Here is a 70,146-nt window from a genome sequence, read left to right as displayed (position 1 = left end):
TGCTGGAGCTGCCAGGGTTTGCCCAGGATCCAAGTGAGGGCTGAAGAGGTTTAGCAAGAAGCTGGGCAAGTCCCTTCCCCCTTCCCTGCATCTCCAGCGAGCAGGAACCTCCCTTGCTCTGTGTCCTCAGGGCTCCTCTGGTCTCCTCTTGGGGAGTGGGCACCACAGAGAGGGCCCTGCTGGCGGGGGTGGCCTGCAGGGCAGAGCTGAGCACAGAGCTGGTGGGGTTGGGGGCTGTGGGCAGCAGCAGGGAGGAGATCTGGAGCCAGAGCAACAGCTCCTGGCAAATGCAGCTGCAGGCAGGGCCTGGGAGAGGCTGCCTGGAGGCAGCTCTCTTGTGGTGCTGCCCTGCAGCTGTGTGCTGGGCAGGGAGCTGAGCCTGCCCTTGTTGAGGCCTCCCATCTCCAGCAGCCCTTCCTCCCTGGCTGCTGTGCCTGTGCTGCTGGCCTTGGGGGCTGTACCCAGTAAGGTTCAGCTCTGCTGCATGGTCCTGGGCAGTGCTGAGCCATCCCTTGGAGTTCACTCCTCTGCTCTCAGCCCTTTGCTTCTCTCTGGCAGGGGCTTGGTCCTTCTCTCTCCATCAGCCCTGCCCCTCTGGGCTGGGGAAGAGCAGAGTCTGCAGAGCTGCCCCTTCGAACAGCCCAGCAGGTGAAGAACCCAGACTGGGGGGCAACAGCAGGACCACAGCATTTCCCACTCCAGCCTTCCAGCTGCAGTGGCAGTGGAGGTGGGGGACCCAGGGCCATGGGACAGCCAAGGCAGCAGGGCCATGGATGGGCTGGGAATGAGGGAAGGGCCTGGGAATGGTCAGGCAGGAATTAGGCCTTGTCCCTCCAAGAAGGGGAGAGGATCCAGGGCCCAGGTGGCAAATGTGTGTGCAGGGCATGGCAGAATCTGGCAGCATTTGAGGAGGTGAAAGGAGTGAATTGTGCTGCAGCTCTGCATGTGTCAGCTGGGAGATGAACAGCAGCCCCTGGGCACTGTGCCCTCCCATCCAACCTCATTTTCTCTTGGGGCTGTGGAGTGGCAGCTCCAGGAGAACTGCAAAGAGACAGCTGAGAGAAATGGTCAGGGAGAGAAGGAAGCCAAACCCTTTCCAGGGAGTCTCTTTGGGCTGCAGGTGTGTGAAGGGTGCTGGAGGTGTGAGGTTTGGGCAGGAGGCAGAGACTCCTCCAGCATCCCAGTGAGGGCTGAAGAAGTTTAGCAAGAAGCTGCCCAAGTCCCTTCCCCCTTTGCTGCATCTCCAGAGATCATGAAGCTCCCTTTGTGTGTGTCCTGAGGGCTGCTGTGATCTTCTCTTGGGGAGTGGGCAGCAGAGAGGTGTGTGCAGGGCAGAGCTGTGCACAGAGTAGGTGTGGTGGGGACAGGGCCAGGGAGGAGAGGTGGGACCTGAGCAAGATCTGTTGTCAAATGCAGCTGCAGGCATCAGAGGCCTGGGCAGGCAGTGGGAGGTAGCTGCACGGAAGGCCTGGGAGAGGCTGTGTGGAGGCAGCTGTGTTGTGGTGCTGGCCTGCAGCTGTGTGCTGGGGGCTGTGTGCTGGGCAAGGAGCTGAGTCTGCACTTATTGAGGCCTCCCATCTTGATCAGCCCTGGCTGTGTGCTGTGGCTGTGCTGCTGGGCTTGGGAGCTGTCCCCAGCAAGGCTGAGCTGTGCAGCCTGGTTGTGGGCAGTGCTGAGCTATCCCTTGCAGGTCAGTGCTTTCCTCTGAGCCCTTTGCTTCTCTGTGTCAGGAGTTGTGTCCCTCTCTCTCCATCATCCCTGCCCCTGTGTGCTGTGGAAGAGCAGAGTTTGCAGATCTGCCCCTTGGAGCAGCACAGTAGGTAAGAAACCCAGAGTGAGGCAACAGCAGGACCCCAGCCCCCAGAATCCCAGACTCCCAGGGCACCTCTCAGCCTCCTCCACCTCCTCCTACCCACCACATTTCACCCCTCCAGGGGCTCTGAGGCACATCAGGTGTTGGAGTCTGGAAACTGCCTGGGTTTGTGAGGGTCAGCTGTGTGTCAGGAGGTGGTGTTTGGGGTTGGGATTTGGAAGGTGGTGGGAGAAGGTTGAAAGTGGTTTGGTCTTCATTGGTCAGTGCTGCAGCCTCCATTGCCTGAGCCAGGAGAGATCAAAGGACAGGGCCTGGGCAAGGAGCCACCCTGCCAATGCCACCAGGCTCAAGGAGAGTGGGACAAGACCACTTGTAAGCCCCAGGGTACCTCAGGGCACTGATCACAGGAACCTGGGGTCTCAGTATAGGTATTAGAGGTCTGAGCCCAGACTGTGGCAGAAACTGAAGGTTTGAGTTCCCCTCTGCATTCTGTCCTCCAACTGGGTGTTGGGAGTCAGGGACTGTCATGTCCCAGGAAGAATCTGAGGTTTTCTGATCCTGGGCTCAGGTGCTTCCATGGTCCAAATCTCAGTGCTGTGACCCCTTCCTGCTACAGTATGGCCTCACAGAAGGACCCAGACAAAAGCTGGGAGGAGAAGCAGCACCCAGAGATCAAGTTGGAGCAGCCAAAGCTCAGTTTGAAGGGAGAGGAGGAGAAGAAAGAGGACAAGAGGGAGGATGGTGATGCTGAGGAGAATGACGACTGTGATGATGATGAGTATGAAGAGGAGGATAACCATGAGGATGAAGGTGATCAGGATGAGAGGGAAAAGGAATTTACAGAGGAGGATGAAGCCAGAGCAGGTCCCTCTGTGCCACCCAAGCAGCTGAATCAGTGCCCTGAGTATGGGCAGAGCTTCCCACCTGGCTCTGAGCAGGTGAAGCACCACTGCCCCCAGCCTGGCCCCCGGCCCTTCATCTGTGGTGACTGTGGCCAGAGCTTCGAACAGAGCTCCAGTCTCATCCGGCATTGCCGCACCCACACCGGTGAGAGGCCATACAGCTGCGCTGTGTGGCAAGACCTTCGCTCAGAAGTCTGCCCTCACCCAGCACCGCAGTGTGCACAGCACTGAGAAGTCCTTCACCTGCAGGGACTGCGGCAAGAGCTTCAAACACAGCTCCACTCTCACCGTCCATCGCCGCATCCACACCGGAGAGCATTTGTTCCCCTGTGCTGAGTGCGGCAAGAGCTTCACCACGAGCACAAGATACATCCGGCACCAGCTCATTCACAGTAGTGAGGAGCCCTACAGCTGTGCTGACTGCGACAAGAGCTTCACCAAGAGGGGGAACCTCAGCCTGCACCGTCGTGTGCACACTGGTGAGTCCTTCAGCTGTGCTGAGTGCGGCAAGGCATTCAGACATAGGGGCATGCTCATTCACCACCGTCGCACCCACACCGGTGAGAAGCATTTCACCTGTGCTGACTGTGGGAGGAGCTTCAGAGACAGGAGCCATCTCATTGTTCACCACCGCACCCACACCGGTGAGAGACCGTTCACCTGTGCTGACTGTGGCACGAGCTTCAGACAAAGGGGCCATCTCATTGGTCACCGCCGCACTCACACCGGTGAGAAGCCGTTCACTTGTGCTGATTGTGGGAAGAGCTTCAGCCACAGTGATCATCTCATTTCTCACCGCCACACCCACACTGGTGAGAAGCCGTACACCTGTGCTGACTGTGGGAAGATCTTCAGCCGCAGTGATCATCTCATTGGTCACCGCCGCTCCCACACAGTTGAGAAGCCAGTCACCTGTGCTGACTGTGGCAAGAGCTTCAGCCACAGGCACAATCTCATTTCCCACCACCGCACCCACACCGGTGAGAAACCTTTCACCTGTGCTGACTGTGGCAAGAGCTTCAGAGACAGGGGCTCTCTCATTGTTCACTGGCACACCCACACCGGTGAGAGACCGTTCACCTGTGCTGACTGTGGCACGAGCTTCAGACAAAGGGGCCATCTCATTGGTCACCACCACACCCACACTGGTGAGAAGCCGTTCACTTGTGCTGATTGTGGGAAGAGCTTCAGCCACAGTGATCATCTCATTTCTCACCGCCACACCCACACTGGTGAGAAGCCGTACACCTGTGCTGACTGTGGCAAGAGCTTCAGCCACAGGCACAATCTCATTTCCCACCGCCACACCCACACCGGTGAGAAACCCTTTGCTTGTGCTGATTGCGGTAAGAGCTTCACCCAGAAGGGATCCCTCAACAAGCACCGCTGCACCCACAGCAGAGAGTAGCCTGCACTGTAGGGGGGCAGAAATCCACCTAGAATCTGTTGGGTAACCCTGACCCCCTCTGAGAGAGCATTTCCAGCACCAAAATCATCCCTGCCTGTGCAGTTCTCAGGGACTGGGGACACCACCAGCAGCAAACACCTCCTGCCCTTCTGAACACCAATTATTGCTAATGAGAACGATTACAGTGTTGAGTCAGCACAGCTGGCGCTCCCAGTGGAGCTGGGCAGGGCTTTGCCAGGGTCTGTCTGGCTCTTCCCCAATGCTTTGTGTCTCCCTGGGGTAAAAACCTCCCTGTACAGTAACCAATTGTGTCAATAAAACCTAAAAGTTACCCAAATCCTGTCTGTTTGTTTTTATTTCAGATATCCCTGCCTCAATGCCCAAATTTTGGGGCATTTGCTCCCAAGGGATGGGGTGGAGCTGTGTGCCCAGTTCAGGGAGGAGAAAAAGAGGTTCTCAAAGGAGTCCTGAGGGGCATCTCAGAGGCATTCTTCAGGGGCTTTCAGGTGATCTTAGGTGTTTGGGATTTGGATGGTCCTAGGACTGCGTTTTGGGATCTTTGGAGGGTGTAGGGGGAAGCTGATGGATATCTTTGGAAGAACCCAGAAAGCTTCTGTTGGCTTTGTACTCTGGGGCTGGAACAGGTTGAAGAGCTGAGAAGAGGTTAAGCTGCCTGTTACCCCCCAGAACAGAAGGGAGGGAAACATAACACACAGAGGAACCAAAAAACCCTCTGGGTTGAGATAAGGACTTGAGACAACATCAACAGAGCTGAATCCAAAGGAGATCCCATAATGCACACTGACCTGAGGCTGGTTGCAGAAAGAAGCACAGCAGTGAGCAGCAGCAGCCAGAAGTTCAACCCCTGCAGCTCTCCCCCTCAGCAAAGAGCCAGCACCTGAGAGCCAGAACCCAACAGCAGCAACGAGAACAGGAAGCCTCTGATGTTGCCATCTGAACTTCAAGCCCTGTAGTACTTTGCTCCAGCCAGCACTGTCCCTGTGAAGGTGGCATGAGGCAGGGTGGTGTGGAGTAATGGCAGCAAATTTTCAGCTTAACCTTTGATATTGCCAAGCCCTCCTTCTGTGCCATCTGCACCATGCCCAGCAGCAATCAGCAGCACACCTCAGGCACTGTCCATTCTCACTCCACAGGAGGTCACTTTGCAGTACCCAGAGGGCGGCTCACTGCAGGTGCTCTGCCGCTGCACTCTGTTCCAGCACAGTCTGGATCAGTCCATGCCCAGTCCAAATGCTACAAATGAGGGACGAGTTTCCTGAGAAAATCAGATCATCAGAATACAAAAGTACAGTGACCTCAGCCTGTGTGCAGAAAAGGCACAGTGGAAAGCAGCAGCAAGCAAGGCAAAAGCCCAAAGCAGGGAGCTGTTCCCCTATCCCTCCCTGTCGCACTGCCATCCCCATGGAGCAGCCAACACCCAAAAAACCCCAGAACCCAGAAGCAGCAACTGGAACAGGGAGCCTCCCGTGCTGCAACCTGAACTTCAAGCCCCAAATGAGTTCTAGAATTTAGAATGGAAACTGATTGGAACAGCAGTGGGGGAGGGGTTGGTCAGTGCCCAGCTGTAGCAGTTTGGGCACTGCACTGCTATAAGATCCAGCTCGGGGGCTGGCACTTGCTCTTTCTTTCCTCGCTGTCACCTGGTAACTGGGGGAGATGTCTCCCGGCCATGGGCCTGGCTAGGCCCAAGGCCATGGCGGGCGGGCAGTCTCAGATCTGGCCAGCTAAGACTAGCCTTGCAGTGGGTGGGGAAGAACGAGCCCTGTGGGTCCTGGGTGTACCCTCAGGTGGGCATGGGATGTTCCTGGGTTTGCTTTGGGATCTCTTTTGTCACTGCTCTTCTGGCTCTCTGTACACACTCATCACTTTCCATTTAACCTTTCCATCTCTTTTGCAATCCCTTTGAGTCATTATTTCTGCCTGTGGTGAGGAGGGGGTCTGCCTCAACCCATCACATTTGGGCAAGCCAGGCAGGAGCCAAAAGCAAAGCTAACAGCTATGATGTCCTGCTTTTTATACCCTAGCTGGGCAGGGAGGGGGGGAGTGGAACAGACTCAGCTTCCCAGGGGAGAAACGCCCTGCAGGGAGGGTAAAGTACCCACAAGCCCTCCACCCTGCTTTGGGTGTTAAGCCACCACAGCAGTAAACCCTCAACCCAGGAAAGTTTCAGCCCTACCTGAACCAAAATTCTATGAAGCAAAGGTTTGGCTTCCTCGCGAGCTGGGAACATCAGGAAATCTTTCCCTGGTGCTGTGTGTAGAGCCCTGACAGCACAGCATGGCTGTGCCCTGATCAGGAAATAGAGACCGGCGCCGACCGCCTGGCTGTGCCGCGGGGTTGCTGCTTCTCCCAGAGCACAAAGGTCCTGGAGCCTCCCAGGGGAAGCTTCAGAGGCTTTTGCCGCTGGCTCCACGCAGCGCAGCCCCCGGCAAAGGTTCCCCGCTCCGGGGGCTGCGGCGCTTCAGGACCGGCGGTGCGCAGGGGCCGCCATGGTTCCCTCCCGTGGCCATGGCTCACACGGCAGTTGCCCCCACGCTCCGCGGCACCGCCCCCAGCCGGGCAGCAGTGGCAGTGTGCGGCGAGGCCTTCTGCAGCGCTGCTTCAAGGCCCGGGCGAGGCGGAGCGGAGCGGCACAGAGAAGCACACAGGCATAGGCACCGACACCAGCGTGGGGGGCACTCGTGTACCAAACAGCTCCTGTTTCCCATCTGCCCCAAAGAATGCTGCTCCAGTGAGCATCCCCTGCTGACACAATAATTAACCAAGGAGCTGATCCTTTGCCAAGTAAGCATAAGCACACGCCCTAAACAGGGCAAACAAACATGTAGCCTGGGCCTTGTTTGCCACAGGGGTGCAAACATGCCCAGGCAGATTGTTTACATGGACTCAGTGGTGCCAAGGTCCCCCCCCACTGACTCCAGAAGGGAGGGGGGACACAGGGGGGTTGAGTCACACACACAGAAGCATGTTCTGGTAATATTTGGGGCACAATCCTGGTCATAAGCACCATTCACTATGAGGGGCAGCTGATCCTGGCACAGGCTGCTTCTCTGATGCAGCTGCCATGCCTGGGGCACTGTCTGTAGGTCCAGAGACCTTCTCTTGCCCCTGAGCCCTCTGCACAGTGATGAGAAGGGCTCGAGAGGCATGGGCCAGGCCCAAGCACATTGCAGTGATTTCTGTCACTCAGGAACTCCCAGGCTGACAACAGACTTTGCCCAAAACTTTCCCCAGCTGGGGAGGATTTTGCTCGTGCTCAGGGCTGAAATTCCAAAGCACCCAAGGTGACCACCAGCCTAAGAATTTGCCCCTTCCCCCCCCACCCCCTGCCACTCCTCAGTATCCAGCATCCGGGCAGATCTCACAGTGGTTTCCTTGGCAGTGTCCTGTAGTGCTCTGGATGAAATCAGAGCAAGCTACCCAGCAGTGGGCAGCACAGCTCTGAGCCATTGCCCTAAGCTAACACTCAGCACCATCAGCAGCACGAACAGGACTGCAGCTCATCAGCCCCCTGAACACACCACAGGAAAGAAAACTTTTGTCAAACTCTGTTGACAAGACCCAAGCCTTAACTGAATCCTCTTCTCCTCTCTTTTTGTTACCACAATCCTTTTGTCTCCTGCCAAAATCTGTCCTCATTAAGGCAGCTGCTTTCCTGCCCCACACTGGGCTCCAGAAAAGGAATGTACTGGGTTAAGCTGAGCCAGCAGCTTAACCTCTCTGCCTCCCCCAACACAGAACTGAGGGGAAGAGAACACCACACAAAACCTCTTTGTGTTGATACAGAAACAAATGAGAGAAGAGTTTCCTGAGCAAATCAGATCATCAGAATACAAAAGTACAGTGACCTCAGCCTGTGTGCAGAACAGGCACAGTGGAAAGCAGCAGCAAGTAGCAGCAAGCAAGGCAAAAGCCCAAAGCAGGGAGCTGCTCCCCTATCCTTCCCTGTCCCACTGCCATAGCAGCAGGGCAGCCAACACCCAAAAAACCCCAGAAGCAGCAACTGGAACAGGGAGCCTCCCATGTTGCAACCTGAACTTCAAGCCCCATCATCCTTTGCTCCAGCCAGCACTTTCATTTCTGAGGCTGGCATGGCTGCAGCATGGTCTGGATAACAGCAGCAGAGTCAACTCAACCCAGGACAATCAGGAGCCTCTCCAAGCAAAATGGAAAGAGCCTCTCAGCTTCTGTGAACAACTGACACTGCTTTGAAGGCAGCTGGACTTGCCACATGGATGCATTAGCTGAGAGCCCAAAAGAGCTCAAGGGGGCAGTGGAAGGTGACTTCAGAAGGATCCTTGAAGATGAAGCTCAGACAGACTTCATGATTTGTAGCTGGAACCTTGGTATTTCCTACTGGGATCTCCTTTGGATTCAGAGCCCTGTGACAATTCACAGGGTCACAGGTGACAGGAGGTTAGGGGTTGGAAGGGACCTCTGGAGATCTCTGAGTCCCCCTGCCAGAACAGAACCATAGAATCCAGTGCAGGTCTCACAGGAACACATCCAGACATGGCTGAAAAGCCTCCAGAGAAGGAGACTCCACAACCTCTCTGGGCAGCCTGCTCCAGGCCTCTGTCACCCTTACAGTAAAGAAGTTCTTCCTTCTGTTGAAGTGGAACATCCTGTGCTGCAGTTTCCATCCATTGCCCCTTGTCCTATCCCAGTCTCCATTCGGCTTTCGCACAGGCCACACTGGACTGTTGAAAGGTGAATGAGTTTTGCTGATGACTTTCTGACTCTCCAACTGACGAATCAGATTCTGAATGGGCAACAAAGAGTCACGGTTGGTTCTGTATTGTCTGTGATGCACAGTCTGAGAAGCAAACGGCAATTTAATGTCCTGAATCTTGTGTTGTCCCACAACTGCAGATTCATCAGAAAGTTCAGGTCTAGCAGACAGCTTCAGCTTTTGCCCATCAATTTCTACAGAAGCTACTCCAAAAGCCCATTTGTAACCTTTAGGGTCCTTGAAATGCCCTTCTCTCAGAAAATCAATTCCCAAAATACAAGGTGCATCAGGTCCGGTCACAACTGTATGTTTCTTCCACTGCTTACCAGTTAAACTTATATTAACCTCTACCTTACTTAACTCTTGAGATCCACCAGTGACTCCCAGAATAGTTATAGACTCTGATCCCTGATAATTTGATGGCAAGATGGTGCACTGAGCTCCTGTGTCAACCAAGGCCCTGTACTTCTGAAAGTGTGAAGTGCCAGGCCACTGGATGTACACATCCCAATAGATTCTGTTATCTCCATTATTCCTCTCCTCCCCCTGGCGGGAGGCAGGGCACCCCTAATTATGGGGAACATTTCCACAGGTGCAATGAGCACACTGTGTAGTGTTAGAACTGGAGTCACTGTTGGAGCTGTCATTGTTGTCCTGGGGAACTGTGGAAGTAACAGCTACCCTTCTGGTATTGCTACCCTGGGTTCTGCCACTTTGCAGTTCCCTCAGTCTCCTGAAAAGATTAGAAGTTGGTTGACCATCCCACCTGTTCATGTTCTCACCAAACTGATCACGTAGAGTTATCAAGTGGTCCTACATGATTGCCTTGGTGGTCTGTTTTGGTTTGGCCTGTTTTGGAATGACCTCCTTGGAGGACGTCTATTCCTCACAGCTGAAACCTGCACCCACCTGGAGGAAGAATTGGAATTATCTCTTGGTGCCAATTGGTATATGGAATCTTTGATTTCATCCTTCAGCTCTCTCATGCAATCCTTTATCTCACTAGACAGAGCTTTAATGGCTGAAACCAAAGAAACACGTGTCATGCTATCATCCAGTTGTCTTAGTTGATCAGTGAATTGGCCAGCCGTAGGAGGATCTCCACCATAATTTCTTGCCACAATTCTACTTGCCAGAATGTTTGCATAATTGGAAGGAGCAAGTTTGATAAGCTTTTTAGCAAGACCAGCTGCCACAGGAATATCGTCAGGATTCAGAGTATCATGGTCACCATAGAGTATCTCTCTAATGGCAAACTCTCTCAGACGCTTAATTCCCTCATCTATGGTAGTCCAGGGCTTAGGATTCCATGGAAGGTCATCTCGGGAAGGGTATCTCAGGGAAACCGCCATTAAAAGGCGTATCCACAGATTAACCTTACCGAGAATCCTGGCTAGATGTCTATCTATTCCATTATCCTTTGAGAGAGTTCCTAGCTGAGCTGCTGACTTGTCTCCAACTATTAGAGCTGGAGCACCTGTATCATAACACCTAGCAAGCCAAGATAGGATGGGTTCCTTATCTGCTCTGAGGTAATCTTTGCGGACATTGCGAATCTCCTCCCTTGGTGACGAGCAGCTCTGCAGGTCATCCTCCTCTTCATCTATCACATCTTCCTGAACGTTTTGTCCCCATAATCCTGCTGTCACTCTCCTAAGGATCTCTTTAAGCTGAGAAGCACCACTGCCAGCTGCTGTCTTAGCTGCATCTCCATCCTGTGATGATCTCAATAACTCAGCTATATCTCTAAGGCCATCCTTCTGTTCATCTCCAGCAGGCCCTTTCCTAGCAGAGGTTCCCTCACCAGGATCATCCTGTCTAGCAGAGGTTCCCTCACCAGGATCGGTCTCCTGCTCTTCTCCTCCATTAGCTCCACTAGCTCCTGGATCAGAGCCCAGAGCAGATAGACAATAATTATCAGCAACAGCAGGATTACACCCGTCAAATAAATCACCTTAAGATCCCAGCCAGCACTTAAAGTTACTCTTTGACCTCCTGAAGCCTTGAACTCCCTTATCTCGATCGGCAAAGTGGAAGATGTTCTATTGTTGTAATTAGTGAGCAGAAAAAAACCGAAACAGCGTTGATACAACAGCTGGATCCTATGCATAAACCACAAATAGATTTTACGCATTAAATATTTACCTATCTGGTCTAACATCAATCCGATGCAGTACCGGTAGACCAACATGCCACAGACCGAGAAGAATAAACGTTCTAAAACCCAGAGTGCCTTCATTTTGTTTCTCTGGCTGAGACAAGCAATAAATCAACTTAATTACTTAATTACCTGGCCCCACGTTGGGCACCAAAAAAGGAGTGTAGTGGTTTGAAAGGAAAGGCTCTGCTTTCCCTCCCCCACTGAGAAAGAGACCACGGCTAAACCCAGTCGGAGAAATGAGATTGTATTTCACAAGGAAACAGATTCTATGTACCACAACAAATACAGGGATTTTACAATATATACAGGAATATACAGCAAATGAACTCAACCAGAAACCAGAGCCCCCACAGAGGGGGCTTCCCCCTGTGCCCCCTTCACCCCCCTACCTCCCTTCTCCCCCAAAAGAGGTAGAAAAGAGATGTGGACGGTTAACAGGGCAGGAAAGGAAGAAAGTCCTGGCACAGGGAGTTAGTATCTTAGTTGGCCAGAATCCCAGAAGCAGATCCAGCCGAGAGGGACAGCAAAGGAAGGAAGACTGAGAGAAAGTTCCCAGCTCCCCTGGGTCCAATCTCACCTCCCCCCTATACTTGGCCAATGAAATTAGTTTAGAATACCAAAATATTTTACAAACATTTAGCCAGTGTGCCCCTTTCTTAAAGGCACAGCATCAAACAGCCACAAGGGCCCAAGTGAGCAGAGGCTGTCCCTGCCTCTTGCTTCCTGACCCCCAGCCCTCAGATATTGATAGACATTGATCAGATGCCCTCTCAGTCTTCTGCTCTCCCAATTAAACAGCCCCAGGCCTCTCAGCCTTTCCTCATCAGGCAGTGTTGCAGTCCCTTCAGCATCCTCACAGCCTCTCCAGCAGATCCCTGTCCCTTTTGAGCCCAGAGCTGGATGCAATATTCCAGGTGGGGCCTCACCAGGGCAGAGTAGAGGGGGCGGAGAACCTCCCTGGATCTGCTGGACACATTCTTCCAAATGCACCCCAGGATCCCATTGGCCTTCTTGGCCACCAGGGCACATTGCTGTCCCATGCAGAACTTGCTGTCCACCAGCACTCCCAGCTCCTCCATGGGGCTGCTCTCTAACTATTTGTTCCCTTGAGTGCTGTAGGGTTCACATTGCTCTGGACATTGCATGGTGCAGATCACCTCTAGTGAATCTCAGGCTCCCCAGAAATTGCCACTGGGTTCCCCTTAATCACATGGATCCTGTCCCAGCAGGCACTAGTGCAGGAGAAGGAACACCAGGCTGAAGAGAAGGAGAAAGGGAACTGAAAATCTCATCACCTGAATCTAGAAAGAAAGCCCTTGGTAGCAAATGTCCATTCTGGATGGACACAGAACACAACACAGAGAGCTGATGAGAGCAACTGCTGGGGGTGCCCCAACTGCCCGGAGAAGCCTAAGGAAGGGCTGGAGGGGGAAGGGCATTCACTGGAATTCCAATAGCTGATAATACCTCTTGGACATGCTGAGAATCACAGAATTGTCAGGGTTGGAAGGGACCTCAAGGATCATCCAGCTCCAACCCCCATGCCATGGGCAGGGACACCTCACACCAGAGTAGGTTGCTCAGAGCCACATCCAGCCTGGCCTTAAAAGCCTCCAGGGATGACACTTCCACCACCTCCCTGGGCACCCTGTGCCAGTGTCTCTCCACCCTCATGGTGAGGAACTTCTTCCTAACATCCAAACTGAATCTACCCACTTCTAGTTTTGCTCCAGTCCCCTAGCTCTATCCCTACCTAAGACCCTAAAAAGTCCCCAGGTATCTTGTAGCCTCCTTCAGACACTGGAAAGCCACAAGAAGGACTCCGTGGAGCCTTCTCTTCTCCAGACTGAACAGCCCCAACTCCCTCAGTCTGTCCTCATAGCAGAGCAGCTCCAGGCCTCTGCTCATCCTTGGGGCCCTTTTCTGGACACCTTCCAGCCCCTCCAGATCCTTCTTGTAACAGAAGCTCCAGAACTGGACACAGAGCTCCAGGTGGGGTCTCACCAGGGTGGAGCAGAGTGGGAGAATCACCTCCCTGGCTTCTCCTGCTGGCCAAATTTCTCTTGCTGCAGCCCAGGATACAATTGGCTCTCTGGGCTGCAAGTGCACACTGGTGGCTCCTGTTGAGCTTGTGGATGAACACTTCCCTTAAGGATAATCCAGAACAAGAAGCACAGGATGGGGATGGAAGAGGCTTCTGATCCAAAGAAGAGATACTCCAAATGTGTCCAGAGATGCAACCTAACTGATTAGCAAACATTGAGTGCCTGAAGTCAAGGCACCTCTGTGGGAAAAACACTCAGGGTGTGCATCCATCCAGGCTGTCACCATCCCACAATAAGGAAGAAACACACAGGGTGGGCAGCACCAGGAGGAAAGGGAAAGTCTTGGAGATGTGGCAGTAAAGGCAGGGAAAGATTACCCCTCAGCTGGTCAGGAATCTGTGCCCCTGGGGCAGTGCTGCCAAATACAATTGTGACTGATCAGTGAGAGACTCAAAGTTGGGGCCAAGGAGATGTGAAATGGCACAAATGAAACAATGCTGCACAGGAAAGGGCCTCTGCTTGGCACAGCTTGGCCTGAGGGATTCTGCCTTGCTCAGGAGAAAGTGAAGCAGAAAAGGCCATGGTGAAGATCTCTGCTCTTCCAGTCCTCTGGAATAGGACTGCAGGTGCAGGATCAGCTTCCCAGGGAGGATGGAAACAGGTTGCAGAAATAGCTGCTGAGGAGGGAATGGCTCCAGGCATGGTCTTTGCCTCAGAAGGAGGAGTGGGCACAGCACTGACCACAAGCTGTTGTGTTTCCATGGATCAGAGAGGAAGGACATCCATAGACATGGGTGAGAGATGGGAACATAGCAGGATTGTGCAGAAGGTAGGAGCCAGCACAAGTTCTGCACCATGAGGGTAATGGAACACTGGAACAGGTTGCCCAGGGAGGGGGTTGGGGTCCCATCTGTGGAGATATTGAAGACGAGGCTTGACAGGGCTCTGGGCAACCTGATCTAGTTGAGGATGTCCCTGGGAAGGTTGGACAACATAACCTCTGGAGGACCCTTCCAGCCCAGGCTATTCCATGATCAGTGAGATATAGGAACCAAGCAGATTCTGCATGAAGTGCAAAAGGAAGACACTCAGAGCTCTGGGCCTGGCTATGGTTGTGGATTTCTGCCTTGGGCTTCAGTCTCAAGAAGGTGGTTGGAGCACTAACCCTGAGCTTGTTCCCCTTTGTTTGCATGGCTGTTAGAGTGCAGGGCATGTGTGAGTGCTGGTCTGCTTCAGGGAGCAGAACAGGGCACAGCAAGGAGATCTCTGGGAAGAACTGTGGCAAATGTCACCTTCAAGAGCAGGCCCTAAGCCTCTGTATTCTCCTAAGCTCCCATTTCAAGGAACAGGCCTAAGGCCTGTCTGCAGTTCATAGAGCAATACTGAGCAAGACTTTACTGAGGTTGTTTTCCCTATTCCAAATGCCCTGGGATGGAGCAAAGCCTGCACACAGGGAAGGCCAACTGCAGCTGGGCTGGGGCAGGAGAAGTGTGGCCACCCAGACACAGAAAATGTCCTCCCCTGCACTAAGCTGTTGGGGCCACATCTGGATGCTTGGTGTCTGGATGTGGGGTTCTGCAGTCTGATGGAGAAGGGAGGAGCTGGAGGGACTGCAGAGGAGATCTGCCAGCATGGGGGTTGACATCTCTGTGGAGAGGCTGAGAGACCTGGGCTGCTTCAGCCTGCTGAATGGAGGCTCAGGGCACTGCCAGAGCAGTGGGCACATGGCTGAAGGGTGGTTTCAGAGAGGATGGAGCTCTTCTGGGGAGTGGGAAGAGACCAAAACCTCCACAAAGTGCAGCTTGGAAGGTTCAGAGTGAAAATGAGGCCAAAGACATGTCCCTTAAAAGGCAGAGCTGCTATGCATGAGGCCATCCAGAGGTGTCAGGAAATGGCAGGGAGAGCTGAGACAGCTCAGGGAAGGGATGGAAATGGCAGGAGGAGATCTGGGTGGGGAAGCAAGATTGGTGTCAGCAGCCTGAAAGGAAAGAGCTGTAGGCATGGGACAGTGTAGGACAGGCTGCAGTAGAGATGGCCAAGGGCTCTGGCAAGGCTGAGAGGCCCAACCGGACCTTGGGTCTGGCAGTTGCCTCTGCCACCAAGGCCTGTGAGGAGAAACTTGGCTTTGAGGCTTTGAGGTTCTTGTATTGCAAGGGCAGTGCTCAGGGCTTGGCCTTTCTGCTTCCTAGACCAAAGGCAAGTTTTTCTCCCCTGCACTTTGCCTTTGTCTCCCTGCAATCCTGGTCTCTAACAAGCTGCTCTAACGAGTCCCTGGGGAGCCTTTGTCAGTAACAAGCCTCAGTGAGGCCAATCAGTGCTTCAAGGTACTTTGGAGTTTGCTTCTGCCTTGGACTTGTTGAGGGGCTTCTTGGCAGTACCTTGGCAGAGTCTCCTTGCTGTCCCTAAGGATGATGTAATCAGCCCCAAATACTCCATGGGGGTCATTAAATACTGCTGAACCTCTAATTCTTGCCAAGGTTTCTGCAGCTAATTGGAGAGGTTTTTATTGCACAAAGCATCAGATAGAAATGATTTCACAGGGTGAATCAGAGCCCTGAGCCACAGGTGAGGGACATGCTCTGCCTTGCCAGGGGCTGGGGGTCAGGGCTTGGCCCTTTGAATCAATGAAACCCCTCCAGATTTCCTCAGCAGCAGAGCCACCTTTAGCTGCTTGTCCTGACCTGTCAGCACTGCCTCAGTTCTCTGCTCTCCCCACAGCCTGGAGATGCTTCAGTGCCTCCAGTGATGCTTCCCTTGAAACCTCTGTGTCCTTCTGCTCTAACCAGACCCTGGGGACCCTTTCCCAGTGTGCTTCACTGGGACCCATTAAGAGTAGAAGAAACTTCAGAGTTTGAATCTGACTTTGAACCAATTAACACTACAAGAAACTTCAGAGTTTGACTCTAACTTTGACTTATGGAGAGGTTTCATCAGCTTCTCTCAGTCCCTGAGGTTTACCTGGCACCAAAGCCACCAGAGGGCTCCTTTAAATGTCCTGGGCTGATCATCTGCTGCTGAGCTGGGCCAGGCTCCTGGGCTGCATGGAGCTCTGACCAGGAGCAGCTCCACTGCACAGCACAGCAGGGCTGAGGACACTGCCAGGGCATCTCAGGGAGATGAAGAAGGCTGAAAGAGCTTCAAGGTGGCCAGGACTGGGAGGATGCTGAGAGGTCATTGGAGGAGAAGTCACTGCAGTTGCTGACAGGGTGAGTCTGAGGTGCTCTTGAGCCTTTCCTGGCAGGGACAGCTCCAGGCAGGAGAGAGATGGTCTGGGGATGAGGGGAAGCTGCCAAGAAGTCCTGGGGGAGGCTGTGTTCAGGCTGCTCTCTCAGTACTTCTCTGCAGATGTCTCTGGGTGCTGTCTTGTGGGCAATGACTCTTTAGAACATCTCATCTCCAGCATCCCTGACTGCTCTGCCCATCCTGCTGGGCTTGGAGCTGCTCCCAGGAAGGCCCAGATCTGCCATAGGGTACAGGGCAGTGCTGAGCCTTTCCTTGGGAGTCAGCACTCTGCTCCCAGATTCCTTTGATTCTCTTCAGGAGAGGACGTGCCCTGCTCTGTCTCTCACAGCTGCACTTCTGGGCTGGGACAGAGAAGAGTTCACAGAACTGTCCTTTGAAGCAGTGCTGCCCTGCTCTCCTCAGAGCACAGAGAGCTGGGAGTGGTTCTAAAGGCTAATTTGGGCATAGCATCTGCAAGGCAGCACAGGGCAAAGTGCAGGGCAGAGGGAACAGCTTGATGGGCACAGTAGCTCCACTGTAGCAGAGCCAAGATGAGTCCTTAGCAGCACATGGCCTGAGCTGCTGCTCCTCACAGCAGCCTCAGCCAGAACAAAGCAGACAGCAAATCCATTTCAGCTGGGGGATTGCTGTGCCCCCTGGAGTGCTGCTTCTCAGAGAGTCTGTCATCAAGTTTTGCTTTCTTTTCTTTCTTAGACATTCCTACAGGCAGCAGATGGCCAACAGCAGCTCCATCACCCACTTCCTCCTCTTGCCATTCCCAGGCACAAGGCAGCTGCAGCTCCTGCACTTCTGCCTCTTCCTGGCCACCTACCTGGCTGCCCTGCTGGGCAATGGCCTCATCATCAGCACCATAGCCTGGGACCACCACCTCCACACCCCCATGTACTTCTTCCTCTTCAACCTCACCCTCCTTGACCTGGGTGCCATCTCCACCACTGTGCCAAAATCCATGGACAATTCCCTAAGGGACACCAGGGACATCTCCCACACAGGATGTGTTGCTCAGGTTCTTATCTTTGCCTTTTTCATGTCAGCAGAGTATTTTCTCCTCACCACCATGTCCTACGATTGCTATGTTGCCATCTGCAGACCCCTGCACTATGAGACCCTCCTGGGCAGCAGAGTTTGTCTCCACCTGGCAGCAACTGTCTGGGTCTGTGGCTTTCTCCATGCTCTGTTGCACACAGCCAATACATTTTCCCTGCCCCTCTGCTAGGGCAATACTCTGGACCAGTTCTTCTGTGAAGTGCCCCAATTCCTCAAGCTCTCCTGCTCTACATCCTACCTCAGGCAACTTTGGTTTATTGTGGTCAGTGTCTGTTTATACTGTGTCTGTTTTGTGTTGATTGTGGTGTCCTATGTGCAGATCTTCAGGGCAGTGCTGAGGATTCCCTCTCAGCAGGGACACCACAAAGCTTTTGCCACCTGCCTCCCTCACCTGGCTGTGGTCTCCCTGTTTGTCACCACTGCCTTCTTTGCCCACCTGAAGCCCTCCTCCATCTCCTCTCTGTCCCTGGACCTGGTGGTGTCAGCTCTGTACTCAGTGGTTCTTCCAGCAATGAACCCTCTCATCTACAGCCTGAGGAAACAGGATCTGAAGGCTGCCCTGAGCCAACTGATCCCTGGATGCTCTCAGAAGCAATAAACTCTTTGTCTTCTCCTGCAGAGCAGTTCTGCTGTCACTCAGTGCAGGCCCAGCCTGGCTTCTCAAGTTCTGGCTGCTGCTGGGGCTGTTCCCCTTGTGAGAATGTTTTTCCCACACAAATGTCTTTCTTCAGAGCATTTCTGGTTCAGTGTTGTCCTGTCTGCTGTGACCCAGAGGCTGCAGACATGAGGAGTTGTGCTCCCTGGGTGTTCAACACAATAAAGTACCCTGCAGGGAGTTGTTTCTCTGGTGGAAGGTCAGAGTCCCAGCACAGCAGCAGTGCCAGGGAGCCCCAGAGCTTAGGCTGTCCTCAGCTGCTCTTTCTTCCCTTCCACCCTCTCCTGCTAAGCCTCTGTGCTGGGGCAAGGCCTGAGTGCTCTGGCAGCTTGGGCACCTTGGGATCCTGACCCCCTTCCTGTAGAAAGTCAGCCCTTTAACCCCTCCCAGTACACATGTGGCCTCATCCCAGTAAAAGTTGGACCACATTGACCTGTTCCTCTGCAGTCTGGGTCCCATCTCAGTACAGAATGTGTGCCCTGGCTCCCTTCTGTAAGGAAAAACATCTCTTGATTTAGAAGTTCCTGTTCACAAAGGAGACAGAGGAGTTTAGTAAAGCTCTATTTGAGTAAAGGGAGAGTCCACAGGACAATCCCTGGTGGGGTCTCTCAAGTTGCTGGGAGTCACAGCTCCCCTTTTATCCTGAATCCCTGGATGCAGATTTCACTCTGCCTTTCCCCACTGGCACAGGTGCTCAGGCTTTGCAGTCCTTCCTGAACTGCCTACTGCATGGCCCCCTCACATGCAAACCCCCCCCTCCCCAACTACATACATCCTATGTTCATTAGGTTCTTCATGATTCTGGGTGGAGAAGTTAATAGTTAGTAGTCGGCTAAGCCTGTGCTCTGGCCTGAAAGTTGAAGAGTTTAGGCTATGTTCAGTGTCCTGTCAGCCTCTGACAGCCTCCCACTGCTTTACCATGATGAGTAAGACAAGGGTGTCTTGCAGATGCTCCTTTGTTGTTTATGCACATAGATCAAGGGAACTGTCTGGTTCCCCCCTTCCCCTTCCTACCTTCTTCAGACAACTATTCCTCTGTAAAGACACTGATTACTTTTAATCCCATCATTTCCCTGTCCCAGTTACATCTGTTCCAGTATAAACAGCACATCTTCATGTGCTCTCAGTACAGTCTGGGCCCTGTCCCAGTCCAAACAGGGTCACTTCAGTCCCTCCAAGTACACATTAGGCCTTGTCCCGATACAAACTGGAAGCCCTTATCCCCTCTCAGTGCAGTCTGAACTCCATTCCCTTGCATCCCTTGGGCCCCTTCCCAGTCCCAGCTGCACCCATCCCAGCACAAACTGGATATGCTGATCCCAGTGAGGTGTGGCCTCATCCTAGTACAAATGGGATCCCATTGCTGTCTCCCAGTACAGTCTGAGTCCCATCCCAGTACAAAGCGCTGATTCCATCCCAGTACAGACCAGGACGCATCTCTGTGCACACTGATATCCTGATGCCATCCCAGTTCAGACTGGGGCCCCCTCCAGGTACAAACTGAATCTCTTTGATGTCTCCCAGTACAGACTGGGCCTCATTCCAGTACAAGCTGAACCCCCTGGTCCCCTCCCAGGACAGACATGGCCTCCTTCCAGCACCAACTGGATCATATGGCTCTATCCCAGTACACACTGAGTCCCATTCCAGTACAAAGTGGATTCCCTGATCCCCTCACAGTACCTACTGCATCCCTCTCTGTGTTAACTGTATCCTGACTCCAACCCAGTAGAGACTGCTCCATTATAAACTGCATCCCTGATCCCATCCCATTATAACTGAAGACCTGTCCCAGGAACACAGAGTTGCCCCTGGTGTCTCCCTAACTGATCCATGCAGTGAGGACAGAGTCTGCTCACAGCACTGGCTTGGTCACAAATCCAAACCACAGTACCAGAGGAGCTGCTGTGAAGTAAATTAACTCCATCAAGGCCAAAACCAGGATGATCTCCCCCTTATTGCATACCCTTATGTGGTGAAGGCACATTATGCCCAGAATTATGCCCAGATATTGAAACTTGTCCCAGCACATGGACAAGTTCCCCTTCCTTTCATGAGGGGGACAAAGACCAAGGTGGCACAGACCCCTGCACACACCCATGGCATGGGATGCTGGTGCTGATACCAAGCATGGCATAATTCCAGCTTCACACCTCCCATAGGCTGCAGCCGGTTGTTTGCGAGAGTGCCCATTGGCCACATCCAGCCTCGAGGAACCTATCAGTATTGCCTCAGCTTGTAAATACGTTGCCCTCTTTCACTGTGTTCTCTCTCCTTGCTTGAGACTGAGCTCATGCCATAGCCTTTGCTATTAAGCCTGCAGACAGGCAGGCCTGTTGAGCCTCAGCCCTGAGAGGATCTCCAGAGGAGAGACCAACACTGAGAGCCTGAGAAGTTACAGCACTGTGTTGCCAGCCTCACTGGTTGGAAGAGCCTGACGTGCCTTCAAGAGGACTGGACCCCTGAGGGTAAGATCTGCCCAGTTGCCGGGGAAGGGACTTAGCCAAGTTTGGCAGTGCAAACATCTGCCTCAGCCTGAAGCAGCAGACTGGCAAGAGGCACTACCCTGTGTGTCTGCTTGGAGGGCAGGAGCAGTGTCAGGTTCATGCCTGTATAACCCAGCCATAGCGGGAGAGGAGTCACCATTTCTGCTGCTCCATGCGCTGTGAATCTCAAGGGAATCCAGAGCACCGTTCATGCCCTGTGCGCCAAAGCCAGGACCAATCTGTCCAAGTCCCTCTGCAGAGCCTCCCTACCCTCATGCAGATCAACTCTGCCACCTAACTTGGTGTCATCTGCTGACTCACTGCTGACTCACTCTGTGTCTTCATCAAGGTCATCAATAAAGATGTTCAACAGAAGTGGTCCCAACACTGAGCCCTGAGGCACACCACTTGTGACCTGCCTCCAGCTGGACTGAACTCCACTGAGCACCACTCTTTGGGCCTTTCACCCAGCCAGGGCTGTATCCAACACAGCATTGCTCATCCAAGCCAGGAGCAGCCACTTTGCCCAGGAGAATTCTGTGGGGAGCAGTGCCAAAGGCTTTTGGAAAGTCTAGGGAGACAATAGCCACAGCCTTGCCCTCATCCAACAGTCACTCATCCTGTCAGAGAAGGAGATCAGGTGGGTCAGGCAGGACCTGCCCTTCCTAAACCCATGCTGACTGGGCCTCATCCCCTGCTTGTCCTCTCCAGGTCATGTAATGGTGCTGGAGATACTCTGCTCCATGCCCTGCCCTGCTACTGAGCTCACACTGCCAGCTCTATAGTTTTCTGGATCCTCCTTTCTTCCTTTCTTGGAGCTGGGTGTCACATTTGCTCCTCTCCAATACCCTGGGACCTCCCTAGTGAGCCAGGACTCCAGGTCAATTATTGTGGTGGTGAGAGAAGGTTCAGTCCTCCCTCCCCCACAAAGAAAGAAACCACGGCTGACTCAGTTGGAGAAGCAGAGATGAATTAAAACTATACTTACAAGCTGGATGAAATGCAGTGAATATATACACAATATACAGTATTTACAATGTATACAGAAATACACAGCAAAGAAAGTAATACAGAACAAAACTCCATCCTCCGGACAGAGGAGGGTTCCCCCCACATACCCTCTGTCTCCCCCTACCTCCCTTTTTCCCCAAAAGGGTTAGAGAGAGAGAAAAGGTCATTATTAAGGAGGAATTCTGTTAGCTCAAAGCACATGCAAGAATTAGGTTTTTTTTCTTACCTGTTATCAAGGTTAGCTCCCGCAGCTGTTGCTCAGATGCAGACAGGCTGAAAAGGCAGAACAGACTGGAACTCAAACTGAACTAAAACTTGCATTCTACCAATCTACCAATGAAATTAATTTAGACTATCTTTGTTTTCAAAACATTCAGCCAGAGTCATTCTGTTCCATCTCTTCCAATCCAAACCATTCCAGGATTCTTTCATTCCAGTGTCCCCAACCCCTTCCCCACAGGGCTGCAGCTACCTCCCTACACCATGGAGGTGTTTGCATCTCCCCTGGGCCCTGGCTCACTAGGGAGGTCCCAGGGTATTGGAGAGGAGCAAATGTGACACCCAGCTCCAAGAAAGGAAGAAAGGAGGATCCAGGAAACTATAGAATGACATTCAGCAACTGTCCCTTTCTTAAAGGCACAGCCTGAAATGGTCATGGATGTCCTCTGTGATGAGCAAGACTGGACAGCTGGTAACAATGGCTGAGGAGAAGGCTGAGCTACACAACCACAACCACATTTTGCTTCAGTCTCCCCTGGCAGCTTCTCTCCTCACATCTCCTCAGCCATTGGACCTCAAGGTGGGGACCGTGGGTCAAAGCCTGTGGAATCCTGATCTAAATCCCTGCATTGGTTGTAACCAGCTGTTGGGGTTTGACTTGTGAAGTCAAATCCCACAGCCTGAGCTCATGATTCACCAGAACTGGTGAAGGAATTTCAAACTGCTGCTGCTGCTGCCTTCAAGCTCTACAGGAGCCACAGTGCCTTGGGAAAGCACTGCCCCTGAAATCCCTGCACCCAAACTCTGAGTCACAAACCAGGGACCAAGTCTGGCACTAGGGTTCGATTTAATCCCAGACAGGCTTCTCTCTCAAGTTGTTGAGAGAGTGAGGGAGTCCATTCAGAGCCTTGTGAGTCAACAGAAGGGCTTCCTTTAGGCCTTTCTTCCCAGGCTCCATGTAAAATCCTTCCAGCCCCAAGGAGATTTTCCTTTCACAATCTTTCTAATCCTCCCCCAAACTGATTTTCCTCTGCAGGATTCTCCCAAGGTGAACGTGACAGAGTGACCCTTGGCACCAAACTGAACCTGTTGACATCTCTGTTCCCTTTGCTGAATTCCATCCAATTCATTCCAGTGTCTCAGATTCTCCTCCTGCCTCAGCAGAACTCATTGCTGCTTTGCTCTTCTGAGGGAGGTGCCTTTGGGATTGGAGTGGTTTTGCCCAAGCCATTGCCATTCATGGCCAGGAATGGCAACAATTTCCTTTGTATGGGGTGCAGGGCCTAGGGGAGATGCAAACACCTCCATGGTGTTGGGAGGTAGCTGCAGCCCTGTGGGGAAGGGGTTGGGGACACTGGAATGAAAGAATCCTGGAATGGTTTGGATTGGAAGAGATGGAACAGAGCATCGAGTCCAACACCCTGACCATGGCCAGGGACATCTCCCACTAGGGTGGGTTGCTGAAACTCCTGAATTTGGACACTTCCAGGGCATCCCCTTCTCTGGACAGCCTGTTCCAGTGTCTTGCCACTCTCCTTGCAAACCATTTCTTCCTTCTATCCAATCTCAGTCTCCTCTTTCAGTTCAAATCTTCTGCCCTTTGTCCACCCACTACAGCACTTGGTCAAAAGTCTCTTTGTTGTCCTATGAGCACCACATCCCCATCTGCAAAGACCTTGGAGAGTGCCCAGTGATCTCCCAAGACGTGCTTGGGAGGCCTCAGGCACATGGCCAGTAGACAGAGGCTGAAGGCCATGAGCTCAGTGGTGTGAAGAGTGAGGAGAGGAGCAGAGCAGCCTGAGAGTGCTTGGGGAGTGGTTTGAGACATGGAGAAGCTTTTCTGCACAGTGACAAAGTGCAAGAGAAAGAAACAAAGCCACAAAGTGCAGCTGGGGAGGTCCAGACTGGACATGAGGAGAAAGAAATGTCCCTGCCAGGGCAGTGCTGTGGTGCAAGATGTCACCCAGGAGGAGCCTGTACCAGCTCAAGGCTTTGTGATCCAAACAAAAGCCAGGGAGGATGGAGAAGAGCAGCAAAGGAAGGTGCCAGCAAGGTGGGGCAGCTGGGTGGGTGACTCCAGCCTGCAGGGAAAGAGGCTCAGCTGATGCAGCAGCAGAGGACAGCCTGAGGGGCAGATGACAGAGGGCTGTGCAAGAGCTGAAAGGCTCCTGGCAGGGCCAAGCTCTTCCTGCCTTTGCTTCTGGCTGTGCTCTGTGCCACTGATGCCTCTGAGGAGACAACTCCTCCTTCCAGACCTGGGGCCTCATTGCCTCCTTGTCCATCCTTTGGAGTCTGGGAGGGGTTGTGCCATAGTCCTGCCCTTGGCACTGGTCCCCTCCACATCTCACTGTTCCAGGGATCCCCCTGAGGGATGAGTGAGGGACAGGATCTGCCTGTCCAGGAGCCAGGGCTCAGGCCTTGACCCTTTGCATTAATGAAACACCTCCAGGTTTGCTCAGCATCAGAGACATCTTCCTCTGCTTGTCCTGACCTCTCAGCACTGCCTCCAGTTCTCTGCTCCAACCACAGCCTGCAGACACTTTCCCAGCAGTGTCCTCACTGGGACCCATCAACAAGAGAAGAAACCTCAGAGTATGAAAGTGACTTCAACTTCTGGAGAGGTTTCATCATCTCCCTCTCAGTCTCTGATGTTTACCTGGCACCAAAGCCACCAGAGGGTCATTTAAATGCCCTTGGGTTGGTCCTCTGCTGCTCAGCTGGGCTGAGCTCTGTGGCTGGAGGGAGCTGCTGGAAAGTAGGCAGCAATGAAAAGTGTCATCTGTGCCCAGGAGCAGCTCCTCTGCTCTGCACAGCAGGGCTGAGGACACTGCCAGTGGATCCCAGTGAGATGAAGAAGGCAGAGAGAGCTTGGAGGTGACCAGGAGGGTGACTGAGAGCTGACAGGAGGAGAAGTCACTGCAGTCACTGACACGGTGAGTCTGTGGGGGCAGGGGAGTGCAGGTGCAGCTCCTGGAGGCATCTCCTAAAACTGGCACAGCCACAGCTGGTGGGGGCTGGAAGGAAATCTTCCTGTGAAGAGGCTCTTTTCAGGCAATTGTGAAGAGCTGTGGAGCCCTGGGGTGCAGGCAGGGGTGGTCAGGGCTGTCCTTCAGAGCAGGGTCCCTGCAGCCCAGGGGCTGTGTGCTGGGGCAGGGACTGTGTTGCCTGGCAGGCTCAGCTCTCAGCCTGCCCAGGGAGCTCCACACAGTGCTGTGGGGAGAAGCTGTGAGTGGCAGAAGACAGCCCTGGCAGGGCAGGGCAGGGCAGGGCAGGGCAGGGCAGGGCAGGGCAGGGCAGGGTCCTTCTGCTGTGGGGAGGGAGCTGTGTTGGCCAGAGCTGCTCAAAGTCCTGGCTCATGCCTGGGCATTTCTGAGGGGGTTTTCAAGAGCAAGATCAAGGCAGCATTTTGCTGGAAGGGAAGGAGTCTTGGCTTTGAATATTGATCCCCTTGGTGTGCTGGGTTTGCTATGTTTGTTTTGAGTTTATTTCTTTGGTTTGCTGAAGATTCTGAGACCAAAGGTCTCATTAGCCCTTGTCTGGGCTGCTCCTGAGGCCCTGCACACCCAGAGCTGCCCCTGGGCATTGTCCTGCTTCTGGAAGGGGTCTGCACACAGCTGAGCACACAGCAGGTGAGATGAGCTCTGTCAGCATGGATGGGGAGGTGAGCTGGGCACAGAGAAGCAGCTCCGGCCAGGGAGAGGTCCAGGTACTAGACACTAAGGTAGGGGGGAGAGGGATCTGCTGTCAGAGATGCCCTGGCAAGGGGGATCAGGCACCTCTGTGCCATTCTCTGCACTGCAGACACATTTCCCAATGCAACCTTTTGCTCTCCTCTTCTACCCAGCAGAGGCAGTGCCCTCAAAGCTATGGGCTCCAGGCCATGAGTCACAACCTTGGCAGCTGACATTCATCTGAAGGCTCCTGGAGTGTGCACACAAAAGGAGGACCAAAGCTCTTCAAGTTCCATGCTGTGAGCTGCAGAGAAAAGAGCTGGGGAAGGAGAAGGTTTCACCCCAGCCCCTCTGCCTTTCTAGCTTCCCTTCAGGGTGTCTGGAGCACTGCAGAGCTGTTCCCTGGTTCCCCATCAATCCACAGGACTCTTGCTCTGTGGCATTGCTGTTGGGAATGGGTCACTTTTTGTTCTGACACTGACTCTGGAAGTCCTACCCCAGAGCAGTCTCCATGGAATCTAAGACTCCAAGCTGCATTTGAAACTATGCTGAACATCCCACAGGTTGGGTGTGGTGGGGAATGAGCTGATCCATTCCTCATGCAGCTCAGGCAGGAGGTGTACTATGAGCACTGCAATCTTTGCTTCCAGAGGGAAGAGTTCCCTAACTTGTCACTGCCTTTCCCTCCTTGCACAGGTCTGCATGGCCAGAGGCAGCAGATGGCCAACAGCACCTCCATCACCCACTTCCTCCTCCTGCCATTCCCAGGCACAAGGCAGCTGCAGCTCCTGCACTTCTGCCTCTTCCTGGCCATCTACCTGGCTGCCCTGCTGGGCAATGGCCTCATCATCACCACCATAGCCTGGGACCACCACCTCCACACCCTCATGTACTTCTTCCTCCTCAACCTTGCCCTGCTTGATCTGGGTGCCATCACCACTGTCCCCAAATCCATGGCCAATTCCTTGAGGAACACCAGGGCCATCTCCTATGCAGGATGTGTTCTCCAGCTCTTCTTTTTTGTATTCCTAATGTCAGCAGAGTATTTTCTCCTCACCACCATGTCCTACGATCGCTATGTTGCCATCTGCAGACCCCTGCACTATGAGACCCTCCTGGGCAGCAGAGTTTGTCTCCACCTGGCAGCAGCTGCCTGGGTCTCTGGGATTCTCAACGCTCTGCTGCACACAGCCAATACATTTTCCCTGCCCCTCTGCCAGGGTGATGCTGTGGACCAGTTCTTCTGTGATGTCCCCCAGATCCTCAAGCTCTCCTGCTCCACATCCTACTTCAGGGACATTTGGGTTACTGTCATTGGTGTCTCCTTAACATTTGTCAGTTTTGTGTTGATTGTGGTGTCCTATGTGCAGATCTTCAGGGCAGTACTGAGGATCCCCTCTCAGCAGGGATGCCACAAAGCCTTTGCCACCTGCCTCCCTCACCTGGCTGTGTCTCTGTTTGTCAGCACTGGCTCCATTGCCTACCTGAAGCCCTCCTTCATCTCCTCTCCATCCCTGGACCTGGTGGTTTCAGTTCTATACTCAGTGGTGCCTCCAGCAATGAACCCTCTCATCTACAGCCTGAGGAACCAGGAGCTCAAGGCTGCCCTGAGCCAACTGATCCCTGGATGCCTTCAGGAGCAATAAACTCTTTGTCTTCTCCTGCAGAGCAGTTCTGATGTCATTCAGTGGAGGCCCAGACTGGCTGCTGGAGTTCTGGCTGCTGCTGGGGCTGTTCCCCTTATGAGAATGTTGCTCCCACACAAATGTCTTTCTTCAGACCATTTCTGGTTCAGTGTTGTCCTGTCTGCTGTGAGGCTGCAGACATCAGGAGCTGTGCTCTCTGGGTGTTCAACAATAAAGTACCCTGTTTCTCTGCATTCCTTCTTCCTGAGTTGCTTGTCCGAGTTGTTTCCTCCAAGGCTAGAGGAGGTGCAGGGCAGTGCCTGTGTGCAGAGGTGGAGGGGCAGAGTCCCAGCACAGCAGCAGTGCCAGGGAGCCCCAGAGCTTGCGCTGTCCTCAGCTGCTCTTTCTTCCCTTCCACCCTCTCCTGCTGAGCCTCTGTGCTGGGGCAAGTCCTGAGTGCTCTGGCAGCTTGGGCACTGTACTGCTGTGTGGCAGTGCTGGGACTGCAGGCAGGGACAGGCCAGGGTTGGTTGTGGGACAGAGCTGTGCTCCAGAGCAGCACTGCCATCAGAACTGGAGGTCTCCTCATGCCCTCATACCCCAACCCCCTTCCATTACAGACTGCACCTACCCAGAGTCAATTCTGGATACCCTGACCAGCTTCCAGTATAGGCTCTGTCCAAACACGGTTCTTTAACCCCTCCCAGCTCAGATGTGGTCTTATCCCAGTACAAACTGCATCGCTTTGCCATTTCCTGTACAGTTTCCTGTGCCAGTACAAACTGCATCCCTTGGACCCCTTCCTAGTCCCAGCTCCTCCCAGCACAGCACAAAGTGGATATCCTGATCTCTGTGCCACTACAGGCTGGGGTCAGAGTGGCTGGAGAGAGGCCAGGCAGAATGGGACCTGGGGTACTGGTTTATAGTAGGCTGAACATGAGTCACTAGTGTGCCCATGTGGCTGGGAAGGCCAATGGCATTCTGGCCTGCATCAGGAACAGTGTGGCCAGCAGGAGCAGGGAGGTCATTCTGCCCCTGTACACTGCACTGGTTAGGCCACACCTTGAGTCCTGTGTCCACTTCTGGGCCCCTCAGTTTAGGAAGGAGGTTGACTTGCTGGAAGGTGTCCAGAGAAGGGCAACAAAGTTGGTGAGGGCTTGGAACACAAGCCCTATGAGGAGAGGCTGAGGGAGCTGGGGTTGCTTAGCATGGAGAAGAGGAGACTCAGGGGTGACTTTATTGCTCTCTACAACTACCTGAAGGGGGGTTGTAGACAGGCAGAGGTTGGTCTCTTCTCCCAGGCAGCCAATATCAGAACAAGAGGACATAGTCTCATGCTGTGCCAGGGAAGATTTGTGGTGGATGTTAGGAAGAAGTTCTTCACAGAAAGAGAGATTGGCCATTGGAATGGCCTGCCCAGAGAGGTGGTGGAGTCACCATCACTGAAGGTGTTTAAGAAGGGAGTGGATGAGGTACTTGGTGCCGTGGTTTAGTTGATTAGATGGTGCTGGGTGATAGGTTGGACTTGATTGTCTCTAAGGTCTTTTCCAACCTGGTTAATTCTATTCTATTCTATTCTATTCTATTCTATTCTACTCCATTCCATTCAAGCTATGTCTCAGCTATTTTTCCAGCTTGCTTAAAGTCCTTTAAATTGTTAAATGTTGCCTAAGCACTGTACATTCCCACTATAAATAGATACTCCAGCTGTACTCAAGACCTATTGACAAGTTCTTGGCACTTTTTCATATCAGTGAAAAGTTAATAATATTCTTATTAATTTCATATTTGACATATTATTTATTTATAAATTCATAACTATAACAGCATGGAAGCCCCTGAGTTTTGCAAGTGTCATGGGCACAATGCCAGTGGATGGTAGCTTCACCAGCACAGCTTAGCCTACCTTTATCTATGGTAGGTATTTACCCTTTTGTCCATCAGGCCCATGGGCAGCAGCCATTACTATGTCTGAGGAACAAAATGTTTGAATTTTGGGGCTTCCATATATTCCTCATCAGCTGCTAACAGTATAAACTTCTCGTGCCCAGTGTGAGTCCCAGCTGTGCCTTGAGCTATCAGCATGTCTTGTAATAAGACCATTGGTCTGTTCAGCTACACCATTAGCCTGCGGATAATATGGGGTAGGGAACACTCCTTTAATTCATTCTCTTTGCACCCAGTCTTGCACTGTGCTCACTGTGAAGTGTGATCCATTGGCACTTTGGACACACTTAGGCACAGGTAGAATGCTGAACCATTTCTCCAGAGCTTCAATCCTTTGAGCTCCTGTGGCAGTACTGAGAGCTGTGGCCATGGTTCATCCTGAAACCACTTCTGCTCCTACCAGGATATAACTTTTCCTAGGAGAGGTCTTCAGAGGGCCAACATAATCAATTTGCCAGGGGCTCCACAGAGTCTTGTTGTGTCTGAGCTGTTGGTTGAGCAGAGGTTTGGTTTGGGTGGTTGGCCTTAAGCCTTACCCAACACTGGACAAGCTGTAAGAATTGTTTCAAGTGTTTCAAACTCACCACCCTTGAGCCTGACACTCAGAGGTTTGCCTTTCCTGAGTGGCCTCTTCTGATGTGCAGCCACTCAGCCAATCCTGCTCAATCTTCCCCTTCCTTGTTCACCACAGGAATTCTTGCTGGGTGATCTGCCTGCTGGTTCCATTTTGCAGCAGCTCTTCCCTTCTGTGCATGGCCTTTGACCCAGCCTACCTGTGAGGGTCTTGAGTGACCTATTTCTCAGAATCATTTCCAGTCTCCAGCTCTCCAGATTGATTCCCCCTGACACATCCATTCAGTGGCACCCTTGTAGGCTGCACAGGAATCAGTGTGAATAGCAGTGGCAACATTCTCTGCTGCCAGCGTGAGGGCAGGGCAATTCTCCTTCCTGTGCATCACCTTCCTCTGTCACAGTCTTCCCAGTACCAGCCTCCAGCACTGCAGCTTTCTGTTGCCATTTGCATCCCATACAGTGGGTGGATGCAGCTGTGAACCACACTCCTCCTGCATTTGAGTCTGTGGTCAGTTCAGTTGCTGCCTTAGTTGGAGACAGTTCATAGGGCAAACCTAACAGCACAGTATAGAATAGAGTAGAGTAGAGTGGAATAGCACAGAATAGCATAGAACAGCATAGGATAGGATAGGATAGGATAGGATAGGATAGGATAGGATAGGATAGGATAGGATAGGATAGGATAGGATAGGATAGGATAGGATAGGATAGGATAGAATAGAATAGAATAGGATAGGATAGGATAGGATAGGATAAGATAGAATAGAATAGACCAGACCAGGTTGGAAGAGACCTTGGAGATCATCGCATTCAACCTATCCTCTAACACCATCTAATCAACTAAACCATGGCACCAAGCACCCCATCAAGTCTCTTCCTAAACACCTCCAGTGATGGTGACTCCCTGGGCTGTGGTAGTTTGGAGACTTTTGCTGGAGCCTTTTTCATTTTTCAGTGACTGTCCAATTCCTTCCTGGTAGGCATAACACTTCCTTCCTGGGGCTTTCTAGACTACTCCCTCAGGAGGGAGCTGATCCCTTGAGGACTGAATTCAGCAGAGGAAAAGGGCCTGCACTATAATGTTTTGTGATGTGTGTAGCTTGTCTGCTTCCTTGACTGCCCTGGGAAGTTGTAGGAATCCTGTCTACCAATCCTGGATGCAAATCACCTTGTGATTACATCATGGATCAAGAGGTGCCCCAACAAAGGATAACTGGACTGCAGCTGGACTACCACAATAGCCCAAGGACCCCGCCATCACACATTCAAGACAAGATCATTCCTAGCTATCAGATACCCCCAGGAAGGGAGGGTGATGAGTCAATGGACTCATCACCTGTCTCCTGGTGTGTGAGCAGTGGGTAAACAGGGAGATGGAGAGGAAGGAGGCGGAGGCCTCCCCCCGCCCTCCATCCAGACCACTGTCCAAACTCACATGAATACACAAAAAGACTTCCTGGGGAATGATACCTGGATACTTATGATCTCCTGAAAAGATTTGATGGGGGACAATACCTGGATGCTTACCTAAGGATGATTTCCCAGAACAATGTCCTGGGGACCAACACCTGGACACTTGCCTAAGGGCTAAAAAACTGTATAAAAAGACCTAAGCAACACTGTCAAGTTAGAAGAAAGAAGATGGCACCACACGCTGGAAACATCACGGGGCAACACAACAGATCTCGGACTCTGAAAACCTCCCCTCTCCCTCTGACCGTTGGTAATATAATCCCTTTCCTAACTCCTTTCCTCTTCTCTCTCTCTCTCTCTATATATATATTTTCTTTACCCTCTCCTAACTCCTCTCTCTCTTCTCTCTCTCCCTCTCTATCTTCTCCCTCTCCCCTTCTTATTTCCATTTTCTCTATGTAATAAATAGTCTAGCTGTTGATATTTTGGCCTCGCTTGTGCCTATTAATTTCACAACACGGGAATATTCAAAAGAACTAGTCTCCTTCCTTCTCCGGACCGAGACATTTAATTGGCGTAGTCGGCAGGATTCCCGTGCAGTGAAAGTATCACAGCAAAAATACTGTATTTCTGAGAACCCCGAGATGTGTGTGTGTGTCTGAGACGTACTCTGAGTACGAAGTGAGTGCGGAGTCCAATTTCGCTTTTTCACTCTCCCGCGAGGGAAGTGGCCGGAGAAGGACGAAGCAAAATTTTCAGGGAGACTGTGTGGGAGTTCTCAAAAGCTTTCTATGTGTGTGCTTTCTCGAGGAAGATTATCTGGGGTACAAATGTTGAATTTATAGTGTGACCTCCTTGAGAATCCTCTGTACCCTGCTTTAAATGTGTGTGCTTTCCCGGGGAAGATTAACTGGGGTACAAACATTGATTTTATAGTGTGAGACAGAAGTGAGAGGAGTCCTTTCTCCCACTCTGAAAACCATTTTTCAGTTTCCTTGAAAGAAGTGGAGGAAAGTAGTCAAGGTCTGGCTGGGCCTTCCACAGAAAGATGCATGCTTGGAGAATCTCCTTTCTCCACTTAAGGCATCTTGTGAGTGTAGTGAACCCAGCCTCTGATAAGCCTTAATCTCATCCTATAAGAAATTAAGGCTCTCTGTATGTCATGGAGTCTAATCCCATGCTCTGTGTTTCCTGAGCACACCATGCAAGGGATGAGCAGTCTCCAGCAGCCCAAAGTACCCAACAGTTGTAGCAATTCTTTCTGTTTGGCATTTGCCCTTTTCCAACAGCTGACAGTGTCTCATCAGGTACTGCAGATGCACCAGCTGTGCACCAGGCTCCAAGTGTGGTGAAGGCACATTATGCCCAGAGTTATGCCCCAGACATTCAAGCTTGTCCTAGAGTGTGTGGACACATTGCCCTCCTATCATGAGGGGAACCAAGGACAAGGCATTAGCCAGGCAGTGCAGCCCCTGCACACACCCATGGTGTGGGATGCTGGTGCTGATACATTGTGTTCTCTCTCTTTGCTTGAAACTGAGCTCATGCCATAACCTTTGTTATTAAGCCTGCAGCCCTGCAGGCCTGTTGAGCCCCAGCCCTGAGAGTATCTCCAGAGGAGAGACCAGCGCTGAGAGCCTGAGAAGCTACAGTGTTGTGTTGCCAGCCTCACCGGTCGGAAGAGCCTGACGTGCCTTCAAGAGGACTGGACCCCCGAGGGTAAGATCTGCCCAGTTGCCAGAGAAGGGACTTAGCCGAGTCCAGCAGTGCAAACGTCTGCCTCAGCCTGAAGCAGCAGACTGAGGAGCTGCACAACTCTGTGTGCCAGCTCAGAAAGCAGGACCACATGCCTGTGTGACCCTGCCATTGTGAGATGAGAAGAGTAGCTGCTGCTTCCACCTCTCTGTGACCTGTGAACCCTAGGGGAATCCAGAGCACCGTTCGTGCCCTGTGCTCCAGAGCCAGGACTGCTCTGATAGGCTTCTGCCCACTCCTTTGAGCCAAGCAAAGGGGAAGTCGCTGCTCCGCACAGCCACGCCTCTTCCCCGGGGCCGACCTCACCGGCCTCAGTGGTCGTTGCCATGAGGGCTGACCCCATCCCAGGACCAGCCCTAGTGACCCTGCCGGGCCAACCCCACAGGACCCCTCCCTGTTGTCTGGAGGGAGCTGCCTGAGTGCTGCAAAGGGAGCCTGCCTACCGGCTAGCCTACGTTCTATCCCCTCTCAGCTGCCATGGGAGGGAGAAAGTTTCCTCCACTGTCGCCATCCAGCCCAGCCCAGGAGGCAGCCCCCGCGACAGCAGTTTGCTGGAACCTCACATTGCTACAAAGGACACAGTGTATCTTCCACCTGCTTCCCACTCACTGATGTTCAGTTCAAAGCACCCGTGTCTAGCAGCACATTTCTAGTTCCAGCTTCTGACACATTGTAATACCTCTGTATAGAGTTAAGCAGATGCCAACATCTCATCAAGTCGCCACCTGGTGGACGAGTGGCAGAATTGCAGCCTGTGTTATATGAATAGAAATTAATTCTGTAAATATTCAAATCGAGTCCAAATTGTAAATACTGAACCACTTCTGGGATGTATTTCAGAATAATGCACTAGAATATGGATATGAAATAGTGATTCATTGGTTATTGATAATGTCAATAATTAATAAAATTAATATTTATATAATTCATATTGCATAGTCATAACTCAATGAGAGGCCCTGCAGTGCCCCTTGCCGGAGAGCTTCCAGAGCCATCCGGATGCCTTCCTGTGGGACCTGCCCTAGGGGAGCCTGCTCTGGCAGGGGGATTGAACCTCCTCTCCAGAGGTCCTTTCCAGCCCCTACCATCCCAGCATTCTATGGTGCAATGACCACAGCCATGGGCTGGCCCTGGTCAGTGCTGAGCAGCAGATATTTGTCTCCCTCTCCTCCTTGCCAAGGCAAAGCACAGAGCTGCCAGCACCGATTCTATGATGGCTCATGGAAACATTTGGAACCCAGGGTGGCTGTAACTCACATGGAGCTTTAATGCTCATCTTAGTGTTTGTTGTGTGTGTTCTTGTGGGTTTTTTCCCCCTGGTTTATGTTTTCTAAGCCTTTCAATGTTCACTAGAAGAACCCTGCTGGTGGTGGCACTTCAGGTGATTGCTGACTGCATCTTCTGCCACATGAACAACAGTAAATGAAAGAGTGAGCAACGTGCAGGCAGCATGAAGTGGGAGTGCTGATCTGCTGCAGGGTAGGAAGACTCTGCAGAGAGGTCTGGAGAGGTTGGGCTGATGGGCTAAGGTCAGTTACAGAAGGTTTAATAAGGCCAAGCTCTGGGGCTTGTGCTAGCATCACAACCACCCCATGAAGGCTGCAGGCCTGGGGCAGCGTGGCTGGAAACTGCCCAGCAGAAAAGGGCCTGGGGGTGTTGGCTGACAGCCAGCTGAGCATGAGCCAGTGTGTACCCAGGGGGTTAGGAAGACCTCCATCACCCTGGCCTGGATCAGAAGGGGTGTGAGCAGCAGGAAGTGATTGTCTCTCTGGACCCAGCACTGGGGAGACTGCATCTCAAGTGCTGTGTTTGGCTTTGGGCATCACAGGAGGAGAAAGTCATTGAGGTGCTGGAGCAGGTACAGAGAAGGGCAGCAAGGCTGGGGAGGGGATGGGAGAGCAGGTCTGGTGAGGAGAGGCTGAGGCACCTGGGATTGCTTATTCTGGAGAAGGATGAGGGGAGACCTCATTGATCTCTACATGTACCTGAAAGGAGATCAGAGTGAGGCCAATCTTGGTCTCTTCTCCCAGGTAACCAATGACAGGACAAGAGGAAATGCCCTGAAATTGTGCCAGGGGAGATTTAGGCTGGAGATGAGGAAAAATCTCTTTGCTTCAAGAGTGCTCAGGCATTGGAGCAGGCTGCCCAGGGGGGTGGCAGAGTCACTGTCCCTGGATGTATTCAAGGAATGAGTAGAAGTGGCACTCTGGGACATGGGCTAGTGGGCATGGAGATGTGGGCAGAAGGTTGGACTTGATGATCTTGGAGGTCTTTTCCAACCTCAGTGAGTCTGTGAGTGAAACCCTGTGGCAAACCAGCAGCACTCAGGGGCTGGGAACACAACTCCCATTAGGATACATTCCCAGGGCTCAAGTCTCCTCCTAAGGCAGCTCTGAACCCTCAGCTGCAGTTCAAAGGGCCTGCTGCAAGCAGGGCAATGTTCCTCCTGCCAACAGCTGCCATCTGAATTTGGGTTTTCCCCAACCCAAACTCTTCTAGGATTGGATCAACTCTACCAGGAGCAGCAGGTTCCACAGTCCTGATGCTTCACATCTCAAACCCCCAAATTCTATAGCTGCAGCTCAAGGGAGCTGACAGCTTTGTGCCTCTGGGTTCCTGTTTCAGCAGCTTGAGAAGATTTTAACATCTCCCAAACTATTAGAACCTCCCAAACCTACCTAATGATGCTTCAAAAGCTCTTTTTCAAGGCTTGAAGATTTTAAGGAGTTTTTTTGGGCCCTCAAAATGCTTTGTAAAAAATGGCTTAAAACTAATCCAAATCTCTCTGAAGGTTATTCAAAGGGCCCTTGGAGCTGAGGGTTGTGATCTGGATCCTTTGGGAGCCCCGGGGGTGGGATCAGGATCCCCTGGGGCTGAGGGGGATCTCGGGGATGGGCTTGGGCTCCTGTGGGGCTGGGTGGTGGTCTGCAGGGGCAGTTCCAGCCCTGAAGCCCCAAACAGCCTCCCCGGACCCCCTGTGCCCCCCCGGGCAGCCCAGGCTGGCCCCTGCCACAAGCAGGAGGAGCAAAGGCACAGCCCAAAATGCCTCCCGGAGCTCAGAATGTTCCCCAGGACACCAAAGTGAGAACCCAGGAGCCTGAGCTGGCCCCAGGGAGCCAAACCCCCAGCCTGGGACCCCAAAATGCCTGCCTGGGACCCTCAGTTCCTGCCCTGGCACCCCAAAAGTATCCCCAAGGGGCGTGCGGAGCTCAGGCTTGAGGTTTTCCTTCCTCCCTTGGTGTTTGAGTCCCCAGGTTCCCACCGCCTGCTGCGGAACATCTTGGGGCTGCCTCCAGCCCTCGCAGCAGCCTCTCTCGGGTTGCAATCAGCTTGGGTTGGGCTCAGGTCGGCTTTGAGCTTTTTCCCTTCGGCTGTGAGCTGAAGGCAGCTCAGGAAGAAAGTTCTGACTGCAGCTGCAGAGAGAGGACTTGGGGCCGCAGGAGGAAGCTTGAGGAGGGGTTTGGAGGAGCCCAGAGCGCTTGTGCAGGGCAGAGACACAAAGAGGTCCCTGAGCCGTAGCCGCCGCCCCCAGCGCTCCCCGGCCCCCGCAGCCCCTCCCGCCCCGCCGCACCTCACGACCCCGCAGCTCTGTCGCGACAGCGCTGTCCGCGCGCACAGCCCAGGCGCTGCTCCAGCGCTCCGCAGCCTCTGGCCGGGAGGCAGCCCCAATGGTGCCCGCGGCCGGCAGGGGCGGTTCCCTGCTGAGACTTGGGGGCGTGGCTGGGCTGTTTCGGCGGCTCTGATTGGCTGCGGCTGCCCGGCCGTGGGGGCAGCAATGGCGGCCGGCAGCGGCAGCTCCTCGCTGTGCCTCGGCAGCGCCCAGGGGGAGGAGCTGCCGCGCTCTGGGCGCTTCTGATTGGCTGCGGCCTCCCGCCCGTGGGCGGGACTTCCGTTGCAGGCTGCGAGCTGCTTCCGCTCCCCGTCACACGTGGCCGCAGCAGCCGGAGGGGCCGGGCCGGGGTCTCCCTCCCAGCGCTCTCTGCTCGGCAGCAGCCTGCCGGGGCCGGCGGCTCCCTGTGCGCTGAGCTCTTCCTCCTCCTCCTCCTCCTGCTCTGCTTCGCTCTTGTGCCGGGGTCCAGGTGGGGTGAGGGAGTCTGTGGGGCTGAGTTGGGGGTGGTGGGGTGGGGATGAGGGAATGCTCTGTGTGGGGCTGCGAGGGGTCGGGAGGGTCGCTTGGGTTGGGGAAGGGTTTGTGGGGCAGGGGTCGGTGGGGCTGGGGCGGGGAGAGCCTGTGCGGGGATCTAGGGGGAATCGGTGGGGTTTGGTTGGGGGCTTCTGCGGGTATGTGGGGGGGGGTCCGTGGGATACGGGGGAGATCCGTGGGGTACGGGGTGGGGGTGGGTCTGTGAGGGCCGGGGGAGCTCTGCAAGCTTGGCGCTTGGGGCCTGTGCGGTTTGGGGGTGGGGTCGCTGTGATTGTGGGGACCTCTGTGTGGCTGTGGGGGTCTGCGGTGTTGGGGGTGGTCGGGAGGGGCTGTGGGGTAGGGCAGATGTGTGCAGGGTCGGTGAGCATCGTCTGTGCTGTGGGGGGTGGGGTTGGGGTGGGGGATCGGTGGGGTTCCTTGTGCTGCTGCCTCCCCCTGCTCGGGGCAGCTGCAGACCCCCTCTGGTTGCTGCTGTGTTGCAGCAGGAGCCATTGGGCTGGGGTCAGCTGTGGGGCGGTTTGGCTGTGCTGGGGGTGGTGGCATCCGAGGCCTCTGTGCTCTGCAAGCTCTTGAGGCACAAAGATTCCCTGTGGGGTTGCAGAGTGATTCTCAGTTTCTCTGCAGGCCTCCTGAGCACAGAAAGGCTCAGGGCAGGAGGAGCTTTTGCTGCTGGTTGTTTTGTGCAGCCTTGGGTGTTGGATCAGTCTCTGGGCTCAGTTTGGTCCTTTCTCTTGGGGCCAGGTTCAGCTCCCTTTGGTTTGGCAGCTGAGCACAGCTTGAGGCTTTTGCTGCAATGGTTTCTGTGCTGGCAGCATTCTGTGCTGCCAGCTGGAGTGCTGTGTGCAGCTCTGGTGCCCCCAGGAGGGGGGCAGGAGGTTGAGCTGTTGGAGGGGCTGTGTAGGAGGCCATGGGGGTGGTGGGAGGGCTGTGGCAGCTCCCCTGTGGGGGTGGGCTGTAAGAGTTGTGTCTGTTAAGGCTGGAGAGGAGAAGGCTGTGGGGAGAGGTTGGAGCAGCCTTGTGGTAGCTGCTGGGGGCTGCAGGAGAGCTGGGAAGGGACTTTTGTGAGGGGCTGGGAGTGATGGGCTGAGGGGGACTGGATTGAAGGCTGAGGAGGGCAGATTTGGAGTGGAGCTTGGGAGGCAATAGTTTGGAGTGGGGGTGGTGAGAGCCTGGAGCAGGTTGGGCAGGGAGGTGCTGGCTGCCCCCTCCCTGGAGGTGCTGAGGGTGAGGTTGGCTGAGGGCTTGAGCAGCCTGGTGTGGTGGAAGGTGTCTGTGGGCATGGCAGGGGGTTGGAGCTGTCTGATCTTTGGGGTCCCTTCCAGCCCAAAGCATTCTCTGAATGCTTCAATTTGGACACTTAGCAGAACTGCAATGAAGGGAACTTGAGATAAGCAAAGTTGTGAAAGTGGCTCTGAGCCTGGGGCTGGGGGTGAGCTGAGTTGCTGGTTCTTAGCTTGGGAGCTGCATCTGAGCTTGGGATCTGGGCCTGCACTTTTGATCTGGGCCTGAGCTTGAAGGTTGGGCCTGAGCTTGAGGGCCTGGTCTGAACTTTGGAGCTGCTTCCTAGCATGGGAGCTGGGTCTGAGCTTGGGATCTGGGTCTGCATTGTGATCTGGGTCTGAGCCTGGGAGCTGTGTCTGAGCTTAGTGGCTGATTCTTGAGCTTGGTAGCTGCATCTGAGCTTTGGATCTGATTCTGCCCTTTTGGTCTGGCAGTGAGCTTGGAGGCTGCTTCTGGGCTTGAGATGTTGGTCTGAGCCTGGGGGCTGCATCTGAGCTTGGGAGCTGCTTTTGCGCTTGGGGACTGGGTCTGAGCTTTGGAGCTGCTTCTGAACATGGGAACTGGCTCTGAGCTTGGGAAATGGCTCTGAGCTTGGGATCTGCTTCTGCACTCTTGATCTGTCTCCAGAGCTTGGGGTCTGTCTGTGAGCTTGGGGTCTGGTCCTGCAATTTTCATCTGGGTCTGAGCTTTGGAGCTGTTTCTGGACTTTTGGTCTGCCTCTGAGCTTGGGAGCTGGCTCTGAGCTTATTTGCTGGCTGTGACCTTGGGAGCTGCTTCTGACCTTGGGAAGTGATTCTGAGGTTAATTGCTGGCTCTGAGTTTGGGAGCTGGCTCTGAGTTTATATGCTGGTTCTTGAACATGGTAGCTGCATCTGAGCTTGGGGGCTGGTTCTGCCCTTCTGATCTGGGCCTGAGCTTGGGGGCTGGTTCTGCCCTTCTGATCTGGGCCTGAGCTTGGGGGCTGGTTCTGCCCTTCTGATCTGGGCCTGAGCTTGGGGGCTGGTTCTGCCCTTCTGATCTGGGCCTGAGCTTGGGGGCTGGCTCTAAGCTTGGGAAGTGGTTCTGAGCATATTTGCTGGTTCTTGAGCTTGGGAGCTGCATTTGAGCTTGGGATCTGGTTCTGCACTGTTGATCTGTGTCTGAGCTTGCGATGTTGTTCTCAACTCCGTTGCTGGCTGTGAGCTTGGGAAGTTGTTCTAAGCATGGGAGTCAGGAGGGAGCTTCTGAGCTGGGTGTGAGCCTGGCCCCTGCCTTGAATTTAGAATGTGAGAGTTCAGCCAGTTGGAAGCTGAAGCTGAGCTGCTTTGCACTGCAGGGCTTCAGAGTTTGTGGTGCTCCAAAGGCAGATCTCAAAGAGCTGCTGCAAGAGTTGAGCTGAAGTGGAAGATTGCCCTGCAGAGGCAAAAGCTTTTCCCTCCCAGTCAGCCCTTGGAATCATCTCCCCAGGGCAGTGGTGGATTCCCCTGCAGGGCAGAGTTGGAAGGCTCAGCTTGGCAGGGGGCTGGGCCAGCTCCTTTCAAGCCCAGTGTCAGCTGGCAAGGTTGGAGCAGCTGAGCCTTGGGGTCCCTTGCAGCCTGGCATTGTGTGCCAGCAGAGCTGTGCTGCTGGTTTGGAGGGCACTTGGAAAGCTTCTGGAGCATTGGTGCAGAGTGTGCAACACATCCCTGAGCCTAGAAACTCCCTCAGCTCTCTGCAGAATGAACTCTGCAGAGCTGGAAGAGCTTTCCAGGAATGTGGCAGAGGTTTGGAGGAGTTGGGAAGGGATTTTGGTTCTCCTCCTCCTTGTCCTCTTCCTTGTCCTCCTCTGCCTCATCTTTTTCCTGCTCTCCCTGGAGGCTGCCCTTAGACTCCTAGACTCCTGGAGTGGTTTGGGTTGGCAGGGAGCTGCAAAGGTGATGCAGTCCAAGCCCCTCTGCAGTCAGCAGGGACATCCTGCACTAGCTCAGGTTGCCCAGAGCCCTGTCCAGCCTGAGCTTGAACCTCTGCAGGGCTGGGACCTCAAGGCCCTCCCTGGGCAACCTGTTGCAGTGTTCCAGCAGCCTCCTGGTGCAGAACTTGTTCCTCCCCTCCACTCTCAATCTGCTCTGCTCTGGTTTGAAGCCATTGCCTGTGGTGCTGTCCCTGCAGGCTTTGCAAAGAGTCCCTCTGCAGCCTTCTTGTAGCCCCCTTCAGGTACCAGAAGGTCACTCTTAGGTCTCCCCAGAGCCTTCTCTTCTCCTCTGCAGGCTGAACACCCCCAGCTCCCTCAGCCTGTCCTGGGAGCAGAGCTGCTGCAAGCCCCTGCTCATTTTTGTGTCCCTCCTCTGGGCCCTCTCCATCAGGTCCCTGTCCTTCCTGTGTTGAGGGCTCCAGAGCTGGCTGCAGTGCTGCAGGTGAAGCCTCAGCAGAGCAGAGCCAAGTGCCAGGATGGCCTCTGTCCATCTCTGGCCCTGCTGCTTTTGGTGCAGCCCAGGCTGCCCTTGGCCTTGTGGGCTGCAGGCTCCCCCTGTCTGTTCCTGTGCAGCTTCTTGTCCAGCAGCACCCCCCAGTCCTTTTGTGCAGGGCTGCTTCCTATCCCCTCCTTCCCCAGCCTGTGCTGCTTGTGAGGATTGTGCCAGGCCAGAGGCAGGACCATGGCAGGAGTCACCTGAGGTCTTACTCCCTCTCTGTCCCCCTTGCTCTCCTCAGTTGCTGCCTGAGGTGTCTGCAGGGTCCCTCCCCAGCCCTCATCTGTAACCCCCCCTTGGCTTGGTGCTGTTCTTTCAGCCCTCCAGCTGATCCCAGCCTTTAGTCTCAGGCCCCTTCCATTCTTGTGCTGCTGCTTCCAGCCCAGTTCCTTAGAGGCTTCCTCAGCCACAGCATTTCCCACTCCACCCTTCCAGGGGCAGTGGCAGTGGAGGTGGGGGACACAGGGCCATGGGACAGCCAAGGCAGCAGGGCCATGGATGGGCTGGGACTGAGGGAAGGGCCTGGGAATGGTCAGGCAGGAATTAGGCCTTGTCCCCCCAAAAAGGGGAGAGGATGCAGGGCCCAGGTGGCAAATGTGTGTGCAGGGAATGGCAGAATCTGGCAGCATTTGAGGAGGTGAAAGGAGTGAATTGTGCTGCAGCTCTGCATGTGTCAGCTGGGAGATGAACAGCAGCCCCTGGGCACTGTGCCCTCCCATCCAACCTCATTTTCTCTTGGGGCTGTGGAGCGGCAGCTCCAGGACAGGTGCAAGGAGAAAGCTGAGAGAAATGGTCAGGGAGAGAAGGAAGCCAAACCCTTTCCAGTGAGTGTCTTTGGGCTGCAGGTGTGTGAAGGGTGCTGGAGGTGTGAGGTTTGGGCAGGAGGCAGAGACTCCTCCAGCATCCCAGTGAGGGCTGAAGAGGTTTGGCAAGAAGCTGCCCAAGTCCCTTCCCCTTTTGCTGCATCTCCAGAGATCATGAGCTCCCTTTGTGTGTGTCCTGAGGGCTGCTCTGATCTTCTCTTGGGGAGTGGGCAGCAGAAAGGTGTGTGCAGGGCAGAGCTGGGCACAGAGTGGGTGTGGTGGGGGCAGGACCATGGAGGAGAGGTGGGACCAGAGCAAGATGTGCTGGCAAATGCAGCTGCAGGCAGCAGAGCCCTGGGCAGGCACTAAGGGCTGGGAGAGGCTGTGTGGAGGCAGCTGTGTTGTGGTGCTGGCCTGCAGCTGTGTGCTGGAGGCTGTGTGCTGGGCAAGGAGCTGAGTCTGCACTTGTTGAGGCCTCCCATCTTGATCAGCCCTGGCTGTGTGCTGTTACTGTGCTGCTGGGCTTGGGAGCTGCCCCCAGCAAGGCTGAGCTGTGCTGCCTGGTTGTGGGCAGTGCTGAGCCATTCCTTACAGGTCAGTGCTCTCCTCTGAGCCTTTTGCTTCTCTCTGTCAGGGGCTGTGTCCCTCTCTCTATAAGCCTTGCCTGTGTGTGCTGGGGAAGAGCAGAGTTTTCAGATCTGCCCCTTGGACCAGGCCATTAAGGAACCCAGAGTTGGGCAACATCAGGACCCCGGCTCCCAGGGCAGCTCCCAACAGCTGTGGTGGGAGTAGGGGACCCCTCACATGGTTGGGGGTCTGATGTGTGGCAGGAGGCTTGGGATGTGGAGGGTGGTGAGAGAAGGTGGAGGTGGTTTGGTGTTCCTTGTTCCCAGCCCCCAGGGTACCTCTTAACCTCTTCCAGCTCCTCCTGCCCACCACATTTCACTGCTCCAGGGGCTCTGAGGGACATCAGCTGTAGTGGGTGTCTGGGAAAACCCCAGGCTAGTGGGGGTCAGTTGTGTGGCAGGAGGAGATGTTTGGGGTTTGGATGTGGAGGGTGGTGGGAGAAGGTTGGAGGTGGTTTGGTCTTTCATTGGTCAGTGCTGCTACCTCTGTTGTTTGAGCCAGGAGAGATCAAAGGACAGGGCCTGGGCCAGGAACCACCCTGCCAATGCTGCCAGGCTCGAGGAGAGGGGGACAAGACCACTTGTAAGCCCAGGGTACCTCAGGGCTACTGATCACAGGAACCTGGGGTCTCAGCACAGGTATTAGAGGTCTGAGCCTACACTGTGGCAGAAACTGAAGGTTTGAGGTCCCCTCTGCATTCTTTCCTCCAGCTGGGTGTTGGGAGGTGTTGGGAGTCAGGGACTGTTATGACCCACACAGGATCTCAGGGTTTGAGGTCCTGGGCTCAGGTGCTTCCATCTTCCGTATTGCAGAGCTGTGACCCCTTCCTGCCACAGTATGACCTCACAGAAGGACCCAGACAAGAGCTGGGAGGAGAAGCAGCACCCAGAGATCAAGTTGGAGCAGCCAAAGTTCAGCCTGAAGGGAGAGGAGGAGGAAGAGGAAAAAGAGGACAAGATGGAGGATGATGCTGAGAAGAATGATGACTATGAAGAGGAGGATAATGATGATGATGAAGGTGACCAGGATGAGGGGGAGGAATGTATGGAGGAGGATGAAGTCAGAGCAGGTCCCTCAGTGTCACCAAAACAGCTGAGTCAGTGCCTTGAGTGTGGGCAGAGCTTCCCACCTGGCTCAGAGCCAGTGAAGCACCACTGTCCGCAGCCTGGCTCCCGGCCCTTCGTCTGTGGTGACTGTGGCAAGAGGTTCAGCTGGAACTCAAACCTCATCCGGCACCGCCGCACCCACACTGGAGAGAAACCATTCACCTGTGCTGCCTGCGGCCAGAGCTTCACCCGGCGCTCCAATCTCACCCAGCACTGCGTCACCCACACTGGAGAGAGGCCCTTCTCCTGTGACAGCTGTGGCAAGCGCTTCAGGCACATGGCTCATCTTAGGCAACACCACCTCACCCACACCAATGAGAAGTCCTTCACCTGCAGAGACTGCGGCAAGAGCTTCAAACACAGCTCCACTCTCACTATCCATCGCCGCATCCACACTGGAGAGAAGCTGTTCCCCTGTGCTGAGTGTGGAAAGAGCTTCACCACGAGCACTCGATTCATCCGGCACCAACTCATCCACAGCGCTGAGAAGCCCTACAGCTGTGCTGACTGCGGCAAGAGCTTCACCAAGAAAGTACAGCTAACAGAGCACCGTTGTGTGCACACTGGCGAGTCATTCAGCTGTGCTGAGTGCGGCAAGGCCTTCAGCCATAGGGGCACTCTCATTCACCACCGCCGCACCCACACTGGTGAGAAACCTTTCACCTGTTCTGCCTGTGGCAAGAGTTTCAGCCGCAGGAGCCATCTCATTCACCACCGCCGCACCCACACCGGTGAGAGACCGTTCACCTGTGCTGACTGTGGCAAGATCTTCAGCCGCAGGGGCACTCTCATTGTTCACCGCCGCACCCACACCGGTGAGAAACCGTACACCTGTGCTGTGGGAAGAGCTTCACCCAGACGGTAACCCTCAACAACCACCGCTGCACCCACACCAGAGAGCAGCCTGCACTGTAGGGGGCATAAATCCACCTAGACTCGGCTGGGTAATCGTGACCCCTCTGAGAGAGCTTTTCCAGCACCAAAATCATCCCTTTTTCCTTTGCAGTTCTCAGGGGCTGGGGACACCAGCAGCAGCAAACACCTCCTGCCCTTCTGAACACCAATTATTGCTAATGAGAACAATTACAGTGCTGAGTCGGCACAGTTGGAGTTCCCAGTGGAGCTGGGCAGGGCTTTGCCAGGGTCTGCCTGGTTCTTCCCCAATGCTTTGTGTCTCCCTGGGGTAAGAACCTCCCTGTACATTGACCAATTGCATCAATAAACCCCAAAAGTTACCCAAATCCTCTCTGCTTTTATTTCAGATATCCCTGCCTCAATTCCCCAAATTTGGGGGCATCTGCTCTGAAGGGATGGGGTGGAGATGTGTGCCCAGTTCAAGGAGGGGAAAATGAGGTTCTCAGAGGAGTCTTGAGGTGCATCTCAGAGGCATTCTTCAGGGGCTTTCAGGTGATCTTAGGTGTTTGGGATTTGGATGGTCCTAGGATTGACTTTAGGGATCTTTGGAGGGTGTAGGGGGAAGCTCATGGAGATCTTTGGAAGAACTCTGGAAGCTTCTGTTGGCTTTGTACTATGGGGCTGGAACAGGTTGAAGAGCTGAGAAGAGGTTAAGCTGCCTGTTCCCCCCAAAAACAGAAGGGAGGGAAAAATAACACACACACAAATCAAAAAAACCCTCTGGGTTGAGATAAGGACTTGAGACAGCATCAACAGAGCTGAATCCAAAGGAGATCCCATAATGCACACTGACCTGAGGCTGGTTGCAGAAAGAAGCACAGCAGTGAGCAGCAGCAGCCAGGAGTTCGATCCCTACAGCCCTCCCCCTCAGCAAAGAGCCAGCACCTGACAGCCAGAACCCAACAGCAGCAAGCAGAACAGGAAGCCTCTGATGTTGCAATCTGAGCTTCAGGTCCTGTAGTACTTTGCTCCAGCCAGCACTGTCCCTGTGAAGGTGGCATGAGGCAGGGTGGAGTAATGGCAGCAAATTTCAACTTAACCTTTGATATTGCCAAGCCCTCATTCTGTGCCATCTGCACCATGCCCAGCAGCGAATCAGCAGCACACCTCAGGCACTGTCCATTCTCACTCCACAGGAGGTGGCTTTGCAGGACCAGAGGGCTGCTCACTGCAGGTGCTCTGCAGCTCCACTCTGTTCCAGCACAGTCTGGATCAGTCCATGCCCAGTCCAAATGCTGCAAATGCTGGGGCTGTGTTTCCAGCTCTGGGGCAATCTGGGTCCAGTGACTCCTTCCACGCCTCCAAGTGAAAGCAAACTGTGGCTTGCATCCCAGTACTCAGCTTCCAACACATCCAGGTGTGGGGATCCTCCTGTCACACCAGAAACACAGATGGGTGCCACCCCTCAGTGGTTTGATGGTGTCAGAGCACTCTGGGCACCTGTATCTACTAAAGCTTTATCCTCTCATGGGTTCAACTTGCCAGGTTGGTTCTGTGTGGTCCAACAAACCAATTTGTCTCTCCCCTCCATCTGGTTGGAGGCAGAGCCCCTCTAAGTGCCAGGTGCTGCTCTTTGGCCACAACAACCCCATGCAGTGCTACAGGCTGGGGTCAGAGTGGCTGGAGAGCAGCCAGACAAAAAGTGACCTTGGTGGTACTGGTTGGTAGTAGGCTGAACATGAGCCATCAGTGCACCCAGAAGTGTGCCCTAACTTGTCACTGCCTTTCCCTCCTTGGACAGGTCTCCATGGCCAGAGGCAGCAGATGGCCAACAGCAGCTCCATCACCCACTTCCTCCTCCTGCCATTCCCAGGCACAAGGCAGCTGCAGCTCCTGCACTTCTGCCTCTTCCTGGCCATCTACCTGGCTGCCCTGCTGGGCAATGGCCTCATCATCAGCACCATAGCCTGGGACCACCACCTCCACACCCCCATGTACTTCTTCCTCCTCAACCTCGCCCTCCTTGACCTGGGTGCCATCTCCACCATTGTCCCGAAATCCATGGTAAATTCACTGAGGGACTCCAGGGACATCTCCTATGCAGGATGTGTTGTCCAACTGTTCTTTATAGTATTCCTAATTGCTGCAGAGTATTTTCTCCTCACCACCATGTCCTATGATCGCTATGTTGCCATCTGCAGACCCCTGCACTATGAGACCCTCCTGGGCAGCAGAGTTTGTCTCCACATGGCAGCAGCTGCCTGGGGCTGTGGGGTTCTCTTTGCTCTGCTGCACACAGCCAATACATTTTCCCTGCCCCTCTGCCAGGGCAATGCTGTGCAGCAGTTCTTCTGTGAAATCCCCCAGATCCTCAAGCTCTCCTGCTCCACATCCTACCTCAGGGAACTTTGGATTATCGTGTTTGGTGCTTGTTTCTTCTTTGTCTGTTTTGTGTTGATTGTGGTGTCCTATGTGCAGATCTTCAGGGCAGTGCTGAGGATCCCTTCTCAGCAGGGACGCCACAAAGCCTTTGCCACCTGCCTCCCTCACCTGGCTGTGGTCTCCCTGTTTACTGGTACCTCTTTTTTTGCCTACTTGAAGCCCCCCCCAGTCTCTTCCCTATCCGTGGACCTAGTGGTGTCAGTTCTGTACTCAGTGGTGCCTCCAGCAGTGAACCCTCTCATCTACAGCCTGAGGAACCAGGAGCTGAAGGCTGCCCTGAGCCAACTGATCCCTGGATGCTTTCAGAAGCAATAAACTCTTCGTCTTCTCCTGCAGAGCAGTTCTGATGTCACTCAGTGCAGCCTGGCTTCTACGTTTTTTTTGGTGAAAAGGAGAATGGATTAGCAAACATACAAGGAATACACAGGAGGCAGCAGACAAGGAGGAACCCTTTCTCTCTGTCCTAAGCTGTGCCTGCTGCAGCTCATGGAGCTGAAGACACCACATGCTGGAAGCTGCTCTCCCTCCCCTCCTCCAGGGAGGACAGTACAAGCCAAAGCAGCAGCACCCTTCCTCCCACCCAAACCTTCTAGGAGGGGTGTTCCTCTTCTCTCTCTCTCTCCATTTTTTCCTTCTCTCTCCCTTCTTCTCTTCCTTCTACTTTATTCTGTTAATAAATAGCCTGGCTGTTGATAGTTTGGCCTCCTTTGTGCTTCTAATTTCATAACTCAGGAATGTTCCAAAAGAGCTGAGTCTCTCTCCCTCTTCAGACCAAGACACAACACCAGTGCAGCCAGGGAGCACTAATTCCTGGTCTTCATAGACTGCTCTCTTTCCACTTCCACACTCCCCTTCTGATCCCTTGTGTTAGTCTAAGGCCTGGAAGCTTGCTCAGGGCTTTGCAGTGTGGCAGTCTGTGATCACAGGCAGGGACAGGCCATGTGCCCATGCACCTGGTCTCCACAAGAGCAGTTCCACACAGACAGGTGATCTGCTTAAGGCAGTGTCTGAAGCCTTTGGTCTTGTTCCAAACTTTCTCTCAAGAGCATGCCCAAGAAATTGTGCCACAGATGAAAGCATCAGGGAACAGTTAAAGTGTGTGAGTGTGCACAGCAGTGTCCTCACACAGCCAGGCCTCCTGCAAGAGACCTGAAGGACCAGCAGAGAAAGGTCTGCTTTGTGCCTTCTCTCCCAGGACAGTCATCCTGGACTAGTCCTCACAACCACTGTTCCCAGCACTGCCTCTCACCATGATTTGGAGAGGTTCTTTGTCCCTCCACAGGAGGGCATGGCCTCAGGAGGTCAGCAGTGCCTGTTTGCATTGTGCAGATGAGATGTCAGCAGATGAGCTGAGGTGAACCTGAGTGAGCACAAACACCATCAGCTATTGCTGGAGGTACCAGGGCACTGGAGGTGTGAGGAGCCAGGGGCAGCAGGAGGCCAGGGAGAAACTCTGACTGCTGCAGGGCAGAGTCTGTGGGAGTGATGGGGAAAGACTCTGTCTCTGAACATCCCACACTCCATTAGGGGTCCATGAGGCCAGCTCAGATGTGGACACCTGGCAGAGCTGGGACATTGCTGTGTGTCACTCCAGAACAAACCCTACTGGCCCAGGGAGATTCATCTCAGATGGCTTGGGCAGGCTGCTGTCTGCTCACATCACCCTTGCTGGACTGTGCCCTGAGACGTGCACAGAGCCATCCCAGAGGTTCTGGGCTCCTTGGCAAAGGCCTCTTCAAGAACACCAAACAGGAGGATGGGGAACATTGCAGGCTGGTCACCCTCAGCACAGTCCCTGGGAAGGTGAAGGCTCAAACACCTCTGCAGCCATTTGCAGGCCCTTGCAGGACAAGAGAGGTATTGCTGAAACCATATGGGTAGGGGCAAGAAGGGGATGTTTTGTGCCTGGACCTTAGCCAGGGCTTTGCCATGGTCCCCCATAGTCTCTTTAGAGCCACAGTACTGAGCTGGAGTGCATAAATGCAGGAGGTGGTGGCTGGGTGGTGGATCAAGCCCAAATGTCACCAGTGGAGAGTCCTTCTGTCAGACACTTCCCAGTGGCATCCCTCAGGGCAAGGTCTTGGGCCAGCACTGTGGAATGCTCTTCATGAACTCCCTGCAGCCATCTGAGCCCAGGGCCATTGCATTTCCTCTGGAGATGAAGCCAAACTGGGCAGAGCCCTTGAGGGACCTCATCTGCTGAACCCTGCCCTGAGCAGGATCATTGGACAAGAGGATGTGCAGGAGTCTCCTCCACAAATGCAGCAGGACAGAGCCAGCAGCTTCTCCACTCAAACCCTTGGTAGGAAATCTCCCAGATGGATCTGGTGAAACTTTGATCTGCTCAGGCTCTGGCCACAAGGAGGCTGATGGCTGAGTGTGCAATCCTGTGCTCAGTTGTGTCTCAGGAACTCACCATTCAGTAGGAAGCCAAGGACTGGGAAGGGGGAGGTGAGGCCACTTCTGCCTCCTGAGAGGATTGGCCAACAGCAGGAACACAGCTGGCAAAGGGACTGTGAGGTCAGTTGTGTCTGCAGGAGCTGATAGGGCAGCCCTGGGCTCATGGCTGGCAGATGGGCACAGTGATCTGTCAGATGCCCTCTGCCAAAGGGCCTGGGCTGACTGCAGGAAGGGGCTGATGGTTTGGCTGCTGTGTCTCTGCTGCCTGAGTACCTGATGGGACAGCAGCAGGCACAGGGCTTGGTGCTGTCTAGCCAAGAAACTGCAAGGCCAGCAGGCTTGGAAGCTCCTGGTGAGGTAGGCAAGAGCAGGAGAGAGGAACACTGCCAGATGGTGCAGCCTGGCAGGTGCAGACTGGCCATGAGGAGCAAGAAACCTCTCTCAAAGGGCAGTGCTGTGGCCTGAGAAGATCTCCAGAAGGAGTCTGGGATCAGCCCTTCTCTTTGTGTCCCAAGGAGCAGAGTGTGAGTGTGGGCAGGTGTCAGTGAAGGCATGGGAAGGCCAAGGTGGGGAAGTGAGATGAGTGTCTGCAGCCTGCAGGGCAGGAGAAGCAGCTGTGAGACAGTGCAGGACAAAGCTGTGGTAGAGCTGGCAAAGGGCAATGGCAGTGGTGGGAGTGATGAAGAGAAGCCAAGGCTGTGCCCTCTTGACTCTGGCAATTCTCTGCCCCCGAGGCCTGTGAGGAGATGTTGTCCTAAGGCACTGGGAGGGCCTCACTGCCTCTTTCCACAGCCCCAGGAAGGCTGGGGACTGTCAGGCCCTTGTCCTCCACTCAGCATCACAAACCCTACAGGGATCCTAAAGGAAGGCTGGAGAGGGACTTTTCATGAGGGTGTCTGGTGACAGGACAGGAGGGAAAGGTTTGAAGGTGAGGAAAAGGAGGTTTAGACTGGGCCTTAGGAAGAAGTTCTTCTGTATGAGGGTTGTGGGACTCTGGAATAGGCTGCCCAGGTAGGATGCCCTCTCCTGAGGGTGTTGAAGGCCAGGCTGGATGAGGCCTTGAGCAGCTGAGTCTATTGGAGAGGCATCCCTGCCCATGGCAGGGAGGTTGGAGCAGATGAGCTCTGAGGTCCCTTCCAACCTAGGCCATGCTATGCTGCTATGAAACCCACAGCCCACCCCCACTGCACCTGAAGAGCCTTGACCCACACATGAGGGACAGGATCTGCCTGCCCAGGGGCTGTGCTCAGGCCTTGGCCTTTGTGCTCCAGAAAGCAGAGCCAGAGTTTGCTCTCCTGCACTTTGCCTTTGTCTGCTGCAATCACAGCCTCTCCTGAGCTGCTCTAATGAGTCCCTGGGGAGGCTTTGGCAGTACCAAGCCTCAGTGGGCCAATCAATGCTTCAAGGTACTTTGTGTTTTGCTTCTTACTTCTTTCACAGTTTCTTCACTCTTCTCTCAGTACCTGAGGTTCACGGAATGATCCCCAAGTGCCCTAAGGAGCTCTTTGTATCTCTGTTGTTTACTTCCAGATTTCAAAGTGCACCTCGCAAAGCTCAGATTTTGATGGTAAACTATTTGATTCTTTGTCAGATGAGGGCAGAGGTGACAGCAGCATCCACCAAGCCAGAATGATGCAGGCTGTCTGCTCAGGGGGCTGGACTGGGAGGAGAAGCTGTCCTTTGAGGGCTGACATTGAATGGACAACTTTGCTCCTCACCCTCCTCAACCTCCCCACTGCAGTCACTGCCCACCTGGGCCTTACATCCCTGCTCCTTGCATCAGACTTCTCCACTGCTCTCTGCAGCTGGAGCTCACAGCTCCATGGCACCAGCTGCCCCCTGCTCTCCTTAGAGAGCTGCCTGCACACAGCCACAGAAGAATTGTTGCTCTTTGGAAGCAAAGCAAAGCCAAGGCTGAGAAAGTTCCCTCAGCAATCCAAGCCCTCTGGAACCATTGCTTAGCACACAATGTTGCACACTGTCCTTACTGTTCAGTCACTTGGTCCCCAAGAATTTGCCCAAGAGCACAGGATGATAAGGAGAGCAAGGATGAAGCATATGAGAATTAGGAGGAGGAGGATGAAAATAATTATGAGGCGGACAAAGGGGATGATGTGGCAGAACTGGAGGATGAGATGGAATAGGAGAAGAATGATGAGAAGGAGGAGGAAGATGAAGAGGAGAAAGAGGGCAAACCCATCTCAGCCCCTCTGTGCCACCCAAGCAGCCACATTTGTGCCCTGAGTGAGGGAAATATTCCCACCCATCTTGGAGCTGGTAAGCCACACTGCCCCCAGCCCAGGCCCAGCCCTCTGTTTGTGGTGACTACGGCAAGAACAGCTCCCTCAGCTGCAACCTCATCCGGCACTGCTGAGTCCACAGCCAGAAGCCGCTGCACCTCTGAGCTGCCTGAGGCAAGAACTCCATCCAGATGGCCACCCTCAGCCAGCACCGCTGCACCCACACCAGTGCCAGCCCTTCCCGTGCACAGGCTGCAGCAAGGGCTTCAGCCGCAGCTCCTCCCTCACCTGGCATATTCACCCCCACGCCGGTGACCAGCCTGCCCCAGGGGACACAGCAATACACCGACCCTGGCACTGCCAGGCCATGACCCCCCAGGGGGCTTTTGCAGCAGATGGAACTGCAGTCTCCTTCTTTCCTCAGAAGCAAATGTGCCCTGCCCTTCTCAGCACCAGCCAGTGCTGAGGAGAGTAATGACAGTGCTGAGCAGCACAGCTGGCAGCAAGACTACAGCTGGGCTGGGATTTGGCTGTTTGTTCCTCAACACTTTGGGTTTCCTAGAGGTAAAAAGAAAAACCTCACCCCAAGGATAATGCCCAATTAGAATGGAGACCCCAACCCTAATAAAGTATTGTCTTTGGTTGGTTTTCCTTGGACATTTCTTTCCCATGCTGATGCAGCAGCTCTGTCTGGGTAGATGTTGTTTTTCTACCCTGGTCCAAGTGATGACCATGGTGCAATGTTGGAGTGAAAACAAAACAAGAAATATTTTTTTAATGCAGCAGCCGCAAGGCTCTGGAACCAAAGTGGCTCCGCGCACAGCCCGTCCGGGACTGAAACCTCCCGCGGCTGACGGCAGGCTCCTGGTCCCGCGCACGCTCGCCAGAGCATGATCCTTCCGGAGCCCCCTGCCTACCGGGAGTCCTCCCGACCCGCAAAATGAAAGGAAGGCAAAAGCCGAGCAGAAAGCTCACAATCCAAGCGGAGCTGTCCCGAGCACCGCTCCATCGGCTCCCGAACCAAAATGGCCAAATGATAATAAAAAAGAATTCATAGAAAAGAAGAAGGTTAAAAAATAATTTAAAAACCCCTCAAAAATCAAAATTAAAATAGAAAATAGATTAAATAAAATAAACATGCAAATAAAAAGTTAATTAAATAAAGAATATAAGATAAAAAAATTAAAACTAGATAAAAAAATAAGGTAAAATTAAAACTAAAAAATTGATTAGAATAACAAAGTAAAATAAGAATCAAAAAATTACAATAACAAAATACAAATAAAAAAGGTTAAATTTACAAATAAATGTAAAAATGACCAAAAAGTAAATTTAAAATAACAATAATAAAAATTTAAAGAACAAAACAAGTTAATTAAGATAAAATCTGAAAATAACAAAAATTAATTAGAAAAAATATATAAAAACTAGATTAAACTTAACAAAAAATACCAAAAAATAATTAAAAAGTATAAATTAACAATAAATAATTAAAAATAACTAAAATTAAAAAAAGTTATACTAAATTAAAAAAATAAGAAATTAATTAACGATTAAACAAAAATATAGATTAAAAATATTAAACATATAAAAATAAATAAATAAATTCAGAATAGAAAATAATAACTAAAAATGAAAAATAACAAAAAAGGAAAAATAATAAATAATAAAAAAATAAAAAATACATTCAAAATAAAATAAAAAATAAAATGACTCAAATTAGAATTAAAAAGAAAATATATGTAAATAATTTGAAAAAAATAAACAAAAACAAAAACATGTAAAAATAATGAAAAAAATTAAACTTAGAAAAAATATAATATATATAATAAAATCAAAACAAAATGAAACAGATTTATTAAAAACAGATTTAGAAAATATTAAAAAATGAAACAAAAATTAATCACAAAGTTAAAAATAGATTACATTCAAAACAAACAAAGAAAAATTAGTCACAAACTATGTGGAATCATAGACTCATAGAATGAGTCAGGGTTGGAAAGGACCACAAGGATCATTTAGTTCCAACCACACTGCCATGGGCAGGGACTCCTCACACTGGATCAGGCAGGCTAGAGCCTCGTCCAGCCTGGTCTCAAATGGGGCCTCAGCCACCTCCCTGGACAACCCATTCCAGGGCTTCACCACGCTCACGGTGAAGAATTTCTTCCTCACATCCAGCCTGAATCTCCCCACCCCCAGCTTTGTTCCATTCTCCCTAGTCCTGTCATTTCCTGACATACTAGGAAGTCCCTCCCCAGCATTCTTGTAGGCTGCCTTCAGATACTGGATGGCCACAATTAGGTCACCTGGAGCCTTCTTTCCTGCTAACTGCAATCATCAGCAGAAGAGTCAAGACCATGAGGAAACAGCATTGCCCATGCAGTCAAACATCAATCACAGTAACAGTTATGATACTCTGGGATCAAAAGCATCACTCAGAAGAATGTACCACAGCACCCTGTGAATTAGGACTGAATATTATGGTTGTTTGATTGTTATGTGATTAGAGAAAATGTTCCTATGGACTTATATGTTATCTCACCAGTTTGCTAGAATTTTGCACACTTAGAGGGGAAAATCAAAATCCATTATAACACAACATGCATTTGCATTGTAGGTTGGAAACAACAACTAACAAATAAATAACAAATAAAAAAGAGAATACCCCATAGCAAAAAAAAGTTTTTTAATGGTACCAACAAGCGCTAGTTAGCTCATGGCAACACCTAGAAACATCAACTTTGCAAAGTGCTGCAACCCTCTCACCACAAGACACACGAACACAGCACAACTGTCATGAAGATGACAATCAGCAAACCTGCCTAGCACTGACCTCAATGACTGTCACGATAATCCAAGATGTCAACAGAAAGCATCTAACTTATAGCTGAGTGTCGTGACTGCTTAACTGTTGTGTGAACATCAAGAGATCAGCATTACTAGGATGAGTAAAACCACGTTATTTTGTGTAATTTTATATTGGGCAAAGCAACGAAGCTTCTTTGCTCTTGCTGTTTGCCTGCAAGTTTTCTGTCTGTGAAGCTAGAGCCTGGCCAGATCTACCTTTACAGATTAAAGAGATCTTGTTACCATTAAACAATTCATGATTTTTGACCATCCTAGAGAAAATAAAGATGCAACATACCCCTAAAGCAGATTGTAAAAGACAGTGCTAAGGATGACATTTGTGCCTTCATGTCTGTGTGCAATGTGCTCAGGCATAATCAAGTCTTCTCTGTCAATAAGAGGAGTGAAATGTAAAGATTGGTACTATTAAGATCTAAGTTCTTCTTTACAATGTCTGTTATCTTTGACCATGGATTATGCCAGCTCTGTTAGAACGTCGTAACTAGTTCAGCTCAAGCTTTGTGCCTTGTACAGGTTACATCAGTCTGTTGGACATGCTGCACTACAGAACTCTTGCTTTTGCTATACAGCTTAGCTTTACCTTGCTTGCTTCTGTGTATGCAAATATTGTCTTGTATGGGATGAGAATAACTCCCTTGACCAGATTGCTCACAAAAAACAAAAAGGGGGATTTGTGGCAATTCCAGTTACGAGCGGTGTGAGCAATCTGGCAGTGCAGGCCTAGAGCCTGACATGGTGGTAGGCCATGCTCAGCAGAAGTGCAGAGCCAGCTACCAGTATGCCAAAACAGTGCTGTGCCTGCAGCACTGTAACTAAAACAAGACTGGTAGCTAGAAACATAGTGAGTTATCTCAGAACAGGACATGCACCTGCATCAACAAAACTCGTGTGTCATCCGTAGTTGGACCAATAATCTATAATAGTGTGATGTGTGGTCACTCATAGGGAACCAATGAGTCCATGCCAACAAGGCACCCTGAGTTTATATAAGTTGTGGTTTCCCTTGCTACACTCTTCTTCTTCTTCTGCCTGTCCTATATCTTCTGCTTCCATGCTCTCACCATAGGCCTGTGCCATAGGCCTGCAATACTGGAACAATAAGAATCAGTACCCGATCATATTGGTCAGCGCATTGATTCCATAACCTCCGTCGTCCGAAACACACATCTCTTATCTACGTTCAGACAGAAGACAAATGACTCTGTTGCAGTGTTTACAGCTCCTATTTTCAGGTCCTTGTGTAGCTTCTCCGAGTCGGTTGGCGTTGGTAGTCAGCTAAATGCCTATTCTTTCTCTACACAGCTGCAGTCTGTTCCCAGGGTTTATGACCCACAAGGGCTAAAATATTTCCTTCTATCAGCTGAGCGGTGCTTGAGGTTCTGCTCCCTAAATTCAGTCCTTCAATGATATGTTTTGGGTGTAGGAATAATGGCATGAAATAAGGGGTGGCATGTAGCAGTTTGGGCTCAGTGCCTTCTGCTGCTACCACATAAGATACACCTCGAGTGTCCCAAGTGTCCAGCCCAGTGGGTAGAAACAGGAAGCTGCATACTTCACTCTCATAATGTCCTGCTCCCTATAAATCCATCTGCAAGGTCTCACACTTCCTCTTTCTTCCCTCACTGCTACTGTGAGACATGCTCCCTACCTGGTAATGGAAGGGAAGTTATCTCAAGGCCTCTTAGGCCTGGGTAGGCCTAATGCCAAGAGGAGAAGGGGAAAGGGCAATCTCAGATCTGGCCAGCTGAGATTAGCCTAACAATGGAGGGGGCAAGAAATAGCCCTGAGGGTTCTGGGTGTACCCTCAGGTAGGGAGAAGGGGAGTGCTGGGAGGTTTCTGGGTATGCTTTGGGATCTTCTTTTGTCACTGAGCTTGTGGTTCTCTCTAAACCACTCACTGCTTTTCCATTTAAACTTTCCATCACTTCTGCAATCCTTTTGTCTGAGTCTCATTTTCTGTCCTGGTGGGAGGCAAGGGAGGATCTGCCTTCAAACTGGGACATGGCCCTTCTCTGGAGACCTTCCAGCCCCTCCAGATCCTTCTTGTAATAGATGCTCCAGAACTGGGCACAGAGCTCCAGGTGGGGTCTCACCAGGGTGAGCAGAGGGGGAGAATCACCTCCCAGGCCCTGCTGGCCACATTTCTCTTGCTGAATCCCAGGACACAATTAGCTCTCTGGGCTGCAAGTGCACACTGGTGGCTCCTGTTGAGCTTGTGGATGAACACTCCCTCCTTAAGGATACTCCAGAACAAGAAGCACAGGATGGGGGATGGAAGAGGCTCCTGATCCAAAGAAAGATATTCAAAATGTGTCCAGAGATGCAACCTAACTGATTAGCAAACATTGACTGCCTGAAGTCAAGGCACCTCTGTGGGAAAAACACTCAGGGTGTGCACCCATCCAGGCTGTCACCATCCATAATAAGGAACAAACACACAGGGTGGGCAGAACCAGGAGGAAAGGGAAGTCTTGGAGATGTGGCAGCAAAGGCAGGAAAAGATTACCCCTCAGCTGGTCAGGAATCTGTGCCCTTGGGGCAGTGCTCCCAAATACAACTGTGGCTGAGCAGTGAGAGACTCAAGTTGGGTCCAAGGAGATGTGAAATGGCACAAATGAAACAATGCTGCAAAGGAAAGGGCCTCTGCTTGGCACAGCTTGGCCTGAGGGTTTCTGCCTTGCTCAGGAGAAAGTGAAGCAGAAAAGGCCATGGTGAAGATCTCTGCTCTCCAGGCCTCTGCAATAGGACTGCAGGTGCAGGATCAGCTTCCCAGGGAGGAGGGAAACAGGTTACAGAAATAGCTGCTGAGGAGGGAATGGCTCCAGGCATGGTCTTTGCCTCAGAAGGAGGAGTGGGCACAGCACTGAACACAAGCTGTTGTGTTTCCATGGATCAGAGAGGAAGGACATCTATAGACATGGGTGAGAGATGGGAACAAAGCAGGATTGTGCAGGAAGAGGAGCCAGCACAAGTTCTGCACCATGAGGGTAGTGGAACACTGGAACAGGTTGCCCAGGGAGGGGTTGGGGTCCCATCTGTGGAGATATTGAAGGTGAGGCTTGACAGGGCTCTGGGCAACCCTGATCTAGTGAAAAAGTCCTTGGGGAAGTTGGACAAGATAACCTTTGAAGGTCCCTTCCAGCCCAGCCTGTTCTATGATCAGTGAGATATGGGAACCAAATAGATTCTGCATGACGTGCAAAAGGAAGACACCACCTGGGGCTGCTCAGAGCTCTGGGCCTGGCTATGGTTGTGGATTCCTGCCTTGGGCTTCAGTCTCAAGAAGTTGGTTGGAACACTAACCCTGAGCTTGTTCAGCTTTAGTTTGCATGGCTGTTATAGTGCAGGGCATGTGTGAGTGCTGGTCTGCTTCAGGGAGCAGATACAGGGCACAGCAAGGACCCCTGGAGAGAGCAGGAGCAAATGTCACCTTCAAGAGAAAGGCCTAAGCCTCTGTATTCTCCTAAGCTCCCATTTCAAGGACCAGGCCTAAGGCCTGTCTGCATCTCATAGAGCAATACTAAGCTAGACTTTACTGAGGTTCTTTTCCCTATTCCAAATGCCCTGGGATGGACCAAACCCTGCACACAGGGAAGAAGGCCAACTACAGCTGGGCTGCAGCAGGAGGAGTGTGGCCACCCAGACACAGAGGTTGTCCTCCCCCAGACTCAGCACTGCTGTGGTCACATCTGGATGCTTGGTGTCTAGCTGTGGGGTTCTGCAGTCTGATAGAGAAGGGAGGAACTGAGGAGATCTGCCAGGACAGGGGTTGACATCTCTGTGGAGAGGCTGAGGGACCTGGGCTGCTTCACCTGCTGAATGGAGGCTCAGGGCACTGCCACAACAGTGTGCACATGGCTGAAGGGTGGTTTCAGAGAGGATGGAGCTCTTCTGGGGAGTGGGATGAGATCAAAACCCCCACAGTTTAGCTTGGAAGGTTCAGAGTGGAGATGAGGCCAAAGAAATGTCCCAAAGGGCAGAGCTGCTATGCATGAGGCCATCCAGAGGTGTCAGGAAATGGCAGGGAGAGCTGAGACAGCTCAGGGAAGAGATGGAAATGGCAGGGGGAGAGATGGCTGGGGAAGCAAGATTGGTGTCAGCAGCCTGAAGGGAAAGAACTGCAGGCATGGGACTGTGTAGGAGAGGCTGCAGTAGGGATGGCCAAGGGCTCTGGCAAGGCTGGGAGGCCCAACAGGACCAAGGCCTTTGTCCCCTTGCCTTTGGCAGTTGCCTCTGCCACCAAGGCCTGGGAGGAGAAACTTGGCTTTGAGGCTTTGAGGTTCTTCTGTTCAAAGGGTAGTGGTCAGGGCTTGGCCTTTCTGCTTCCTGGACCAAAGGCAAATTTTTCTCCTCTATACTTTGCCTTTGTCTCCCTGCAATCCTGGCCTCTAACAAGCTGCTCTAAGGAGTCCCTGGGGAGCCTTTGTCAGTAACAAGCCTCAGTGAGGCCAATCAGTGCTTCAAGGTACTTTGGAGTTTGCTTCTGCCTTGGACTTGTTGAGAGGCTTCTTGGCAGTCCCTTGGCAGAGTCTGCTGGCAGTACCTAAGGATGATGTAATCAGCCCCAAATACTCCATGGGGCTCATTAAATACTGCTGAACCTCATTATTGCCAGGTTTCTGCAGCTAATTGGAGAGGCTTTTATTGCACAAAGCATCTGATAAAAATTATTTCACAGGGTGAATCACAGACCTCAGCCACAGGTGAGGGACAGGATCTGCCTTGCCAGGGGCTGGGGGTCAGGGCTTGGCCCTTGGATCAATGAAACCCCTCCAGGTTTCCTCAGCAGCAGAGCCACCTTAGCTGCTTGTCCTGACCTGTCAGCACTGCCTCAGTTCTCTGCTCTCACCACAGCCTGGAGATGCTTCAGTTCCTCAGTGATGCTTCCCTTGCATCCACTGTCTCCTTCTGCTCTAACCAGACCCTGGGGACCCTTTCCCAGTATGCTTCACTGGGACCCATTAAGAGTAGAAGGAACTTCAGAGTTTCAATCCAACTTTGAATTCTTGAGTGGTTTCATCAGCTTCTCAGGCTCTGAGGTTCATGGACACAGCACCAAAGCCACCAGACAGCTCCTTTAAATGCCTTGGGCTGTTTCTTTTGTGCTGAGCCAGGCCAGGTTCCTGAGCTGGAGGGAGCTGCTGGCAAGCAGGCAGCACTGCAGGAGACAGCTCTGGCCAGGATCAGCTCCTCTGCACAGCAAAGCAGGGTTGAGGACACTGCCAGAGGATCTCAGGGAGATGAGGAAGGCAGAGAGAGCTTCAGGGTGTGCAGGATGGGGGTGACTGAGAGCACTGGAGAGAAGTCACTGCAGTCACAGACATGGTGAGTCTGTGGGTGCAGGACACTGCAGCTGTAGCTCCTGCAGGCATTTCCATCTTGGCAGCTGATGCTCAGCTGAAGGCTCCTGGAGTGTGCACACAGAAGGAGGAGCAAAGCCCTTCAGTTCCATCCTGTGAGCAGCAGTGAGCAGAGCTGGGGAAGGAGAAGGCTTGACCCCCAGCCCCTCTGCCTTTCTCTCTTCCCTTCACTGTCTCTGCAGCTCTGCAGTGCTGGTCCTTGTTTCATCACCTCTCCATGTACTCTCATTCCCTGGGATTGGGCTGTTGGTCACTTCCTGTTCTGACACCAGAGGAATCTTCATGCAATTTTGCATCCCTGCTGCATTTCAAGCTGTGAATGACCATCACTGGTTGGTAGAGATGTGGACTGAGGTGGATCCATTCCTCCTGCAGCTCAGGGACAGGGGGTTACAATGAGGCTGACAGAAGTGTGCCCTAACTTATCACTGCCTTTCCCTCCTTGGACAGGTCTCCATGGACAGCGAGGCAAGCGGAATGGCCAACAGCAGCTCCATCACCCACTTCCTCCTCCCTACCATTCACAGGCACAAGGCACAAGGCAGCTCCTGCACTTCTGCCTCTTCCTGGCCATCTACCTGGCTGCCCTGCTGGGCGATGGCCTCATCATCAACACCATAGCCTGGGACCGACCACCTCCACACCCCCATGTACTTCTTCCTCCTCAACCTCGCTCCTCCTTGACCTGGGTGGCCATCTCCAACCACTGTGCCAAAATCCATGGCCAATTCCCTGTGGGACACCAGGGAATCCTCTCCTATGCAGGATGTGCTGCTCAGGTTTTCTTTGTATTTTTCTTGCATACTGCTGAGTTTGCTCTCCTCACCACCATGTCCTAACGATCGCTATGTTGCCATCTGCAGACCCCTGCACTATGAGACCCTCCTGGGCAGCAGAGTTTGTCTCCACATGGCAGCATCTGCCTGGCCTGTGGCTTTCTCTATGCTCTGCTGCACACAGCCAATACATTTTCCTGCCCCTCTGCCAGGACAATGTTGTGGACCATTTCTTCTGTGAAATGCCCCAGATCCTCAAGCTCTCCTGCTCCACATCCTACCTCAGGGAAGTTTGGCTTATTGTGGTCAGTTCCTTTTATTCTTTGTCTGTTTTGTGCTGATTGTGTTGTCCTATGTGCAGATCTTCAGGGCAGTGCTGAGGATCCCCTCTCAGCAGGGACGTCACAAAGCCTTTGCCACATGCCTCCCTCACCTGGCTGTGGTCTCCCTCTTTCTCAGCACTGGCTCCATTGCCTACCTGAAGCCCTTCTCCATCTCCTCCCCATCCCTGGACTAGTGGTGTCAGTTCTGTACTCAGTGGTTCCTCCAGCATTGAACCCTCTCATCTACAGCCTGAGGAACCAGGAACTCAAGGCTGCCCTGAGTCAACTCATCCCTGGATGCTTTCAGAAACAATAAACTCTTTGTCTTCTCCTGCAGAGCAGTTCTGGTGCCACTCAGTGCAGGCCCAGCCTGGCTGCTGGAGTTCTGGCTGCTGCTGGTGCTGTTCCCCTTGTGAGAATGTTGTTGCCACACAAATGTCTTTCTTCAGACCATTTCTGGTTCAGTGCTGTCCTGTCTGGTGTTTCCCCGAGGCTGCAGACAGGAGGAGCTGTGCTCCCTGTGTGTTCAACACAATAAAGGACCCTGCAGGGAGTTGTTTCTCTGAGTTCCTTCCTCCAAGGCTTGTGTGGAGCTGCAGGGCAGTGCCTGTGTGCAGAGGTGGAGGGGCAGAGTCCTAGCACACCAGCAGTGCCAGGGAGCACCAGAGCTTGGGCTGTCCTCAGCTGCTCTTTCTTCCCTTCTACTCTCTCCTGCTGAGCCTCTGTGCTGGGGCATGGCCTGAGTGCTCTGGCAGCTTGGGCACTGTGCTGCTGTGTGGCAGTGCTGGGACTGCAGGCAGGGACAGGCCAGGGCTGCTTGTGGGACAGAGCTGTGCTCCAGAGCAGCACTGCCATCAGAACAGGAGGTCTCCTCATGCCTTCATACCCCAACCCCTTCCCATTACAGGACTGCACCTACTCAGAGTCCAAACTGAATACCCTGACCCCCTTCCAGTACAGACTCAGTCCAAACATGGTTCTTTAACCCCTCCAGTACAGATGTGGCCTCATCCCAGTACAAACTGGATCCTACTCTTCTCTAGCACTGCAGCCTGGGTCCCATCACAGCACAAAATCTATCCCTGGCTCTCTTCCCAGTACCATCTGCATCCATCCCAGTACAAACTGCGCACCCTCATGCCCTCAGCCAGTACAGTCTGGGCCCCTTTCCAGTACAAGCTGCATTCCCTGACCACATCCTAGGACATTCTGGTCCCTTCACAGCACAATTTGGGATCCTTTTAGCCCCTCCCAGTAGAGATCTGGTCACATCCCAGTACAAATTGCATGTCTGGACCCCCTCCCAGCTCAGATGTGGTCTTATCCCTGGACAAACTGCATCACTTTGCCATCTCCCATGCAGTTTTCCTGTGCCAGGACAAAGTGTGTTGCAGAATGGCTTGCAAAGACATGGTTTCTACGGAACAATGGTTTGACACAGAGTATGTAGGCCGGACTCCATCTGTTTATTTATACTGCTCACAGCAAGCTTGTGTGTTGATGCAGCCAGGCCACCGTGGCCTTGTAGCTTGTGCTTGCAGCTGCCTGCAAAGGATAACAGGATACCAAAGCAAGGTCACTACGTCTTACAGGCGATAACAAGTAAAGAAGAATGTAAACAGAATTCTTGGATTATCTCATCAGATGGGATAAGCAGGATGTTTAACCGCAGAAGGTGGGGTTGTCAGCTAGGCTACTGTATATAAGAAGTGTCTGATGCTCAATAAAGTTGGATTTCATGGATCATATTGATTGTGTCGACCCCTTCTTGCGGCAAGTGGCGCCTTGAACAGGGACCTTCCTTTGGAACGACACTTCCGAAGACAGAAAGCGGCATTCACCGAAACCCAAGTCGTAAGATTTCCGGCACCGGTTCTGGCAGCACCGGCGGCGAGCTCGGACCAACAGGGGGGAGCGAGGCCGATCGATCACCAAAGAAGCTCGGGCAAACGCAGAGCGGGATCGATTGCTGAAGACGCTGCAAAGTCTGGGAGACTGCCATACAGTCTGGGAGACTGCCTGTGCGCACAGATACCGATGCAAAATGGGAAGGTCGGCGGCGTATGATTTATTTAAGTGTTTTTTAGAAAAACGCCAAAGTATCAGGCATGATCTGGAAAAGGAATTAGAAGGGTTATTATGTATAGCATACCAATGGGGGTTTTTTTAAGGATCCTAATGAGGTTTTGAAAGAGAAGAGTGGAGGAAACTTGGGACTACATTATGGAACAAAAAAGCAGGATAGTAATATTACAACGGGAGAGGACAGACAAAATTTGCTAGCGGAGATAGTTGTTTTGATGAAACTTGTTTGGAGAGACTATGGAAACAGACTGTGGGACTGGGTCACGATCAAGCTGCAAGAGCCGTGGCGAGAATGCATAAACTGTATTAAAAAATATAAACTAGAACAGGCGAATGGCTGCTGCAGTTACAACAAGTTGCAGCACGGACTATGTGTTTCCAAGTATCGACCGATCGACCGGGGCCGCCCCCGATACATCTTTGGCGGCCACATCACGTTTTGCTAGCCAGCACTACTGTCTGCACCCAGCAGGAAAAAGCCGAGAAAAGGCAGCTCGGTGCGTTCGATCTCATTCATCAACACCTTCCTCTGATATCGCCAGCGAGGGCTCAGATTTGGAGACCACAACACCGGCAGCGAGGAATTCAAACAGCACCGACTTTGCTTTACAGCCCCTCTGAGAAACAACGGAGCGCTTGGGGGCTCGTGGTGACGGCGTTCTTACCACCGCACCCTGCCCGCCAGCCCTGCCGGCCCCCGCGGATACCGATGGCTCCGACCAAGGCAGTACCGACTGACGCACCACTGATACCGGCAGCACTGACAGTAGCAGCAGCCCAGAGGCGGCTGCTTGCCCGGCCCCCACCCCTTTCCCCCGCAGAGGCTCGCACCAGCGACCCCCCTTCCCAGCGGCTTCAGCCATGACTCTGCTCTGATTTAAAGCAACAGTGCTAATTTTCTCACTTCTGGTTGTAATGTCTTTCAGAGATTTGCTATTTAGAGTTTTGTTAAGTTTTGTAATAAGAATGCTGATTGGTTACGCATTTTTGTACTTGTGGGTAGTTAATGCATGGTGATTGTACTGAGGTGTGAGTACTTAGTGATGAGTTCACCTTGTGAGATTTTCTTTAGGTTCGAACCTTCTTGTCTTTGTTTTTGTGTCTGCCTAGGCATTTTAAAGGAGCTCCATGTAATATTGTAATAACTGTTAAGGTTTGTAGTGAATAGGTATTACATTTTCAATGGTATTCTTTAGCTAACTTAACATTTTTAGATTTCTTTCTTAGACAGTAGACTACAAAAATTAAAAAAAAAAAAGGTGTGAACAAAAAAGGTAACAAGTGCAAAGAACAAAAATTTTAAAATGGTAACACAAAAGGTGACAAGTGCAAAGAAAAGTTTAAACACACAAAAATTAACAGGTACAAAACTCTGGATACAAAAAATAGAGTACTAAATACCAGAATAATAAACAAGAGCAACAATAAAATAAGAATATTAAAAACAAAATATGACAAACTAAAAAATCATAAGGATTGCTGACAAAATAGCTTTTAATAGAAACGTAAGAATTGCTAGTAATAAATAAAAAATAAGGATTATCAAGACTACTAGATTAAAACAAAAACTCTATAAAGGAAGACATCAAGAAAGTTAAAATGCACAATAATAATAAAAGGAATTAATAGAAAAGCAGGTTACAAATATAATAAAAAGGCAAAAATACAAAATTAAAATTGAAAATAGATTAAATGAACTAAACATGCAAAAAAAAAATTGAAAATATAAGATCAAAAGAAAAGATTCAATACTAGATTAAAAAAAAGAAAAAAATACATTAAAGTTAAAATAAGAAGGTGATTAGTTATAACAAATTAAAATACAGATTAAAAATTACAATGACAAAATACAAATAATAATTAGGAAAGTAAACAAGAAATAAATTTTAAAACAATGACAAGTAAGGTCGCCTCAAGCCTTCTTTTCCTGCTACTTGCGATCATCGCAATAAACAACGGCAGAAGAATCAAGGACCGTGAGGACACAGCATTGCCCATGAAGCTGAACGTCGATCGTCTGGATCACAAACATCACTCAGAAGAATGTACCATGGCACCATGTGAATTAGGACTGAATATTATGGTTGTTTGATAACTTTGTCTTCTCTCTTGTTAACTAGGGAATAAAGTTTCATCTTTACATTTTGCCAAACAAAAACAAAATCAAAACAAAAAAAAAAGGGGGGGAATAGAGAGAATACCCCATGGCAGAAAAAATTAGCTTATGGTAGCCCTAGAGATGCTGTAACCCTAGAAACATCAACCCTAGAAGTGCTGTAACCCTCTCACCACAAGACACACAAGCACAACTGTCATGAAAATGACAATCAGCAAACCCTGCTTAGCGCTGACCTCAATGACTGTCACGATGATCCAAGATGTCAACAGAAAGCATCTAACTTCTAACTGAGTGTCGTGACTGCTTAACTGTTGCATGTGATGTTAAGAGATTGGAATTACTAGGATGAGCAAAGCCACGTTATTTTGTGTAATTTTATATTGGGCAAAGCAATGAAGCTTTTTGCTCTTGTTGTTTGCCTGCAGATTTCTGCTGTGAAGCTAGAGGCCTGGCCAGATCTACCTTTACAGATTAAAGAAATCTTGCTGCCATTAAGCAGTTGATGATTTTTGACCATCCTAGAGAAAATAAAGATGCAACATACCCCTAAAGCAGATTGTAAAAGAGTGCTAAGGATTGCATTTGTGTCTTAATCTCTGTGTGCAATGTGTTCAGGCATTATCAAGTCTTCTCTGTCAATAAGTGAAATATAAAGATTGAACTATTGAGATCTAAGTTCTTCTTTACAATGTCTGTTATCTTTGACCGTGTTTTATGCCAACGCTGTTAGAACATTCTAACAAGTTCAACTTAAGCACCGTGCCTTGTATGGGTGACATGGGCCAGCATGACAGGCAGTAACAAATTTTGTTTGAGCTTGTAGACAGTGGGTTATACAATTGATAAAGAAGTTTTTTAATGTTTTTAGGTATTATGGTATTAGTTTTGATTGTTGATAAGCCTGAATGTATTATATAGAGTGTTCAACAAATAACCTTCATGGCCTCAATTGTATTAAAGAAAAACGGGGGAATAGTGTGGAATGGCTTTGCAAAGACATGGTTCTATGGGACAACTGTTTGAACAAGAGCATGTAGGCTGGACTCCATCTTGTTATTTTGCTACTCCCAGTAAGCTAGTGTGTTGATGCAGCCAGGCCACCGTGGCCTTGTAGCTGTGCTTGCAGCTGCACTGCAAAGGATAACAGGATACCAAAGCAAGGTCACTACGTCCTTACAGGCGATAACAAGTAAAGAAGAATGTAAAACAGAAATTCTTTGTGATTATCTCATCAGTGATGGGAAAGCAGGATGTTTAACCGCAGAAGGTGGGGTTGTCAGCTAGGCTACTTGTATATAAGAAGTGTCTGATGCTCAATAAAGTTGGATTTCATGGATCATATTGATTGTGTCGACCCCCTTCTTGCGGCAAGTGGCGCCTTGAACAGGGACCTTCCTTTGGAACGACACTTCCGAAGACAGAAAGCGGCATTCACCGAAACCCAAGTCGTAAGATTTCCGGCACCGGTTCTGGCAGCACCGGCGGCGAGCTCGGACCAATAGGGGGGAGCGCGCTCGGACCAACAGGGGGGAGCGAGGCCGATCGATCACCAAAGAAGCTCGGGCAAATGCAGAGCGGGATCGATTGCTGAAGACGCTGCAAAGTCTGGGAGACTGCCATACAGTCTGGGAGACTGCCTGTGTGCACAGATACCGATGCAAAATGGGAAGGTCGGCGGCGTATGATTTATTTAAGTGTTTTTTAGAAAAACGCAAAGTATCAGGCATTGATCTGGAAAAGGAATTAGAAGGGTTATTATGTATAGCATACCAATGGGGGTTTTTTAAGGATCCTAATGAGGTTTTGAAAGAGAAGAGTGGAGGAAACTTGGGACTACATTATGGAACAAAAAAGCAGGATAGTAATATTACAACGGGAGAGGACAGACAAAATTTGCTAGCGGAGATAGTTATTCTGATGAAACTTGTTTGGAGAGACTATGGAAACAGACTGTGGGACTGGGTCATGATCAAGCTGCAAGAGCCGTGGCGAGAATGCATAAACTGTATTAAAAAATATAAACTAGAACAGCGAATGGCTGCTGCAGTTACAACAAAGTTGCAGCCGGACTATGTGTTTCAAAGTATCGACCGATCGACCGGGGCCGCCCCCGATACATCTTGCGGCGGCCACATCACGTTTTGCTAGCCAGCACTACTGTCTGCACCCAGCAGGAAAAAGCCGAGAAAAGGCAGCTCAGTGCGTTCGATCTCGTTCATCAACACCTTCCTCTGATATCGCCAGCGCGGGCTCGGATTCGGAGACCACAACACCGGCAGCGAGGAATTCAAACAGCGCCGACTTTGCTTTACAGCCCCTCTGAGAAACAACGGAGCGCTTGGGGGCTCGTGGTGACGGCGTTCTTACCACCGCACCCCGCCCGCCAGCCCTGCCGGCCCCCGCGGATACCGATGGCTCCGACCAAGGCAGTACCGACTGACGCACCACTGATACCGGCAGCACTGACAGTAGCAGCAGCCCTAGCCCAAGCTAGTGTGTTGATGCAGCCAGGCCACCGTGGCCTTGTAGCTGTGCTTGCAGCTGCCTGCAAAGGATAACAGGATACCAAAGCAAGGTCACTACGTCCTTACAGGCGATAACAAGTAAAGAAGAATGTAAAACAGAATTCTTGTGATTATCTCATCAGGATGGGAAAGCAGGATGTTTAACCGCAGAAGGTGGGGTTGTCAGCTAGGCTACTGTATATAAGGACTGTCTGATGCTCAATAAAGTTGGATTTCGTGCATCATATTGATTGTTGGCGACCCCTTCTTGGGCATCTCATCACCTGAATCTAGAAAGAAAGCCCTTGATAGCAAATGTCCATTCTGGATGGACACAGAACACAACACAGAGAGCTGATGAGAGCAACTGCTGGGGGTGCACCAACTGCCCTGAGAAGCCTAAGGAAGGGCTGGAGCGGGGAGGGCATTCACTGGAATTCCAATACCTGATAATACCTCTTGGACATGCTGAGAATCACAGAATTGTCAGGGTTGGAAGGGACCTCAAGGATCATCCAGCTCCAACCCCCCTGCCATGGACAAGGATACCTCACACCAGAGCAGGTTGCTCAGAGTCACATCCAGCCTGGCCTTAAAATCCTCCAGGGATGAGACTTCCACCACCTCCCTGGGCAACCTGTGCCAGTGTCTCTCGACCCTCATGGTGAGGAACTTCTTCCTACCATCCAATCTGAATCTTCCCACTTCCAGTTTTGCTCCATTCCCCCTGGAGTAAGTCCTATCCCTACCCAACACCCTAAAAATTCCTTCCCCAACATTCTTGTAGCCTCCTTCAGATATTGGAAGTTCATAAGAATGACTCCTTGGAACCTTTTCTCCAGACTGAACAGCCCCAATTCTCTGTCTGTCCTCATAGCAGAGCAGCTCCAGCCCCCTGCTCATCCTCATGGCCCTTCTCTGGACACCTTCCAGCCCCTCCAGATCCTTCTTGTAATAGATGCTCCAGAACTGGACACAGAGCTCCAGGTGTGGTCTCACCAGGGTGCAGCAGAGTGGAAGATTCACCTCCCAGGCCCTGCTGGCCACATTTCTCTTGCTGCAGCCCAGGATACAATTGGCTCTCTGGGCTGCAAGTGCACACTGGTGGCTCCTGTTGAGCTTGTGGATGAACACTTCCCTTAAGGATAATCCAGAACTAGAGGCACAGGATGGGGATGGAAGAGGCTCCTGATCCAAAGAAGAGAGATTCCAAATATGTCCAGAGATGCAACCTAACTGATTAGCAAACACTGACTGCCTGAAGTCAAGTCCCCTCTGTGGGAAAAACACTCAGGGTGTGCATCCATCCAGGCTGTCGCCATCCCATAATAAGGAACAAACACACAGGGTGGGCAGCACCAGGAGGAAAGGGAAAGTATTGGAGATGTGGCAGTGAGGGCAGGAAAAGATTACCCCTCTGCTGGTCAGGAATCTGTGCCCCTGGGGCAGTGCTGCCAAATACAACTGTGACTGATCAGTGAGAGACTCAAAGTTAGGTCCAAGGAGATGTGAAATGGCACAAATGAAACAATGCTGCACAGGAAAGGGCCTCTGCTTGGCACAGCTTGGCCTGAGGTTTGCTGCCTGGCCTAGGAGAAAGTGAAGCAGAAAAGGCCATGGTGAATATCTCTGCTCTTCCAGTCCTCTGCAATAGGACTGCAGGTGCAGGATCAGCTTCCCAGGGAGGAGTGAAACAGGTTGCAGAAATAGCTGCTGAGGAGGCAATGGCTCCAGGCATGGTCTTTGCCTCAGAAGGAGGAGTGGGCACAGCACTGAACACAAGCTGTTGTGTTTCCATGGATCAGAGAGGAAGGACATCCATAGACATGGGTGAGAGATGGGAACAGAGCAGGACTGTGCAGGAAGTAGGAGGCAGCACAAGTTCTGCACCATGAGGGTAGTGGAACACTGGAACAGGTTACCCAGGGAGGGGGTTGGGGTCCTATCCCTGGAGATATCGAAGGTGAGGCTTGACAGGACTCTGGGCAACCTGATCTAGTTGAGGATGTCCCTGTGAAGGTTGGACAAGATAACCTTTGAAGGTCCCTTTCAGCCCAGCCCATTCTATGATCAGTGAGATATGGGAACCAAGCAGATTCTGCATGAAGTGCAAAAGGAAGACACCACCTGGGGCTGCTCAGAGCTCTGGGCCTGGCTATGGTTGTGGATTCCTGCCTTGGGCTTCAGTCTCAAGAAGTTGATTGGAGCAATAACCCTGAGCTTGTTCCCCTTTGTTTGCATGGCTGTTAGAGTGCAGGGCATGTGTGAGTGCTGTCTGCTTCAGGGAGCAGAACAGGGCACAGCAAGGAGATCTCTGGGAAGAACTGTGGCAAATGTCACCTTCAAGAGCAGGCCCTAAGCCTCTGTATTCTCCTAAGCTCCCATTTCAAGGACCAGGCCTAAGACCTATCTGCATTTTATAGAGCAACACTGAGCAAGACTTTCCTGAGGTTCTTTTCCCTTCTTTCTGTTGCTTTTTGGAGACAGTTGAGTTTCTCATTCCATCAGCTGGGCAGGAGATGTTCTCCTCGCCTTTCACTATGTGTTTTGGAATCTCTTGGGTTTGTCACTAGATATTGGTTTGGTCACCAGCTGTGTTCAAAATTTTCCCTTCACCTTCTAATCACAGAAACACAGGTTGGAAAAGACCTCAGAGATCATCAAGTCCAACCTACCACCCAACACCCCCTGAAACCTAAACCATGGCTCTAAGTGCCACATCCAATCTTTTTTGAACACCTCCATGGATGGTGACTCCACCACCTCCCTGGGCAGCACATTCCAGTGGCAAATTCCTCCTTCTGGGAAGAACTTTCTCCTCACCTTGAGCCTAAACCTCCCTGGTGCAGCCAATTATTGACTATTAATAACAACTATAACAGGACTCCTTTCCACGTACAGGTTTGGGCCACTCTCATTAAAGGCTACACCACCTGAATCCCTCCAACCACTCTTCTGGGACTCCTTCCAGTACAACCTATATCCCTTTACCCACTCCCTAACTGACTGGGCCCCATCCCAGTACAAACTATCTGGCTGTTCTGTGAGGCTGGATGT

The 70,146-nt window shown here is 52.0% G+C and overlaps 2 protein-coding genes and 1 pseudogene across 2 annotated transcripts in view; all 3 read left to right on the top strand.

Annotated features, from left to right (window-relative positions):
• Positions 1–4,123, top strand: part of LOC128899251 (zinc finger protein 850-like) — a 103,498-nt gene extending 99,375 nt beyond the window's left edge. The window contains exons 3-4 of the mRNA XM_054177630.1: positions 2,826–2,885; positions 2,965–4,123. Coding sequence (XP_054033605.1) covers positions 2,826–2,885; positions 2,965–4,123 — 1,219 coding nt within the window. The remainder of the gene's footprint in view (positions 1–2,825; positions 2,886–2,964) is intronic.
• A 38,722-nt stretch (positions 4,124–42,845) lies between these two features.
• LOC128899267 (gastrula zinc finger protein XlCGF57.1-like) lies at positions 42,846–44,029 on the top strand (annotated as a pseudogene).
• Positions 44,030–45,880: 1,851 nt separating this feature from the next.
• On the top strand, positions 45,881–62,354 carry LOC128899266 (olfactory receptor 14A16-like; the record flags this gene model as incomplete). Its single annotated transcript, XM_054177650.1, has 3 exons — positions 45,881–46,698; positions 50,342–50,378; positions 62,175–62,354. Coding segments are annotated over 3 exons (1,035 nt in total), but the record flags the coding sequence as incomplete, so codon positions are not given.
• Positions 62,355–70,146: the final 7,792 nt, after the last annotated feature.

Source organism: Dryobates pubescens, chromosome 42 (genome assembly GCF_014839835.1).
Source record: "Dryobates pubescens isolate bDryPub1 chromosome 42, bDryPub1.pri, whole genome shotgun sequence".
In the NCBI taxonomy this organism is placed as follows: Eukaryota; Metazoa; Chordata; class Aves; order Piciformes; family Picidae; genus Dryobates; species Dryobates pubescens.
Note: the sequence above shows the minus strand (reverse complement) of the source record. Positions and strands in the feature narration are given on the sequence as shown.